The sequence below is a fragment of the Maylandia zebra genome, unplaced genomic scaffold (genome assembly GCF_041146795.1).
Source record: "Maylandia zebra isolate NMK-2024a unplaced genomic scaffold, Mzebra_GT3a scaffold11, whole genome shotgun sequence".
Classification (NCBI taxonomy): Eukaryota; Metazoa; Chordata; class Actinopteri; order Cichliformes; family Cichlidae; genus Maylandia; species Maylandia zebra.
Genome location: NW_027490041.1, coordinates 7244457 through 7316545, shown reverse-complemented (window position 1 = coordinate 7316545; position 72089 = coordinate 7244457). Strand labels below are relative to the sequence as shown.

Genomic DNA, 72089 nt, shown 5'->3' with positions numbered 1-72089 from the left:
TGAACTGCTGCTGTGTTAAAGGGAACACTGCTGTTAGAAAGCACCTGATCTGTTTCTGCACACTGAATGTTGCACTTCTCATACTGCAGTACTATTAAAATAAGTACACAATGCACTACTTTTGAACTCATGATTGCATGTTGCTGTAACAAAGCCATTAATGTGATTCACAGTGTTCATGGTTTCCCAGCACAACAAATGATTGCACAAGTGTGACTGATCCACTTTCTAATGTGTGTGTAGCCCACACTGTGTGTCACTGTGTCACAGGTGAGTCTGTGTGTCCAGGTTCTATGAGGACAACAGGATATAGTGACTGAGTCCAGCAGCTTAAAGTCTGACTCCATCCTCCATTTAAATAACTCACAGCAACAACTGAATAGCTTTGCCTTTGTGTAGCTGACACTTCATTTTAATGTCCTTCTATTCTGGTTCATCTGGTCTCAGTTTCTATAAGCACACAGGTTTCATCAGGACTCTATGACCTCAGTAATCTTTGCTGGGCCTTAATGCTCTGAACAAAGCTGCACATCACAAGACTAAATAGAAATGAATCAGTCTTTCATTCTCACTGCTGTTTGACTTCAGCTCTCAATGTCCCACCATAACCCATGGAAAGAATTACTGTCCATCCAGGCTGCTGAACATGAAGCTGAAGAAGGTGGAGTATTGTGAGGGCTGATGGAGATGATGAATCCAGGAGCAGTGGGTGGATGGCAGCATCAGCATGAAGGATCAGTGTGAGAACACATCATCATCCACAAAGGAAACCAGTCTGAGTGTCTGACGCTCTTGTTAGAAAGACGCAGTCCCAGCAGTTAGCTTGTCTGCTAGTTAGCTGAGAGCTAACTCACTTGTACATTGAATACCAAACTGTGTAAACCAGGGGTGTCAAACATATGGCCCGTGGGCCAAATCCAGCCCTTGAGATAATTTCATATGTCAAATATTGATGAATTTTCAGGCTTGCTGATAATCAATGTGAGCACGGCTGAGATGTTATTCTGATGAGCAAACCATGTGGCCAAACACTTTAAGAGACAGACTGGGATCATACCATTATGTGAAAGAGGACATGTCCCATAGACAGCAAGGGTAGTGGTAGAGACCAGTACACAGAGAAATGGGAGCTGTACTGAAATGCAAGCGTGTCAGGAAAGAGTGAAAAGGCAAAATGAGCAGCATCTGGCTGCATTTCAGTGATATTGGAGACCACAAAGCTGAGTGCAACATTTATACAGGAGATATACAGGAGACGCTGAGAGTAGAACTGATAAAATTAGGAGCTGGCTAAAGTGAGACCCATTTTTATTTCCACCCATTTCCATTGTGGAGGACAAAAGGTTTCAAACTGGTCCAGGTCTTAAACCTCACGTGTTCTTCCTAATAGCAGTAAATGGATAAAAATAAGGCTTTTATGAAAACACTGAATAAAACTTGCTGCCTTTAAAAAGACTAAATGTACAGTTCAGTATTGAATACTACATAAAATAAACTATATATAAAGTGTGTCTGAATGGCAGAGATGCAGAAATATGTGCATGTAGCACAGAGCCACGGCTCAGTGTCTGAATGAGTCTCACAGACCTGAATGTGCTGTTGAAGCCATTTATAATTATAACGTAATTCTTTACTCGTTTGATCTGCTCCTTACCACAAGCCACCAGACGTAGAAGGTTTTGGACTTTTAACTATATTTTCTGAAGTTTTACAACTTTTCTTACTGTTAAAAACCTCGTTATGGCCATTCATGCTGTACAAAGTAATTAGACATGTGTGGTATCTACAGAAACGTCAGAATCTCAGCTAAAAGTTCACAAAACCATCTCAACAACCACCAAACAGCTGAAACAGCAGGTGAACAGATCACACAAAAAAGATGTAAACACAAATCCCCCTGATCATCTGTTTTTTAAACATGAAGTGTCGTTTTGGACGTTCATTTACTGCTGGTTCAGTGAATTTTGGTTGGACAGTGATGAAACCTGCAGCCTCAGAATCTGTGAGAAGTCTGCTTTCAGCACGCAACAGCATTGTTGTGTTGTGTGCTGTGGATTCACCTCTGCAAACTCATCACTGTTTCACCAACATGTTTCTACTTAGACAATAACAAAGGAAGCAGTTCCCAGGAACTACTTCCTGTCTTGTTAACATAAGAGTACGTTGCCCTTCAAAACACCTCCACTTCTCCTCTTATTAGAGGACTGCCTTATTATTAATCTGCTAATTCTGTCAGTTGATGAAAGAAAAATGCTTGATCTCACCTGAGAGTTTCCAGTGTACAGCGTGGACTCTTCAGTCCTTCAGACAGAAGCTTCACGCCTGAATCCTTCAGGTTACTGTTACTCAGGTCCAGCTGTCTCAGATTAGAGGTCTGAGAGCTGAGACCTGAGGCCAGAGCTTCACAGCTTCTCTCTGACAGGTCACAGTGACTCAGTCTGAAAAATAACAGATAAACAATTACAAAAATAAAACACTTATGTTGAAGCGTAATGAGATACTATTATATTTAGCAATATTTCATCTTGTTTTGTCAGGAAACTGAGCACTGATGCAGAGCAACATGTGGAGAGAATCAGAGGAGAAGAAGTGAAGAGAGAACAGCAGTAAAACAACACTGAATTGTTCAGTGTGCTTTTGATATCAACAGAATGTGTCAAACTTCTTTATTTTGTATTTGTTTTAGTAGAATTGATGATTATCACTTAGATAACAACCACAGGCCAGGTCTAAATTGCACTTTGGTGACAGTTACACCCAGAAATATTTCAGAAACGTGGACAATTTGTGCTCCATTGTATTCAGTATTGAACAAACTGAGTACCGATGACCACTTAATATTTTTGATATGTTATTTGAGTTGTTCCACCTGATCTGTGTTAACTAGAATAAACATTTAAAAGCTAAAGCTATGATCACATATGTACTTACAGAGCTTTGTTGGAGGCTTTGACCACTGGCAGCAGCCTCAGAAGAGCCTCCTCTGAAGCAGAGTATTTCTGCAGGTCAAACACATCCAGATCTTCTTCTGATGACAGTAAGATGAAGACCAGAGCTGACCACTGAGCAGGAGACAGTTCATCTGTGGAGAGACTTCCTGATCTGAGGGACTGTTGGATCTCCTCCACTAGAGAACGATCATTCAGTTCATTCAGACAGTGGAACAGATTGATGCTTTTCTCTGCAGACAGATTCTTACTGAGCTTCTCCTTGATGTACTGGACTGTTTTCTTATTGTACTGTGAGCTACTTCCTGTCTGTGTCAGCAGACCTCGTAGGAGACTCTGATTAGTCTTCAGTGAAAGACCCAGGAGGAAGCGGAGGAACAAGTCCAGGTGTCCATTTGGACTCTGTAAGGCCTTGTTCACAGCACTCTGGTGGAGAGATTGTAGGTTTGGTTTGTTAAATAGTTTAGATTTCTTGGAGGTTGTTTGTTGTTGTTCCAGCAGATTGAGTCCAGAGTTGATGAAGGTCAGATGGACATGAAGAGCAGCCAGAAACTCCTGAACACTCAGATGGATGAAGCAGAACACCTTGTCCTGGTACAGTCCTCTCTCCTCTTTAAAGATCTGTGTGAACACTCCTGAGTACACTGAGGCTGCTCTGATATCGATGCCACACTCTGTCAGGTCTGATTCATAGAAGATCAGGTTTCCTTTCTGCAGCTGATCAAAAGCCAGTTTTCCCAGAGACTCCATCATCTTCCTGCTCTCTGGACTCCAGTGTGGATCTGTCTCAGCTCCTCCATCATACTTGACCTTCTTCACTTTGGCCTGAACCACCAGGAAGTGGATGTACATCTCAGTCAGGGTCTTGGGCAGCTGTCCTCCCTCTCTGGTTTCCAGCACATCCTCCAGAACTGTAGCAGTGATCCAGCAGAAGACTGGGATGTGACACATGATGTGGAGGCTTCGTGATGTCTTGATGTGGGAGATGATCCTGCTGGCCTGCTCCTCATCTCTGAATCTCTTCCTGAAGTACTCCTCCTTCTGTGGGTCAGTGAACCCTCTGACCTCTGTCACCATGCCAACACAGTCAGGAGGGATCTGATTGGCTGCTGCAGGTCGTGTGGTTATCCAGAGGCGAGCAGAGGGAAGCAGTTTCCCCCTGATGAGGTTTATCAGCAGCACATCCACTGAGGTGGACTTTCTAGGGTCAGTTAGGATTGTAGTTTTGTGGAAGTCCAGAGGAAGTCGACACTCATCCAGACCATCAAAGATGAACACAACCTGGAAGTCTTCAAAGCTGCAGATTCCTGCTTCTTTGGTTTCAGTAAAGAAGTGATGAACAAGTCCCACCAAGCTGAACTTTTCCTCTTTCAGCACATTCAGCTCTCTGAAAGTGAATGGAAATATGAACTGGATGTCCTGGTTGGCTTTGTCTTCAGCCCAGTCCAGGCTGTATTTCTGTGTTAAGACTGTTTTCCCAATGCCAGCCACTCCCTTTGTCAGCACTGTTCTGATTGGTTCATCTCTTCCAGGTGAGGCTTTAAAGATGTCTTCTTGTCTGATGGTTGTTTCTGGTCTGTCTGGTTTCCTGGATGCTGTTTCAATCTGTCTGACCTCATGTTCATCATTGACCTCTGCAGTCCCTCCCTCTGTGATGTAGAGCTCTGTGTAGATCTGATTCAGGAGGGTTGGGTTTCCTGCTTTAGTGATGCCCTCAAACACACACTGGAACTTCTTCTTCAGGGTGGATTTAAGGTTACGATGACAAACTGCAGCTTGAAGTTCTGAATGAGAAGAAAAATAAACACTCAATTCCAAAAAGAACTAATCTTTAAAACATGTTGCTCCATCTTCCATCTCTGGAAAATGTTCATTTATCCAGCAGCTTAAATCTTTAGATAAATCCTCTTACTGCTCTGCAGACGGTCAGCCAGCTCCTCCTGCTTCATTCTCCTCAGGAAGTCCACTGTGATCTTCACACATGCCTCTCTGCTGCTGCTCCTCTGACTCTCTAAGCATTCTGGGTAATCTGGACTCAGAACCTTCTGGATCTTCTTCAGCTCGTTCTTCACAAAAGTGATGATGTTGTCCTCCAGCAGCTGGAACAGAATATTTATGAATGAGCCAATCAGACTGAAATCATGGAGCCAAACATCAGATCCATGTTGGACACACTGACGATCCACTGGTCTACAAAGAGCAGCATGGAGATGACTGTGAACAGAACAGATGTAACAGTAGTTGTTGTACATGTACAGACCATAAATATGGAGTCCAGCTGTGTTTGATGCTGCTGGGCAGACTGACCACTGGGAACCTCTGAGCTCTGCTGCTCCACTCTGTGGAGGAACCATGAAGGATTAGATCCACACAGGATAAAGATCCAGGAGTTTCTGCTCAAATAACTTCATCTGAATCAAGTCTTTCAAGCTTTAAACTCTCAGATTGTGAACATATCAGTAATTTTCAGTCTGTTTTCATGGACGTCCTTTCAGTGGTGATGTCAGGGATGATTTTGAAGAAGCTCATCAAACTGAACCATCAGCAGATCACTGCTCCAAAACCAGAACATGATCCGAGTCTCCCTCCACCACCAGAACACCAGCTTTACTAACGTGGTAGATCAGTGTAGTACAGATCAATAACTGATGAGTCATTTGATCAAAATCACTGAGTGCTTCACGTCTGACCCTCTGATGCTTCTGTAGACATTTTGCATATTTAATGAATGTCTGACAGTTTTACATTCATTCTATGAACACAGTGGAAATGTTGTGTTATAGTCTCCATGTTGTTTCCAGCATCATAAATTCTTAAGTTCAGAAAATTAGATTCTTTCTTCACAGCTGAAAAACAACAACATTTATTCTCTATTGAAATCTGCATCGTCCACTCCAAAGGTCACAATCTGAAGGTAACATCTGGTTTTGTTCCCTGTGGTTAACTCTGAGCATCAGTATGGTGGGATTTATCCACTACATCCACACCACTGTGGTTCAGTGTTGTCCTGATGGAGTAACAGCAGCCAGTATGATCCAGGCTTTAGCTGCTGGGTCTCTGTGTGACCTCTCAGACTGTTTAACAGATCAGACACAAAGAGAATCAGAGCAGCTCTGTTCTTTAAAGACAAACATGAACCCACTCAGGTCACACTTTCCCCACAGATATGAGCATCACTGTCCTCAAACAGCAAATGACCAAGTCGAACATTTGGATCTTTTCTCTTTCATTGTTTTCTTTTTAATGAATCTTTGTAACAATCTGAGGATGTTTCAGGTCATATTTATCCAGGAAACACAAACATGTAAAGGAGTCATCACAGCTCTCTGACCTCGTTGCTCCAGGTTCACCACTGAAGAATGGAGGGTGATCTTTGGACCGGTCACTCCTCACAGACGGACAGCTGGACCCTGCAGACTGTGACCTCTGACCTCTGCAGACACAAACATGATTGAAGCAGCTGTGATCACACAGACTGCAGATAATGCAGCTGTTTCCTGTCAGTAACATCCTCTTAGATTAGAGTTCAGCTTTTTACAGGAAAACTGGACAAAACTGATTTTTGTTACAAACTCATTTTCATTTCCTCTCAGCTCACAAACACAGTCAGACAATCAACCAGAGTCAACACTGATTATAATGTCAGTGCAGAATTATTTCTGTTACTCAGTGAGTTCAGCTCTCTGACCTCGTTGCTCCAGGTTCACCACTGAAGGCTGGAGGTCGACCTTTGGACCAGTCACTCCTCACAGACGGACAGCTGGACCCTGCAGACTCTGCTCTGTCCTCCTCTTCCTCCATCATCATCTTCAGTCAGTCTGAGAGGTAAACCACAAACACTCAGTGAGTTCACATTAACAGGAGGAACTGAGTTACAGTCGCTGACCTCTGACCTGTCATGTGACCATGAAACCAGGTCAATATATCTGTAGGTTCAGTCATCCAGGTCATGTGATCTAAGGAGCTTGGAGAGAAAAGAGACGTCTTTAAGTTTCTGGAAGACGTTTCATCTGAGAAGCTTCTTCAGCTCTAAAACCAAACGGTGGAGAGTCCCAGATATTTAAACCTGAGAGGGAAAGAAAGCATGTCGCTGACCCACCACTGATGTTATTTCAAGGAGGAAACTGAGAGCCTTTGCACCAGGAGCACAAACATCAGCTCCAGCAATGATCCACTGATGTGTTTTTATTCCATGTATGAATGTTGTTATTGACAGAGATGACGTTTGTGTGTCAGTGATGCAGTGACTGTTGTTGTTACCTGTACAGGCTGGTTAGACTCTATGAAACAGATCATACAGATCTCTGCATGTTAGAAGAGACTATTAAAGGTCATGAATGAGACAAAGGCAGGGAGGCGTCCTTTACAGCTAAACAGCAGAGTGAGAGAACAGCCAGCACCTCTACATTTATCACATTATACAGCACATGTATGATACTGACAGGGATGAGAAGAATTTAGTGATTCTGATCCCATCATTGATATTACTTATTGATTCTCAGTAGCTCTGCTCTGACAGTCACCACCATCACTGAGCAGCATATCAAAGACATTTGTGCACATTAACTGCATGTTGTGGCTCAAATGTTTGTGCATGTTGGAGGCATTTCCTCTTTGTTGTGATCAGTGTTGGTCATTACTCAAAACAGTCATTATTACACATATTACACAGAACACTTTGATTAAAAGTAATGGAGTACGTTACTTCATTACTCCTCATAACATTACTTTGATGTTAAAATGAACAAATGAGCATGTAACAACATAAAGCTGAGGTACAGCCCCACACACCAACACAGATCCTGATGAGGTCACGTGATGTTTCTCTGAGTGTTTATGAACACAAATCAAAGATGAAACAGCACAAAGACACTTCAAAGTGATTCTACTGTAGAAACATGAACAGGTAGAAACCTGCAGCCTGACTGCTCATCACTTTGTTACCTGTTCAAGTTCAGCAGCAGCAGCTCACTTTATCACGGTGCTGGTCTGGGGTCAGTGTTTACTCAGCTTTAACTCACTCTGGGTTCTTGGCTAGCTTAGCGTTAGCTTAGCGTTAGCTCAGCGTTAGCTTAGCGTTAGCTCAGCGTTAGCTTAGCGTTAGCATGCTGTGTGCTAGCTTAGCGTCAGAGCTCTGCAGGTGTCTCGTGTGTAAATATTAATCACAGTGACAGTAAAGGAGGTAAAGGGCTGTGACGTCATCACGTACGCTGCGTCCTCTGTGGGCTCTGACTGAACTCAAAGTACAAACTACAAGTACACAAACACGAACGTAGCTCAGAGTGGCGGACACACTCGGCCTCGTTGGTCCAGCTGTGAGTCCGTTACCGTGAACTATGGAGCGGCAGATTTGTGCTGAACTAAGCTGCACACAGCTGATGTTAGCCAGGAAACATTACACACTGACTTTAATGGAGAGACCGGAAATACAAACACACACAGTTTGTTGTGTGAAGAAATCAAACACGAGCTGAACAAACAGTAAAGTTCCTAAAGACAAACTGTTAAAGGAGGAAACAAAGCAAACTTACAGTTTCTTCACACCAACAACAAGCTCCACTCCACACCTGGACACTAAACACGGACACACAGGTGAGCTGCTTCCTGGAAGGAGGCGGGGCTCCACCTGAAACTCAGCACAGGTGGGAGGGGCTCAGCTCTGTGTGTGCTGATGTGTTAACTTTAAAAATATGCCGTCTGACTGCTCAGACTGAGTCAGAGTAAAGTTCACATGCTGACGTGTGGAGACATGAAACCTTGTTGTAGCTGCAGGTGTGAACACACTGATCCCAGATCAGCTCTGCTGTATTTGTAACATGAACATTTCTGCTGCAAAGCTTCAAATGTTCAGCATGTTTCTCTGTTTCCAGTCTATAGATCCAGTCACACTTTCTACCTTCACCTGTGCAGTAAAGACTGAGAGCAGAGCTGAAAGCAAGCGTCCAATCAGTGAGCAGCATCAACACCTGAGCTTCATTCAGACTCTGTTATTGAAGATGTTGTTGGTACAAAGTTCATCTGCTGCTCACATGAATCCATGAAAGATTTATTTCACTGAATGTTTCTTCAAAGCTCATTTCAACCTGTTGAAGTCATGAATGAAAGTGCAGACTGAGAGTGGATCACATGATGTTTGAGGTGTGTCATGTGACATGTTCAGTATTGTCACACATGTCTAGATTGTCCCTGATATCATAACTGCTCAAACACTGATGATTATATTTGAAGAATTATTCCTGATGGCAGCAAAGTTTGAATGGAGCTCTCTGTCTGTGCTGATTTGTCGCCCTCTGGAGGTCAAAGCACAAACTGCATGATGTCACTGTAACCACCACAGAGACAGGAAGTGTTTTTATGACTGAAACACTGAAATGATGCTAACGGCTGTCGTTAGGCTCACTGACAGCAGTGCTGATGTGTTCATGTCAAACACTGGCTCAGGTCAGACTCCTTCATCCTTCTCCAGCGTGAGGCCGCCCTCAGACCCACAGGAGCCCTGACCTTTGACCTCCTGACCCTAACCATTTTAGTCTTGTTGCATCTTTAAATGCAAATCCATCCAAACTGTAGCCGAGCAAAAGAAGCTGGAAGTTGTTCTATGAATGATGTTGTCGAAGGAGCTTGGAAAGAAAAGCAAATAAGTACAAATAAGTAACTGAAGACACGTGTGGTCTGCAGATGTCGATGTACCTGGATGTACATGGAGTTTAATGTGCAAAATGAACTTAGTGTGCAAAGTGACCTGATGTGCAAACTGCAGTTTGAGGTCGGTCAGCTGTTCAGGAGTCTGATAGCAGTGGGGAAGATGGAGTTGTTGAGTCTGGATGTTCTACATTTCACACTTCTGAACCTTCGTCTCGAGGGCAGAGGTGTGTCTCTCCTCTGGACTCTGTGATGGTAGCTGCTCTGCAGAGAGGGCAGCGGGGTCCTGATGATCTTCTCCACAGTTGTTATCATTCTCTGCAGGCGTTTGCGGTTTGCAGTAGTGCTGCCGTACCATGCAGTGATGCAGCTGTCAGGCTGCTCTCCACAGTGCAGCTGTAGAACCTGCTGAGGATCTTGGCCAACATACCAAATTTCCTCAGCCTCCTCAGGAAATACAGCAGCTGCTGAGCCTTCTTGACCAGCTGTGTGAGTTTGAGTCCCTCACTGACTCAAACTCCTTCAGTGACACTTGCAGCCTTGCAGATTAGTTTGCTGATCCTGATGCATCTCTGGAGCTGATGCTGTCCCCCAGCAGACAACAACAACATAGATGCTCTCACTAGTCCACTTTACCCTCTAATCACATCTCTGACATCTGCAGGTTGCTCCATAGAGACTCTTGTGCAATGCCAGGTGTTTGTGTTTGTCTGTAGGTACACATTAGATATGACCATAGACGCACACACACAAGTGAACACAGCAGCACAGATGGTTTCCACCTGCTTCCCTCTTTCTTCACACAACTGTGAGGATGATGAAGAGGTTTCAGGACGAGGTGGTCAGCAAGCACAGGATAAAGCAGGGCCATGAAACTCTCTGGTGCAGCAGATGTTTAATCAGACTCAGCTTTAGGCTTCTTTTCCCACCTGGCAGCAAAGTAACAGCTTCACTAATGTGAACAGTCACAATGTTAAACGTTTCTATATCTTCATATATTTTTATCTGTTGATGCTGCAGAATAAAGTCTGTTAACAGAGTGCAGGATGTGTAGAGCAGGTCCAGCTCTCCCTTTACTGTGTCCACTTTCATCAGCCCCTGTGAAGTGACACAGAGTGCATGTGTGTCTGTCAGCTGTTGTTTGTTGTGAAGGATGGAACAAATGAACACACACTTTTAGAGAAATCTGAAAAAGCAACACGTGCTTGGGCTCCTTCTGTGCTCGTCTTCATTAATGCTGATCTTTCTTTCCTGTTTGTTCTTTGGCACAAGCTTCAGTCTTTTCTCCCAGGGCTCCTTCACACTTAGAAACACACCTACATTCATTTATACACAAACATCATGAAACAAAGGCTTTGTAAAAGAGGACATGAGATCCTCTCTGAACAGCACATTCATATCAAACACAGGACTGAACAGGATATACTGAGTCTGTGCTGTTTTCATTGTTACTTGCTGAGTATTTTTCCAGTGTTTGAAATGTGACTCAAGTCTGATTCTTCTACTGTGTGTGAACTCTAAGCAGCTGCATTAAACAGCTGCTTTTCAAACCAGGCTCAATCCTATGACTCTGTGAATGTAAACCTTTGTCACCTGCATGAATAACAATCCTTGATCTAGTCAGGACTGCAGTGCTCCTGTGATCCCAGCTTATAGATGGAGGCTAGCATGAGAGGCTCAGCAGCTAAAGCAGCACACCTGGGTCTCCCAGCCTATTAAAAGCAGCCCTTTGCTTCACCTGCTTCACTAAACATTATTATTATTATTTAAGCAGAGTGGTGTGATTCATGTAGGCATTGCTGTGTGACAGGAGGACTTTTCTTGAAACAGCTCGTGTGACGTGTGACGTGAGCTGACGTAAAAACAGTGATGTTAGCTTGATTCTCTTGGCTAAAACTATTTTAAAAAGAGGGTCAATCATGCAAATCTGCCAATAGAAGCCAAAGTTACAGCCCCTCAGAGTTTAAAGAGAAAAGGCCCGTTTCCAACACTCGGTTGTGCAAAGGGAAACAGGCCCACAGTGCCTGAGTGTGTGGGTAATTCTTCAAATAATATTCAAAAGCAAACATTTTTAAGCATGTAAATAAAATTCAATCATTTCTGCTCTTCAATACCTAAGAAATGAAAACTGGCAGATGGTCCCAAAATGTGAAACGCCTGGCTATCTGTGCATTTAGTGCTGCAAGTTTTCACTGTTTACCTTCAGAAGCATAAATCTCTGCACAGATAATGTTCATATGTGGATTCCTGGTTTCTGCAGTTAATTGTGACCCAAAGCGTATTTTTAAAGTGGTTCCAGGCAATAAAGCCTAAAAATAAATACATCTACTTCCTTTTTCTGTGTTCCAGCCTCAGTGACTCTGACACAGTGCTGTAATATTTACACCTCTGATGAAAGCAGAGTTTGTAGTTGCAGAAATACTCGACTCATTTTGGGCATTTACGAGCAGGAACCTCAGAAAGCCCCTCGCTGCTTCACTGGTTAAGAAGCAAAGCAAACATATTTTGCCCTGCCGTGCTGTTTATTGATGTGGCAAATGAAAGGTTTATGAAAATATATCTAAATCTGTCATCAGTAATCAGCAATGATCATGTCTCACCTCTAGTCTCTGTCTTAATGTCAGGTTTCCACCGTGTGTTGTAGATGTTCAGGAGGTTAACTCGACCAACAGTCTACTTCCTGTTTAGAATACCAGGACAGGGAGGATGGTGCAGGTTTAAGTTTATTAGACTGATGCATGTATACCAACAAGACAGCGTCCATCACTGTGACAACAGCGTTTGTTTTCATTCAAAGGCTTCATGGTTTTTCCTTTAATACCTGGGGGGCCGGTCTCCAGTCAAAATGCCCGGGACCATTTTTTGTCCCAGTCCAGCCCTGGTGTCAGATCTGCATGCAGTGTCAATGAGACGATCAACAACAGATCAGACAAAACACTCAGGCGGACACTCCTCTGTAGAAGGAAACATGGAAAGTGTGAGGTAATCAGTGCACAACATCACTTTGTATTTCAGGCTGTTTTTATATAGAACTTCAGCACCAATGTAAAAGTTCTGGTTTGAGGAAGATGAAGAACATTTTCAGGAAGGATGCCGTCTGCAAGCAGAGCTGCTTGAACCTCAGCGCTGAGGTCCAGACTACTTCCTGTGAAGCCACGTGATGTAAATCTGCTGCTGTAACTTCACAGTTTACTGAAGCTAAATGCAACGTTACCATATAATCTGTTTTCAACAAAGGTTTCACTCCGTCCGGTGTTGATGGAATGATTCAGGCCGTACTCGTCAGGCTTCCCGTCGACCACACGCATTTCAGTCACAAACCCCGTGACTGACAACAAGGGAAACAGCAGAAGAAAAGATGTGAAAAATACTGGATGATGATGATGGAGGATTAACCACGGTGGCTAAACTGTTTCCTGTCTTTGTGGGCGTACTCACAGGGAAGTTTCCAGGCACGTCAGTCTTGGTGGCTAAAGTCTCCATTTTCCAACATGTATCGCTACAGGTGCAAAGACACAACATTAATCATCAGTGTAAATATTTTAATGCTGTCCAAACGGTGTTTGCTTTGTCTGTCCTCTCGCACTCACAGAGGAAACGAGGACGCCACCTTCAACCCATCTTCAGTTGGCTCAACCATGGCCGGACTTCCTGTTGGCTTTGTGACAGCAAACCACTTGAAATGAGAGCAAACTGCAGTCAAGCACCACTTACAGCAACCTGTGGACACGCAAATGGAAAGCACTGAGAATCATACAGAAGCATAAGAGCTGTTTATGGTAACACGTGTGTGTGTGTGTGTGTGTGTGTGTGTGTGTGTGTGTGTGTGTGTGTGTGTGTGTGTGTGTGTGTGTGTGCACATTAATAACACACTGATGTATGTTAGTTTGATTTATGCTATATCTGAGAAAACAACTGCAGAATTTTACATCAAAGTTTCCAAAGCTGATGTTTTGTTGTTCACTCTGTTTTATATTCATATAGTTTGTTGTTTTTAAATCAGTGGACAAAATAAATATTATCACACAAAATCCAGGGTGAAACATAACCAAATAACCTAAATGGTGAAGTCATTATAGAAGTACATGTTGCAAAGGTCAGCCTCCTGTATAGACTGCTAAACTGTCTGGGGGGGCCCTGCCTGTCCTCGTTGGATAAGCTCCACCCCTTTTCCATAAGACGGAGACATTTGTATGAAAATAGATGGGCAGTAAAATAAAAAATAAAAAATATTATGGATGACTCTGTAAATCAAAGTCGGCCTGAGGCAGAAGCAGAAACCATGAGGAGCACAGCACCACTCCCAGAAGGGCACGAAGTGAAGCCATAGCTGCTGAAGAGTGAAGACGTGATGATGGAGGAGATCACAGATGAAGATCTGCTGCCTGCTGACTCTTTATATAGAAGAGTGAGACTATCTCCCCACCAGCAGCTGCACTTATACAAACCCCAGGTGCTGGGATGGCTTTGAACATGTGACATTTTCTGCAAACACATGGACAGTTTCATAACCACAAAGATTATTCCTGCAGCGGCAGAATCGTATCCACTGTGTGAGAGGTGAACGTCAGACAGTTCTTAGAAAATGTAGTTTCTCTTTAAGCTTTTAACGTCTTTTACCCCCATTTGTCTAAAACTACTTGACAGCCCTTCATGTCAGAGGTTTATTACCTGTGCAGGATGGAGCACATGGTCTCAGTCAGGCTGGACACGATCACTCCTACAGGAAGTAAATGTGATTTTATTTCACCTGTGAAATGATGAAAAACAGCAGAATAGCTCACGCTAACAAACGGGTGTTGAAATGTTTCATTTTCTGCTGTTTCACAGGTCAAAAAGGGCGTCGAAGCAAACTGAAGCTGAGCTGCTGCTGCTGTTGTAGTGCAGCATCTGCTGTGTGCTTCATCAGAGAACCTTCTGTACACAGCAGACAGAGGCTGCTGCCACTGAAGTCCATCTGCTAGAGAGCTTTAAACACTGGTTATTGAAGTGGCTTTGATGATACTGATACACAGTCTTTGCTGCTGTCACAGGACAGGGATCCACCAGGGAGTAGTTGTCAGGATAAAGAGCCTTCGCTTCTCTAAATATAAACTGGATACTTGTAGGAAACTTTGGGAAGCAGCATTTTTCCTCATATCGTCTAAACTGAAGTTAGCTCAGGTGCTTCTTCCATACTTGCTCTGCAGAAAGCCAAAGAGTTTGGAGCTCTGCAAACATTTGCAGCACAGCTGGATGTTTGTAACTTTGGTCACCTCTGTATCATCCCTCAGATTCTTTCTGCACAGCTTTGAAACCACGACAGCACGAGTGATGCTGAGGAGACGTCCAGTTTAAACAGACCTTTATTCCTGGAACACAAACACATGAAGTGATGCTGCTAAAGAAGAACATTTAATCGCACTAATGAATCAAGCATCTGTTTGTCTGTCAGTCTGTCAACAGTTCCTCTGATCGACTTCAGACTTGGTGGGTATTTTGTTTTTGCAGCGGTCAAAGTCGATCAGCGTGTTGCTTTGTCTGCTGTAAATCTGCCTGTACAAAGGGAAACATGCATGTTTTAGATGCAAACTCACAACATGGCTGCATTTTTGTGATTATGTGTATTTTATATTGATTTATTCTATTATGTTTTGTATATGAATCTTTACAAGTGTGTCGATACAAAGGCTTGATTAAAACAAAGGTCTCAGCTGTGCTGTTAGGGATGCTCTCATATTTGTTTCAAATGTAATAAATCAAAGGATTTCAGGCTTTTCATCCTTTTTATTTGTTTGGTTCTAACAGCAGCTGGATAAAAACATGCAGGTGATGAATATAATTGTGTGATATTATGAGCATTGTGAATAAAGAAAGAGCAGAGATAGTAAAAAGGAAACAGGTGATGGACGTGAGATTTTCAGAACAAAAGCTCCTCAGTGAGACGATCACCTGGACACAAGGTCAGGCAGCTGGGACTCATCTAGAGAGCAAAATGGAAAAGTGATCTGTGCAGAACATCACTGTTGATTGCAGTTATTTACATCAGACTTCTTCTCTGAGATAAGAGCACCATTTGTGGGAAAGATGACAGTATTTCCAGGCTGGATGCTGTTTGCAGGGAGAACTGAATGAAAGTCTCCTGCACCTCAGCGCTGAGGTCCACACCTGTGAACACAGATGAGGTCAATCTGCTGCAGCACGTAGAGCTTTACTGATCAGCAGGTTCAAAGGATTGAGCAGAGCGTAGAGTCAGAGCTAAATGCCACATCACCATAGAGTTTGTTAACAACAGCTTTCTTTGCCCTTTGTCTCGATGGACTGAATCAGGGATACTCGTCATACTTCACCTCAACCACGTCACTGAGAGACCCCAGCCTGACACAGCAGCAGAGATGATGAAAGCAGAAACAGCAAACAGATGCTTCAGTTGTGTTTCTCTCTGTGTGTGCGCTCACGCCCACTTGTGTGTGTGAACTTTCCACGTACCTCAGCTTGTTTCTCCAACATGAGCCATCAGGGCTGAAAAACATCACTAACACATGAATTCTTTCTCTTTTTGTTATCACCTGTGATCATGTGTCTCATGTTTCTGTCATTCACCAGTTCTTGTAGAGTTACGTGTAACTAGACTTCTGTGGGACGTAAATGATTGTTTTGTATGCAGATCTGTACAAAGGATGGAAACACTTGATTACAAAGGAGATCTCAGCTGTGTTGTTATGGATGGACTTCAACGTATTTGTTAAAAAAGAGAATAAAGCAAAGTGTTTTAGCTGTTTGGGAGTTTTTGTTTGATTCGATTCAGTTTTATTTCTATGGAGTCAAATAATAAGAAAGGCTCTAGAACAGCCCTGAGTTTGTCCAGGTGACACTCCTCTGAAGAACAAAGACAAAGAGGAAGAAGGGGACTCGTTTTCAAGTCTTGTTTCTTTCAAAATAAAAGCTGAAATGTTTTGGAAGCATGATAATATTTCAGCCAGGATGCCGTCTCCAAGGAGACCTGCACCTCAGCGCTGAGCTCCACATCACGCCCTGTGAAAGCACAGATATAAATCTGCTGCAGTGAGACGAACTTTACCCAACACAAGTGTAGAAGTAGACATTTGACTTTACCTACAACCTGTTAACAACAAAGCTTTCATTGCCTCTGTTGTTGATGTCATGTAGGACTAATCATACTTCACATCAGCCATGCACACGTCAGAGGATCTCCAGGCTTTCAGTAATAAAGCCAAGCAGATGATGTGAACATAGCAATAGTAAAACATGCATCATAATCAGCTGTGTGTGTCGACTATGTGGCACCTCAGTCTTGTTGGCATGAAGAAAAGTTGTGTAACATGTAGCATAAGGGCTGCAAAGACATCATGTAGACAGCAGTCGTCTGTTAGTCGTAACGTATCTCCTGTTAAAGAGTTAAATGTGCGTTCTCCATCTCTGTCCTCTCACAGCTCGCCGTACACCAACTCCAGCTGTGGTAACCATGGCTGTGCCCATCAACACGCTGAAGCTGAGACGCCACCCGTCACTATGGCGACTCCAATAGGGTTACCTGTCAGCTGTGGACGCATGAAAGGAAAACAGCAGAAACACAGACATGTTTACTGGAACATTTCCTATTGACAGCTTTATGGAAAAGTGGGTTTAAACACTTTTCTATGTTTTATTTTGTTTATTTATGGATTTATTGTGAAAGGAATTTCAAAGGTTTAATTTGACCTTTCCCCTGTTTTTCATACAGACTGGAGACGAATGGATGGTGCTTTCTTTGTTTGTCTAAAGATAATGAATAAAACTCTACACACATCTTAAACCACCCTCCTTTCTATATATTTTGTTATATAAATGGAAAGTATATAAGACACAAACTGAGCTTATATGATACTAAGGACCCTGGAGGTCAGTCCACCTTTATAATTCAGCACAGCCTGGAGTCTCTTAGTCAAGCTTGTTTGTGTTTTCTGTGAGGAAGTTTTCAGCAGCAGCTCTTTTCTTGAATGTTGGTTCCCTTTGTTTCCATCCTCTGTTAAGATGTTTCAGTAATGTTGAGGTCTGGGGAGGCCAATCCATGGCTGACGTCCTGTGATGCTGCATTAGCAGTTTGTTCATAGTGAAAAATGAAGCCACTGCCAATCAGACATTTGCACAGTGGATCAACTTCTGATGGTACTGTCCTGAATTCCACACCTATAATATGTTTGCACATACTGATGAATATGTGCAGCTGATTTTCAGTCCAGTTCCTGTGTGACAGACGCCAGTCTTTCTGCCTGTGTCCTTCCTTAACAATAGAGCCATCCTTCCACTGAGACTGTTTCTGATGAGGCTTCACTGAGCAGTAGATGGATCCCTCAGCTCGTCTAATCGTCCTATTTCTAACACATGACTGTCAGAAACTGTTAATCTGCTGCAGCTCTTTAACTCCTCCACTTCTTTTTTGTAATCTCTTAGTTTCCTCATCTTTTAAGGTGGCACTGCACACCAGATCCAAAGTCAACATGCTGTTATATGATGGAGTTGAACCTGTAATGGAGTTTGATTTAAACCAATCAGCAATTAAGTGAATGATGATGAGCAAAGATGGTGGAGGTGGTGGATGAAGACCCGGACAGCTGTGGTTGGCTCCTCGTATAGAGCAGAGTGAGGTTGTGTTTGCACATTATTATAAAACCATGTTCACCATATATTTTAGCTGCAGACAATAACATGATTTCTTTGCTGTGGTGATTTTATTCCACTTTGGTAAAATGGGAAACCATCATTTCTTGCTGTAATTCACACATTATTCCAAGAGCCTCAACACAAGCCTTGTAGTCCGACCATATATAGACAAATCAATAGTTGTGTTTGTAACAGCTCATGAACATGAATCGTTCCACATTACTTTAAAATCATTGCAAACTAAACTGGAATAAATGAGTGTTTATATATAGTTTTGTCTCAGCTGTTCATACACAGTGTTTCAGTTCTTATCAGAGTCCCACCGTCTCACTGTGGTGAACCTTTAGCTCTGTTGGAAGCGTGTTGTTAGACCAGGTTTCCCTCATTTAAAAATAATCTCTCAGTAGAAATGGACATGATGTCTAAGACATAGAAATGCTTATTATGGGTTCACTTGATGTCACTGAAAAGATGCACATGGGTAACGTGCAGGCCATCCAGCTCCGAGGTTTATCTCCTCACCTCGAGTCTGCGACACTCTCTCCGTGTCCTCTCAGATAAGGGCGCGCACATTTCTGCACCATCTTCTAAATTACAAAGAGCGATTCACAAAACAGAAGCTCACAAAACACTCATCACAAACCAAAAATGGCTCCACTGAGCGTCAAACTGTCACCAGAATTACTGATAATCTAAAGACTCACAGAACTCATTTTGTCTCATTGTGTCTTAGTTTGAGACATAAGTGCATGATCATAATACTGTGTAGTTAGATGAGACAGAGCTGATGCTTGCTCTTAATTATCCTCTTCATGTTTCCCGAGCCTCAGCAGTGGAAGCTACCATGGATAGAAAGACTATGACTCATGTTACGTTCCCCTGGGGGGGTCTAGGCGGTGAGGGGGAAGTAACAAAAATGACCGGGTCAGAAAAAGGAGTCAAGAGGCGAAACAGTTAAATAAAACAGTTTTATTGAAGTAATTAAACTAAAAGAGGTGACCAAATACTTATTTTCCACCCTGATTTACGAATAAATTCTTTACAAATCCTACCATGTGGATTCATGGATTTTTTTTTCACATTCTGTCTCTCACAGTTGAAGTGTACCTCTGGTGCAAATTACTGACCTCTGTCATCATTTTAAGTGGGGGAACTTGCACAATCGGTGGCTCAAATCGGTTTGAAAAGAACATTATCTCTATCTTCATGGCAGATGTTTCCTGTCAACCTTTTGACTGCCGCTTCTCCAAAACCACAGACCATGCTCTGCAGTAAGATACCACTTCTGCACGCCCGCAGTTGCAAGCAAACATGATTAACCTCTCACCTATAACTGAATGTATCTACTATGTGTGTGTGTGTGTGTCACGACCTCACTTGGCACTCTGTATCACCTCTCACCTACTAACGCTCGCAGTCAAACAGAGGCCACTCTCACATGTGTTAGCAGTTTACTAAAACTATATATGTAGTATATTGAATAAATGTTTTAATCAAGAACCTCTACTAGAAGCTTAATAAAAGAATATAAAAGTATAAAAGATAATAATGAACAACCTGGTTATTCAAATAGCATCATCCAAACAGCTCCTCAGAATAAGCTGCACTTACACTCTGCTTTTAGTTTCACTTTTGCAAAAGCACGCTCTGCAAACCTGCAGTTTCCTGTCAAGACTTTGCACAGAGTGTCCTCAGAATCAACAGAATCAGCCCATACACACTTAAGATTATAACAAGCATTCAAAAGCATTTAAGATCATAGATTCAACTCAACAGTTTAAAGTGGTTATAACTGCACCTGTAGTAAAGGCTAATTGGGTACCAAAATGTTTAAACATCTGAATGCAATATCAATGCTGTAGATTATATTATTAATGCAATGGTAATGATGATGATTATTAACAGTAGCAACAAAATAATTTCCCTGATCTCCACATTATATAGGTTATAGTATGTTATATATAAACGTAGCTGAAGCAGTTTCATTTGTAGCTTCACGCTGCACTTCACATGTTTGTCCACCAGATGGCAGCACAGAGGCCTGTGTTGGAAAGCTTTGAGTAATGAAGCGTTTTCAATCCAAGCTTCAGAAAGCTTCATGTGGTCATCAAGGAAGCAACCAGGAAATATCTGCTGTGTGTAAAAACAGCAACACAAGAATCCAGGATGAAGACAAGAAACTCAAAGCTCACAAAACAGGTGGAGCTAATTTTGTGACGTGTTTCTGTAAAAACACCACAGAAGTGAATCATCAAAGTTTCCATGTGAGCTGATGATGCTGCTGCAGAGTTTCTGTGAACCTCCTGTGACCCCGCCTCCTCATACAGAGACATCTGATTGCTCTTCAAACTGCATCACGTGGACACATGTGATTGTGTGTTGTAGTATTGATCCCAATGCTGGTATCAGTCCTGGATCAATAACACTGGATGGATGCGTTCAGCATGGAGCCCCTGAGCTGTGTTACAGACAAACATGGAAACTGACAGGTCTGTGTCATTCACAGTCTGTAACACTTCTAAACAACAGAGGCTGACCCAAGTGCCTCAGAGCCAGGCACGCTCACATCACAGCTCTCTAAATAAGCCAGTTTCAAAATAAGAGCTGAAAGCTGTGTTTGCTTGTGTTAGCTTATTATTGTGGAGACTAACATTCAGTGATCATGTGTTCAGACTCATAATGATTACTCTCAGAAATCCTGATCTTTGTATTTACTGTGTGTTGGATCAATAACTGAGATTCATCGTATCACACAGAAGTGCAGCTGCTGTCATGTCCTGATGTTTCTCTGGCTCAGCAGCTTCTCCATCAGAGGTTCACATGGAGCTGATCCAGTATCTCCAGTAACTGTGTTCTGTGCCTCACTGGTTCATCCTTCTGTCTGTGTGACGTCAGTCAGATGTTGAAGTTAAACTCTGTAATCTTCACTGTGTCACAGAGTTCAGTGAGTCCCGTTATTCACAGTATCAATCAGATCATCAGAGAACAGCTGATCAGCAATCAGTGGTGCCAACAGCGCCTCCTGTGGTGAGAGGATGCAATAATGCAATGTAGCATTTTTCCACTCAACACTTGCAGTCATGGAAACTGTCTGTTGGATCTGTGTGACGTTGCTTTCTTGGTTAGAGTTCCTCACAAATGTCCAGATGATTCTTCTAATGAGGCGTCGACCATGTTTGCAGCTCTTTGGAAGAAAACGTCGCCCTTTGCCATCCTTACTTTTCTTTGACTTCTTCAAATGCAGCTGAACTCCAGCTGGTATTTTCTTGGACTTTGCAGCTGTTTCTGGTCATCAGTTCATTCCTGCAAACCTCTGAAGCTGAACAACAATGATGCTGCATTGCTGGCTGATCCCAAAAGGTTGATTCTGTTCATCTGGACGTTTTCAGAAACGTTTGCTCACTGATCAGGTGACTTCTTCAGTCTCAGCTGACTGCAGCTTTACAAGCTTACAAACAGCACATTTGCACAATGACTGAAAGCAGCAGCACCTGATATATATGATACTAATATAATACATATACATATATAATCCATACTAATGATGAAGGAACTGAGCTCACAGTCCATTGTTCATTCAGTGAACTACTCAGTTTATTTTGGGCCTCAGAAATGCTCACTCTGTTTGTACATCACTGTCAGCAATAGACTCATTCTGCTGTGTGGACAGGAACACATGTGACATCACTTCCTGTTTGTTTGTGACTGAAGAGGAAGAAGTTTACAAGGAATCATTTAGAAGAGTTTCAAACATCAACTGATTGAATCCATGAATCTGAAAACATGTTTGTGAGTGAAAGAGACAGACATGTACAGACTGAACTATCTGTTCAACAGTCAGAGTGTTTCTGTAACAGGAGACACTCTTTACACTCCACTCAGCACAGGGACACTGAGGAACCAGACCAGACCATAAACCCAGGATAAAGAGTTTGAGTGAATGTGGTGTTGAAGGTGTGGAGGTGGATCAGAGTGTCAGAGGAGACTCTGTAGAAGGACAGAGTGCCAGCAGGACAGTCCACATACACTGCTGCTCTGTTAGAGACGGAGGAGGAGGAGGAGGAGATGGATGTTAGTCTGTTATTGTGCCTGACAGAACGAGGACCATCATCAGAGCAGCTCAGACTCCAGGACTGATCATTGTTTCCAAACACACAGTCTCTGCCTCCTTTCCTTCTGATGCTTCTGTAACTCACTGATATATAAACTCTTCCTCTCCACTCGACCTCCCAGTAACAGCGACCAGTCAGACCATTTCTACACAGCAGGTGAGGATAAAAACCATCAAATCTGTCTGGATGATCAGGATATGACTGAACCTCCTCCACACAATGTGCCTCAATGTTATTGATATTATTATTAACATTGTTATATAATAATAAAACCTTTATAATAAAACCACTAAAAACCTTTATTCTCATGGTCCAATCATGAGTGAACTCCCCGATGAAGCCTTGTGTGCTAAAACATGTCAGAGTTTTAAAGGTTAAACATGAGTTTCCAAAACGTTTTGCTGGAGAACAATGAACTATTTGACTGAGTTTCAATCATTTACAGACGAGCAAAACCAGGACAGAGAAAAAAGGACAAAACTGACTCAGTAAAAAACAAAAGAAGATCCCATGTAGATCTGTATTATGTAGAAGTTCAGCCCAGCAACCAGTTCAGTTCAACACAAGTTTAAATGATTCTATCTGAACTCTGTGGAGCCTGATCTCAAGCTTTTTGAGTCTGACACAGAAACCAGAGGATCTTTCTGTGTCTTCAGATTCACTGTGATCCAGTGATGGGAGTGATTTCAGCCCTGAGTGATCGCACTGATGTTTGCACAGAGCAGACAATGAGGTGAATGTTTGGGAACATTGGTAACAGTGAAACAGTTTATTAGTAACGTGGGATCGTTTGTGTGCAGAGTATGAACTGAGATTCCTGAAGCTCTTGTCACACTGGTCACAGCTGTAGTTTCCTTCCATGTGTGCACGTTCATGACTGTTACGATTACCTGAATGTGAGAAGCTTCTCTCACAGTGTCTGCACTTGTGTGGTTTCTCTCCTGTGTGGACTCGTTTGTGTGATTTAAGGTCCCTTGCAGTGGTGAAGGATGACCCACACTGATCACAGAGGTGCTTTTTAACCCCACTGTGAATCAGTTCATGTCGTTTTAAATCACTTGGTGTGGTGAAGCTTCTCCCACATTCTTTGCAGTATTTCAGTTTGTCTCCAGTGTGTCTATGTTGATGTACTTTTAGGGTCTTTTGCTGATTGAAAGTTTTTCCACAGAGGTCACAATGAAAGTCTTTCCCACCACCACAGTGATGACAGGGTTGAGAACTGGATCCATCTGTGTCGCTCTGCTTCTAAACAAAGACACAAAGACAGTGTAAGTCAGTCCTTCAACATTTGTATCCTGAACGTCGCCTGAAATAAAGAGCATCTCTGCAGACGTCCAACTACATTTGACTGTTTCAGTTAACACACTCAGTTTACTGGGCTGCAATAACTACAATACTACCACCATAATACTACAGTAATACTAAAATCATAACTGAAAGGAAAATCTGAATAATCACTCAGAGCTGCTTTTCCATGCAGTAGAATTGCTAACATGCTAACACAGTTTAATGAGCAGAGTTGTTCCAAACAGTCAGGCTAAAATGACAAGATAACAATATAAATACTAGGGGTGCAATGATACTCGCATCGATATTGAACCGTTCGATACAGTGCTTTTGGTTCGTACGCATATGTATCGAACAATACAAAATTTGTAATTTATTTTATCAACTTTCCGTCTGACAATGCTGTCTGTGTTGAGCGCTCAGTGAATCTGCTTTCGACTACTCCGCCTAGGCTGCACTGTCGAACGCAGATCCACTGAGCGTTCAACACAGACAGCATTGCCAGAATGAAGAGTGCAGAGCAAGCTAGCGAGACAGAAGTTAAGCTCTCCTTGCAACATGGCAAATTGAACCTCCCCCACCCTCATTCAGATCTGGCGTTTGGAAAGTAAGTGACGGAAGTGACGAGTAAGGTAAGCGACCCATGTTGTAGGTGACGTCAGACGCCGGAGAATTGGCGGAAAAAAAAAAAGAAGCAAATGGTAGCATAGAGTTTAACAAAGGTTTTTCAAGCTTCAGTATTACCAAATATACTAATCAATTGTCATATAACTAACAACATCTGTTCTATCATCTCTAACACCCTGGAGGACAACGGGGGGTGTTTAGACGCTCTCCAAGATTACATCGACCGCTGTTTTCAAGATTTAGTAATGAAGAAGGCCCTCAGTGCATCCTCCCCGACCAAAATTGAGACGCCGTCATCGAAGAGATGTCGCCCGGCAGACTCCCCCGGTACAACATTGCCCGCCGGCAAAGACATCGTAGACATCCTGGAGTCAATCGACAAGCGATTGTCCAGTTTCAATGCGAGGCTGTCCCTGGTGGAGATTTTACACCGGGAATTTAAATCTCTGAGAGAATCCCTGGAATTCAGCCAGCAGCAGGTGGAAACGCTTGCCGCTGAAAATACCACTCTACGGGAGTCGGTCAAATCTCTCACCGATAACGTGACCCAGCTGAACATTGAAAATAAAAAAATAAAAGAGTCCGTTATCGATCTACAAGCCCGTAGCATGAGAGATAGTCTTGTGTTTTCTGGTATTCCAGAATCTGCCGGAGAGGACGCGGAGGCAACGGTGAACAGCTTCATTAAAATCCACCTGAAGCTGCCGGAGGACACCGTAAAGAACATCGACTTCCATAGAGTACATCGCTTGGGGGGCGTGAGGTCGCGGACCGGGAGACCACGGCCTATTGTGGCCAAATTCGGTCAATTCAAACAGAAGGAACAGGTGAAGAGTTGCGGCAGAGAGCTGAAAGGAACGGACTTCAGCGTGAACGACCAGTTCCCCAAAGAGATCCTGGAACGATGCAAGGTCCTGTTCCCAGTTCGACGTAGCTTCATCCAGAAAGGCTCCCGTGCTGTCATCGCCGTGGACGGACAGCTCTACCGACCCCGGCACCACACCGTGGTTATATTGACTCTCTTTCTTGGCTCTCGGTGAAGGCGGTCGCACTTTTCTCCTCTCCTCCTTCCCCTTATCTTCCCTGCTTAGCCTCTTGTGTCCTGTCTTGTCTCGTGTGCACTATTTTTCCCTCGAATAGTCTCTCACTGTCGTTCTCTAAAACCTAACAGAGAATTATGGATTTGATCAACTGGTCTCTGAATGCTATTGACACCCTCTTCTCAACGAGAAGTCTGGGCTCGGGAGAGCCCGAGTGCCCTGGAGGGACTTTCCCTGCCGGATACACGATGGATGGGTGGCAGACCTGGAGGATCTTGTGCCTGGCGGGACTGTCTATCGAGGACGCTGAGGATATTTACCTATTCGGAACCATGATAACAGGGTTCTTGCTGATCGGAGCTGGCTTGGCCCTGACTTATCGGAGAAATAAGAGAGCGGAATCAGCTGTTCAAACCCCCCCTAAGCTGACCGCTGGAATTGAAGCGATGGGACGAGGCGCGGCCTCCCACACCGAACGCAGCATGGTTAACACCTTGGAGACGCTTACAGCTGCCGTGAAGACTCAAACTAACACCATTGAGCGTATGATGGGATACATCAGAGAGGGGCCTGCTCACAATAACACCCTTGAGCGAAAGTTGGATAACATCGCAGAACGGTTCACTGCAGCTGTGGGGTCTCAGAACCAAAAGAACGAGAACACCACGGAACAGAAGCTTGATACCATCATGGGGAGGCTCGCGGCTCTCCAACGGGAAATCGAGGCCCCAGTGTCAGAGTGCTAAATTCGCTGCTCGCATAAAGGAGAAATCAACAATATTCTACATTTGGACACCACGGCGCCAGCTGCTCAGGCCCAAGGCTGGAGCCCACCAAAAAAAACTCCCTGATAACGACTGTGTGATGACTATTCTTCCCATCCCATGAAGGACACCTGGATCGGCTGGAGGACTGTTTACTTAGCCTGATAGGCCGAAGGACACTGTCTCAGCTGAACTCTGGACACGCACACACATACATTTACACTGATAAGCACGCACTCATCCCCCCTCCCTTCCCAACGCCTTCGATGCTTGTTTCCTGCGAGGGAACACGGCGGGTCTGCGTGCCGCGCTGGAATGGTAGCGCTGTGCGGGGCGGCTGCTGTGTTCGCTTCGGATTACCCCTCACCCCCCTCCCACCCCTGTGGCTTGTCATGTCTTCACAATGTTGTGCTGTGGACATTTATGTGCTTTTTGTGCAGAGGAGTTTTTTTGTTTCCTGTTCTCATGCTGTCCTACCATGGAATCATAGCATGAGTAGGGGTCTCTTTTTTTCCTCTTGTACTTTCCCCACTGTAGTGTATATTTCAATGTTTTTCTGATTCTACCAATCTCCGACCTGTTTCCCCATGTAATGTTTGTGTTATATTAGTGCGCATGCGCCAACCAGCGTGCAGCCTGTTACAGTCGCTCCTGCTTTTCTCTTAGTTTAGCTCTTTTTTCTTACATATTCTTTTTTTTTTCTGACTTGTATTTTCCTCCGTTTTCTATCTCTTACTCAATCATGTGGATTGAGAGAGTTTTTGTTCTTCTGGTGGCCGTGGAACTGTTACTTTTATCAAGGAACGGGACCGCGGCACATCTCCTACACGCACGGACTGTTTACTCCAGAGATCAGCTGATCGCCCTGATGCCGGCTGGCTCGCTGGCCAGGCCCGCAGAAGTACCAGCTGAAATTTGGAGGAAAACACATCGGGGATGCAGAGGTCAAGGACAGAAGAGAAGAAAAAAGGTGACGGTGAGACAGCGGAGGCTCGAAGCGAGGAGGAGGTTTAAACCGTGTCTGCCGTCTATCGTGATGGGTAATGTGCGATCGTTGGCAATTAAAATCGACGAGCTCTCAGCACTGGTACGGAGTCAGAGGGAATACCGAGAGTGTAGCCTGATGTGTTTCACCGAATCATGGATGCACCAGGACATTCCCGATGAGAATGCTTCCGTGGAAGGCTTCCACACTGTTCGGGCGGACAGGGACAGCATCGCTAGCGGTAAGCGGAAAGGAGGTGGGCTTGCTGTTTTAGTTAACAACCGGTGGTGTAACCCTGCCAACATAACAATCAAAGAAAGGATTTGTTGCCCGGACACTGAACTGTGTGCTGTTGGACTCAGGCCGTATTATTTACCCAGGGAATTCTCTCACGTCATCTTGGTGGCTGTCTATGTTCCCCCCTCTGCTAACCCCACAGCTGCATGTGACACTATCCACTCTGCCATAGCTCGGCTACAGACTCAGCACCCGAGTGCCTTTATTGTGATCTCGGGTGACTTCAACCATGTATCACTGGACAATACACTACCAACATTCAAACAATATGTGGACTGTCCCACCAGGGGAGAGAAAACTTTAGACTTACTGTATGCTAACGTCAAGGATGCATACAGCTCCTCCTCCCTCCCCCCACTTGGTAGGTCAGATCATAACCTGATTCACCTCACCCCCCGCTATGTGCCAATTGTGAGGAGGGAACCTGTGACCACCAGGACTGTCAGGAGGTGGTCAGAGGAGGCCTTAGCAGAACTACAGGGCTGTTTCGAGGTGACCGACTGGGAAACACTCTGTGAGCCTCACGCCGAGGACATCAATGGGCTTACTGAGTGTATCACAGACTACATAACTTTCTGCACCGACTCCATTGTTCCAGCTCAGACTGTTCATTGTTACCCAAATAACAAGCCGTGGGTGACTAAGGACATCAAAGCCCTCCTCAACAACAAGAAGAGGGCTTTCAGAGGGGGCAACAAAGAGGAGGTGAGGAAGATCCAGGTGTTACTAAAGGACAAGATCAGAGAGGCTAAGGACAATTACAGGAGGAAGCTGGAGTGGAAACTCCAGCAGAACAGCATGAGAGAGGTGTGGAGGGGCATGAAGACCATCACTGGATTCAGGCCAACCAACAGCAGGGGAACTGAGGGAGGTGAGAATAGAGCCGACGAGTTGAATCTGTTTTTCAATAGATTTGACACCACAGTGTCTGCTCCCACCCCCACAACCTCACCTGCAGTCAGCCTGGAATCCAGAGCCACACCACTGTGCCAGCCTCTCTCTTCACATGTTGCCTCCTGTGAGAGTCCTGACACCCCTCCCCCACCCATCACCTTCACTCAATACCAGGTTGAGATGCAAATGAGGAGACTTCACTCAGGCAAGTCTGCTGGACCAGACGGAGTGAGTCCCCTTGTCCTCAAGGCCTGTGCCCCCCAGCTGTGTGGAGTCTTTCATAAACTGTTTATGCTGAGTCTGAGTCTGCAGAGGGTCCTGGTGATGTGGAAGACATCATGCCTCGTCCCTGTACCAAAGACGCCACGTCCCAGTGGCCCCCAGGATTACAGGCCCGTGGCATTGACCTCCCACATCATGAAGACCCTGGAAAGGCTCATCCTGGACCAGCTGCGACCCATAGTAAGACCACACCTGGATCCCCTTCAGTTCGCTTATCAGCCTCGTCTCGGAACTGAGGACGCCATCATCTACCTGCTCAATCGTGTCTACACCCATCTGGACCAGCCGGCGAGCACTGTGAGGGTCATGTTTTTTGACTTTTCCAGTGCTTTCAACACCATCAGGCCGACCCTCCTGGGTGATAAGTTAGCAGCGATGCAGGTGGATGCTTCTCTGGTGTCCTGGATTGTTGATTACCTGACAGGAAGACCACAATATGTACGTCTCCCACAGTGTGTGTCTGACAAGGTGATCAGCAACACAGGGGCACCACAGGGGACTGTCCTCTCCCCCTTCCTCTTCACCCTCTACACCACAGACTTCAGCCACTGCACAGAGACCTGCCATCTTCAGAAGTTTTCTGATGACTCTGCGGTGGTTGGATGCATCAGCAGGGATGATGAGACAGAGTACCGGGCTGTGGTCGACTCCTTTGTCACGTGGTGTGAGCAGAATCATCTGCAGCTCAACGTGGCAAAGACCAAGGAACTGATCGTGGACTTCAGGAAGACCAGGAAACACTTGACCCCTGTTTCAATTCAGGGGGTCAGTGTTGACATTGTGGAGGACTATAAATACCTTGGAGTACACATTGACAATAAACTGGACTGGGCTAAAAACACCACAGCACTTTACAGGAAGGGCCAGAGTCGTCTCTATTTTTTGAGGCGACTGAGGTCCTTCAACATCTGCCAGAAAATGCTGAGGATTTTCTATGAGTCTGTTGTGGCCAGTGCGATCCTCTATGCTGTTGCATGCTGGGGGAGCAGGCTGAGGGTCGCAGATGCCAACAGACTTAATAAACTAATCCGTAAGGCCAGCAATGTTGTGGGGATGGAGCTGGACTCCCTCAAGGTGGTGTCGGAGAGGCGGATGCTGTCCAAGATAAAGAAAATGTTGGATAACACCTCCCACCCACTCCATGACAGGCTGGTCAGTCACAGGAGCTCGTTCAGTGAGAGACTGAGATTACCGAAAAGCACCACTGAACGACACAGGAAATCATTCCTGCCTGTGGCCATCTCCCTGTACAACGCATCCACTTAACACACTGTTTGCTGCTACAACTACACGTTTCTTTTCCAACTATTTATTTATGAGTGACTTATGTATGTATGTATGTATATATATGTATATATTGTACTATTCTTAGTTAGTGTATTGTCTGTCTTGTCTTAATGTTGGTTTAAAATGGAGCACTGTAACAAAAAATAATTTCCCCCAGGGATCAATAAAGTATTCTGATTATGATTCTGATATATGTACGGTCGGGGGGGGGGGGGGGGGGGGGGGTCCCATTTCACTGCAGGGCAACCTGCATGTGACGAATAAAAGCTTGATTGATTGATTGATTCCAGATAAGAACCCGCTACACTCTTTTCTTATTCATTCACACTCTCTCCTTTAACATGAGTTTAAGCTAGTAATATCAGTAGGATGTCATAGCAGATATAACACCGTCACCCTCCGTCATTACTTTAATTGGAATGTTTCTGTTTCGTTTCCTTTTTTTGTTGTCGCTCACAGTTCATGTGGTTTCTTTCTTTCTCTTGTCTTTCACTGCTGTGTTCACCTACTTCCCCACTCACCTACAAACAACACCCTCTATTTCTCCATATTTTCACACCACGATCACGCAAACACATCAGCTCAACGGCAGCACATTCACAACAGCCTCACAGCACGCACAGACTTGCAGGACACATAACACAAGCCACGCTTGTTCATATTAGTGAATATTCACACACATAGTCAGACTTATGGAGCCTCTCACCACACTTTTTTTTCTCTCTCTCTCTCTTTCTATTTACAAACAAGGGATGTTTCCACATTCTCTCCACCTGTCTAAACGAAACACCCAGCGTACATCATTAGACATACACACACAATTATGGGCATGCTGAGGTTTGTCACATGGAATGTAAATGGAGCTGGCACCAGAGGAAAGAGGTTAAAGATATTTAACCAGCTTAAAAAACTACAGGCAGATGTTGTTTTATTACAAGAAACTCACAGACCTGTCACAGGTTTAAACGAACTTAAAACACCTGAGTTTCCTAACGTGTTTGCAGCCTGTTATAATTCTAGACAACGGGGAGTAGCAATTTTAATACATAAAAATGTTAATTTTACAGTACTCGATACAGTTATAGATCCAGAGGGTAGATTTCTAATTATTAAACTATCAATATTGAACAAAAAACTATGTATTGTAAGTATATATGGTCCAAATGTTGATGAACCCTCATTCTTCCACGGATTTTTTAGTACACTCTCTGAACACCTCGATTGCGCACTCATTCTTGGCGGTGACCTCAACCTTGGACTAAATGAAGAAATGGATAGGCTCAACACAACAGGAACTCAGCGCAATTGGCAATCCACAAATATAATCAAACAGTATATGAGCGACTTTGGCCTTCGCGATGCATGGCGCTCCCTTCCCCCCAACAGTAAGGAATATACTTTTTTCTTGCATGTTCATCACTCTTACTCTCGTCTGGATTATTTTTTGGTCAGCAGCTCACTGCTGAGCGACATTTCAGACACTGAGATTCATCCTATAGCTGTCAGCGATCATGCTTCTGTATCTTTAACACTAATGCACAAGAATAATACTACGCCAAGTAAAAACTGGAGATTTAATACATCACTGCTTAAAGATGAAGACTTTATTAAATATTTTAAAAAGGAATGGACTTCATATTTAGACTTTAATGACACTCCCGGAATATCTGCTTCTGTTCTATGGGAAGCAGGGAAAGCTGTGATGAGAGGTAAAATAATTTCTTTCTCATCACACAAAAAGAAAGAAGAAAACAAATATATTCAGGAATTAGAAAAAACCATCAAATCACTAGAAGAAGCCTACGCGTGCGACCAAGATCAGGAAACATTGAACAAAATACGCAAGACAAAACTAGAATTAAATGAAACTATTAATAAAAAAACACAATTCCTTATACAAAGACTTCGCTTGCAGAATTTTGAACACAGTAACAAATCAGGTCGATTTCTAGCTAACCAGTTAAAAATAAAGAAAGAAAAAAACAACTATATGTGCTGCTAAAGATTTATCGGGGAACACAATATATGACCCTGGAAGAATAAACAACATTTTTAGGGATTTCTATGAAACTTTATACTCACCACAAATAAACCCATCTAAAAATGAAATTGACCTGTTTCTTGACAACTTTACTCTTCCAAAATTACTAGACAGTCAAGCAATGGAACTGGATTCGCCACTGACGCCAAGTGAATTCCAGGAAGCCCTGATAAGTATGCCCAATAATAAGGCTCCAGGTCCAGACGGCTTCCCTGCAGAATTCTACAAAGAATTCTGGACAATTCTGGCACCAGTATTCCACGGAATGTTGCAGGAAATCGAGGAAAATGGCAGACTACCACCAAACATGAATTCTGCCAACATTAGTCTCCTGCTAAAACCAGGCAAAGACCCTTTATTTCCCTCAAGCTATCGTCCAATTTCTCTTTTAAATGTAGACCTTAAAATAATCTGCAAAGCTCTCTCAAAGAGATTAGAGAAAATAACCCCCCTCTTAATTCATCCTGACCAAACTGGTTTCATAAAAGGTCGGCACTCCTCAACAAACACTCGTAGATTACTTAATTTAATAGACTACTCATACAATAAAAACATCGAAACCATAATATTATCTCTAGATGCAGAAAAAGCATTTGACAGAGTTAACTGGAAATTTTTATTCGCAACTTTACACAAATTTGGTTTTGGAAACTCTTTCATAAACTGGATAAGAATATTATACAATTCCCCAACAGCTCGTATCAGAACAAATGACCAGACATCCTCCAGCTTCTGTCTCCTGAGGGGCACCAGACAGGGATGCCCACTCTCTCCTTCACTTTTTGCAATTTTTATCGAACCTCTAGCAGCAGCATTTAGACAGGCTACAACAATTAAGGGCATAAAATGTAAGAACATAGAACATAAAATCAGTCTCTATGCGGATGATGTGTTGCTTTTTCTGCAAAACACACAAACCAACCTCTCTGAGGTAATTACTCTAATAAACTGGTTTTCAAGAGTTTCAGATTATTCAATTAACTGGCCAAAATCTACAGTTCTCCCCATTAACTGCTCCTTCCATAATACTTCCTCTGCCCCACTGCAATCCGGAAATATTAAATATTTAGGTATTAATGTTTCTCCTAAGCTTTCAGACTTAACTAAATTAAACCACATCCCAATTCTAAAGAAAGTAGAAGGCGATCTGACTAGATGGAAATCTTTACCCATATCACTCATGGGAAGGGTCGCCACTATAAAAATGATGATCTTGCCAAAAATAAATTACTTATTTTTGATGATCCCTAACAAACCATCACAAGATTGGTTCAGATCTCTGGATTCATATATTTCCAAATTCCTTTGGAAAGATAAACCCCCGCATATCAGCTTAAAAATGCTACAAAAAAAAGGGATAGAGGAGGATTAGAACTGCCTAATTTTCACCAATACTTCTTAGCCAACAGGCTTCAGTTCATCTCGGAATTGTTAAAACATACCTTCTTAGATGAGCCCTGGCTAGATGTTGAACAGGCACTATGCAAGGATCTAGAGATTTCAGACCTACCATTTATTAGCTCAAACATCAAAAGACATGAATGCTTTAAAAGTATCAACATCAGCTTCTCTCTGACAGCATGGTGGGAGTTTCTAAAAATAACGAAGTCTTCATTAATCCCATGCAAACGTACACCTATCTGGAATAACCCTGACATATTACAAAACAATAATATGATTAATTTCCCAGAATGGAGTTGTAAAGGAATTAAACACTTAGAACATACATTAGAGGGAACAGAATTTATTCCATTTGACAGACTAGTTGCACAATATGGGATCAACAAGAAAAGATTTTTAGAATATCAACAAATTAAATCCATAATAAAAAAGAAATTTAACCTCAGTCAAGTTGAATTACAAACACCACCAAGTGCGGCACATTTCCTTACTCTTAAATCCCCCAAATTATTATCTAAAATATACAGAACACTTTCTAAATTAGATGAATCAATATCACTTCCTATTGCAAAGTGGGAAGCAGATTTATCAGTCAGTTTAGACCAAAACTTCTGGTCTCAGGTATGCTCAAAAACCTTTAAATTGATTAAAAATCCCAGTCTGCAATTAATACAATACAAAATACTACATAGAGTGCAGTATACAGGTCATCGGATGTTCAAGATAGGCTTTACATCTTCCAACAACTGCTCACACTGTCAAGGCAATACACCAGACAATTACATTCACGCTCTTTGGTTCTGTCCACCAGTGCAGAAGTTTTGGCGCGAGATATGTGAAGACTTATCAAAATGTCTGAAATGTAACATTCCAACTTCCCCCTTAGTGTGTTTGTTGGGCAGCTTAGATAATGTCACTTCAGAAAAGAATATTGCCCATATGGTTTTCACTGCCCTATGCATAGCCAAGAAAACTGTCCTCATGAACTGGAAAAATAAAAACAATCTTAATTCTAACCAATATAGAAATTATCTATTAGATTACATTAGTCTTGATACAGCCTCGGCCACCACATCAGATCAATTGCTCTGGGCTCCTTTGATCAGCTCCATCACCTAGTGGGGGTGGGGGGGGGGGTGGGGGGTCATAGTTTGGTCCCGCCTTCACTGTTGTGATTGGTGTGGGGGCAGGGACAGGCTTAGGGCGTCGGGGGGTTCCCCGGAGGCATCTTCCTTGCGGGGCTCAACCCGGGGTAGCGGTCATGTCCGGTTGGGGGCTCTTCTGGCTCTCAGGTGACTGTTTCCTCGTGGCTGCGTGCAGCGGGGCTAAGGGAGGGTCTTTGCTGACGGACGTGGGTTACTGACCTGGTAGCCTGGCTGCCCCTGGGTGGGTCCGGGATGGGCGTGAGGTTCTGGGGGCGCTCCGTCTCTGGGCTGGGGCCCTGGCCGGGCCTCGGGGCCTTGGATCCTGGTTGGTGTGTTGCCGGGGTTGAGGGCGGGTGGGTGCATGGGGGCCCATCCCTGGCGCAGGGTGCCGCCGGTGCGTCGAGCCACCTGGGGGGCTCTTCAACTGGTGGGGGAGATTGTCACACCTTGCAGGAGCTTTCCTCTCCTCAGGAACTCTCTGCAGGAGGGGGAGATACAGGAGAGGTGGAGGAAGATCTCAGCCTGGGTGTCTATTGTCTCATGTAGTCTGGAAGATGAGTGGATGGTGGGGTGGGTGCAGTTTTCTCTGTGGTGGGGTTGGGTGGACTGTCCCGGGGCTGGGGGGCGCTGCTGCGCTGGGTCCCGGTCTGGATGGGCCTGGGCCCCCTTTCCCTGGCGGGTCGCGGAGTATGGGAGTGCCTACTGGGGTCAGCGGGGGAGCTGGCCCCGGGGAGGGGTCACCTGCCCCTCCCTTCCTTCGCTCCCCATCTCCAGCTGCCTCCCTCTTCCCGCTCCACCACAACCACCCACACATGCAGGGCCTTGGAGTAGGGGTATGTCACCAGGGTGCAGAGGAGGCTACCCCCCACCCCTCTGTCCCCTTCTGGCTGCCTCTGCCTCAATTTTATCCCACAACTTAGACATTCACATTACTCACACTCTCATTACACATACATATAGGATCTTGGGGGTGGGCACGATACACGGAGTCTAAATTACCATCAGGGTTGTACACCTCACCCCTGGCGTCGTTGCCCACCTCTCAATTTTAAATACACGTGCGACATTGAGGGCTAGCAGGAGGGACTATGCGCTTACCTGCTGCTCTCTGGCAGGTAGCTCCATGCCCTCCTGGGTTTTAAATGCACCTTAGAACACACATGCATCAACACTACAAAGATGCGGGTGGAGGGAGGCTTGGAGTCTTCTCTCACCCCCATTCTCTGCGGCCTGCTGGAGCGGGGGGGCTAGGAGGAGTTGGCCGTCCGACTGCAGTCTGGAGTGTGGGGCCTCCCTGCTGCTGCGGAGTCGGGGCGGTCTGCCTCTCCCCACCACAGGGAAAAGGGTAACACCACCTGGGTCTGGGTGCAGTTCCCCCCTCCAGGGGCAAGGGTACCTAGACCTGGTTCGTAGAGTACGCTTGGGGAGTGTGTACAGCGTCTCTTTATGTCCCAACCACATTGGTTGAGTGTGGAGTAAGTGCATATGAGAGCATGAGGGTGGGAATGGATGTTTGTGTCTGTGTGTTCCTGTATGTCTGTGTCTATATGTCAGGTTGGGTATCAGACGCCACATCTCTGGGGACATCTCAGGCCCTCCAAGGTTTGGAGGCCTATCTCCACCACCACCATTTCCCCTGCCGGTGGTGGACTCCCTCAGGTGTCGGTGCATTGGTGGTTCTTTGTGTTTGGGGGTGGGCATCCGGGTACACACCGGCTCACTCCTTGGCGGCCGCTTATCGGGGCCTGGAGCCTGGGGCTCGCTCGGGCCACTTCGAAGGTGGGGTGCCCCCGGCCTCTCAGCCTGGGGCTCGGTCACTCAGGCACGGCTGGCTGCCGGCGGAGCTCACGGGCGCGTCACTGCAACTCCCCCTGGCTTCTGCTCCGCGGCTGCTGAGTGAGCCCTCATCTGGGACTCTCCTCAGCTCTTACTGGGACAGTGGCGCGGCTACCCCTCTGTTGGTCTTCCTTGGTCTCTTGTGCTCTGGGAGCCTCTGGATGTCTGGAGGTTTGATCTCCTCCATACCTGCTTCATACCCTGGAGGACAGGGCTGTGGCTCCCCACACTCCCTAGCAGATCGTTACATGGAGAAACCTTTGGAATGCAAGCATGCTGATCCACACAGGTATGCACACAGGTGTACACACGGATATTCACAGACGCGGACTACAGCTTTCTTGGCTGCTGCCTCAAAGCACATTGTGCGCTGTTTATCTTGCGTGCTGCACAATATCGTTTATTATTTAGTAACTATTGATATCTATGGCTAGCTAGTTTATTGTGATTGTGCTGTTTTTTTATTATATTGCTCTTTGTTGTTTGCTTTCTCTTCTGTTTTTTTCCCTCCATACAGGTGACCCAGGTGTTTTATTTGTTTGTGTTTTTTTTTTTTCTTTCTTCCACCCCTTCTCACCGTCTCTTCTCCCCTTTGGTTTTCTTTCTCTCCCTCTCTTTCTTTCATTCTTTCTCCCTGTCCTATCCCCCAGTCATGTCTGTCCCATTTGTAGCAACTGAAAATAAAATAAATTCATATTTATAATAGAGATGGACTGATCCGATATTACGTATCGGTATCGGTCCGATACTGACCTAAATTACTGGATCGGATATCGGAGAAAAATAAAAAAATGTAATCCGATCCATTAAATATCACGAAAGCACCTCACAAAACTTGCAACACGCCGTAACTCGCCTCAGAACGTTAGCACGTCGGAGCAGTATGCATCACGTGATAGAGCGGCTGTGGCATGCGGGACCGTCGGTGGTCTGGATAGCATGTGGAGCTTCGCTAGCAACCTGGCATTTCATCTCCGACAAAGTTATCCCCGAGAGAAGTGAAGCAAGTGTGTAAGTCCATCTCTGAATGTTTGTAAAGCTTTCCCAAGTTAAGCTTAACAAGCGACTGCCTCTCGCTCTCCGGCTGCTACTTCAATCGTGAAACTGCTCAATGATCAGCTGATCGGCTTTTCTGTCGCGAGTCCGTCTCTCTTGTTTGTTTTTGGCCCACTTTGCACCAGAAAGAGGAAACCAGCGGCTGAACAACAGCAGCACGTTTAAGCTTGATAAGCTGTTGTTACAATTTATTTAATATTACTTTCTACACCAGGATCTTTTTCTATGTAGCTGACGGCTGGTAACTGTGCAGGGGCGAATCTAGCAAAGTTTAACCAGGGGGGCATTAACTGGGAAAAGGGGGCACAAAGACATACTTTTCTTTCTTATTCTCATTTAAAATGTCTAGCTTTTAATAAATAATTATCTGACACCCAAAGTTTTAATTTGATGTAAAATGAATAGAAGTCAATTACTGTATATAGTGACTATTAAGTCTAATATATATACCCTAGTAAGCTATAGTACTTTTTCCTTTGGGAAGGTACCATCTGTGCAGTCTGCAATTTTGTTGAAGAAAGATGTTGAATCTATTTAATATTTCTTGAAAAATAATTGATTTCTGTGCATTTTTTTTTCACACTGCATCAAATTAAGGCTGATTACGTCGATTAAGCATCATGGGGTGGCGCGTGAGGGGTGGTTACCTATTTTTTATTTATTTATTTTTGTTGTTGCTGGGAGTTGGAACCCTATTAGTTAGGTTGCTTAATATTTACGCTAAGTACTCTTTAAAATACCAGAATAGGGAGTATGGTGTAGGTTTAAGTTTATTAAACCTCCAACTTGTTTTATTCCATACGTTATCCATCTGTGCTTGGTGCCAAGGCTGAGATAAACGAGGAGTTATCTCATAAAGAGGAACAAACAGTACTCCAAGAACAGACAAAGCCCAGCAGAAACCTTGAGGAGGAGCTCCATTTGCCCCCACCCGGGAAGAGCCTCAGAAAGGCAAGAAAAGGGGTCCCTATTTGCCTCCAACTCTCTCAACAACACCAACGACCAGGACAAGGGACCACGACCTTCCCCAGTCCCCCAAACCCCTGACAGGCCATCACCCTCCTCCCCCTCCCTTTCTCCCTCCCCCCCACACCTGAAATTCACTGAGGAGATGATGGAGCGGGTCAATGCTGGGCTCAGATCTACCCCCCGTCCCAATCCCTTTTTGTCCCCCATAAACCCCCCACCAGAGCGGCCAAAGGTTCGCCATCGAGCCCCACCCTCAACAGAGCAATCGAAGTCACATTGCCCAGCCTCGCCCCCCTTAGTTCCTCTTTACCACCTTCACGCTCTGTCTCCGCAGTCTGATGTGTGATGTGTTTAGGGTCCGGGCTATGAGGATTATGGCAGTGGTGACTTTTCCCAGGAGAAGCTGGGACCCTGTTTACTAGAAGGTTTTAAAATCTCTGTACTTTTAGGTGACAGAAGGAGACATGTGGCCTGGTCAAAACACAGAGAGGTGCACTCTAAAAGATCTTTAAACATAGTAAACATACCTTGTGTGCCACAGACTGCTCCCAAACACGAGGGGACAAGTAATACCTCTAAAACACTTAAGTTGGCTTTATTAAACGTTAGATCTTTAGCTGGGAAAACATTTTTAATTAATGATTTAATCACTGAGCACAGCCTTGATTTTATGTTTTTAACTGAAACTTGGTTGGACCAAAGTAACAGTGGAGCTGTTCTCATCGAGACGACCCCTCCTAACTACAGTTTTATCAGTGAGGCCAGGGCGAGCAGGAGAGGAGGAGGGGTTGCTGTCTTATTTAATGAATCATTTCAATGTAAGCAGCTATCTCCTGGAAGTTTTCAGTCTTTTGAATATGTGGCTTTACAGCTGAAGGCCCCATCCAAAGTTGTGTTTCTTAATGTTTACAGGCCTCCCAAATACTGCACAGACTTTTTTAATGACCTCAGTGAACTGCTGTCTGTGATCTGTGTTGATTTTGACTGTGTAATTATTGCTGGGGATTTTAACATCCATGTGGACAACCCTCAGGACAAAGGGACTAAAGACCTGAGTAACACTGGGCAACTTTGGGCTGACTCAGCATGTAACAGAGGCCACACATAATAGAGGACACACTCTTGACCTACTGATCTCCAAAGGCCTGAGCATTTCAAAGGTTACTGTGTCTGATGTGGGCCTGTCTGATCATTACTGTGTTTTCTTTGAAAGTAAAATCTCAGCCCACACAAATATATCAACAACAGTGATCACAAAACGGTGTATAACTGAACACAGTAGTGCAATTTTTAACCAGGTCTTCCCATTAACACCTGACCTGTCCAGAGGGTCAGTCAATGAGCTCGTCAATAGCTTCAATGCTAACATGTTAAATGTAATGGACACTATTGCTCCCATTAAGGTGAAGGTTATCTCTGGAAGGAAAAAGTCTCCATGGAGAAACTCCACACTGGTGAAAAATGAAAAAAGAGAGTGTAGGAAAGCTGAGCGCAGATGGAGAAAAACAAACCTCCAGGTTCATTATGACATTTATAAAGAGAAACTTCACAATTATAATTTACAACTGAGGAGTGCAAGGAGGTCCTACTTCTCTGACATCATCACTAAAAACAGCCATAATGCTCGGGTCTTATTTTCTACAGTTGACAGGCTAACAAACCCTCCTGTGCCAGTGGCAGCTGAACTTCATTCGACCATGGCCTGCAATGACTTTGCCAAATTCTTCACAGAAAAAATCCAAAAAATTAGACAAGCAATTGGTACATCAACAGCAGATCCAGGATATGTACTGTGTCCACCAAAAAACTGTTTAAACACCATGAAACAGTTTCACCCGATTAACAGCAAAGACCTGGAGGACATCTTAGGTCAACTGAACTCCTCCTCCTGCTGTTTAGATGTCCTGCCAACAAGTTTTTTCAAAAAGGTCTCAAAGACTTTAGAGTCAGACCTGTTACAGATCGTCAACTTTTCTTTATTATCTGGTGTGTTTCCAGAATCACTAAAAACTGCTGTAATCAAACCTATACTGAAAAAGGACAATCTTGACAAGACACAAATGAACAACTACAGGCCGATCTCAAATCTCCCATTTTTAAGTAAGATCATTGAAAAAGCAGTTTCTCAACAGCTCAATTACTTCTTAAAACAGAATAATTGCTACGATGCCTTCCAGTCAGGTTTTAGACAGAACCACAGCACTGAAACCGCTCTGACCAAAGTGTTTAATGACATATGTCTGAATACAGACAGTGGAAAAATGTCAGTCCTAGTTTTACTGGATCTCAGTGCAGCATTTGATACAGTTGACCACAACATATTACTCAAACGACTGGAGAACTGGACAGGTCTTTCAGGAACTGTACTAAACTGGTTCAAAACATACTTAGAAAACAGGAAATACTTTGTATCAATAGGTAACTTCACATCTGAGCAGACAAGTATCACATGTGGAGTTCCCCAAGGTTCCATCTTGGGACCCCTTCTGTTTAACATTTACATGCTCCCACTGGCACAGATTATAAACAACAACAAAATAAACTATCACAGCTATGCAGATGACACACAAATATATATCACAATGTCACCAGGAGACCAAGGCCCTGTGCATGCTCTTGGTAAATGCATTGAGGAAATCAATGACTGGTTGTGCCACAATTTTCTCCAGCTAAACAAAAACAAAACTGAGGTAATAGTCTTTGGCGCCAAAGAAAAACGATTACAGGTCACCAGAGAACTTCAATCTATACATCTAAAAACCACAAACCAGGCGAGAAATTTGGGTGTAGTGATGGATGCAGACCTAAACTTAGAAAAACACATTAAGACAATAACAAAGTCAGCTTACTATCACCTCAAGAATATTTCAAGGATAAAAGATCTGATGTCTCAACAGGACCTGGAAAAACTAGTCCATGCATTCATCTTTAGTAGGCTTGATTACTGTAACAGCATCTTTACAGGTCTACCTAAAAAATCAGTCAGACAACTACAGCTCATTCAGAACTCTGCTGCTCGAGTCCTCACTAAGACCAAAAAAGTGGACCACATCAGTCCAGCTCTGAGGTCTTTACACTGGCTGCCTGTCCGTCAGAGGATAGACTTTAAAGTTCTGATGCTGGTCTATAAAGCTGTGAATGGTTTAGGACCAAAATACATCAGTGACCTCCTGACCCAGTATGAGCCTTCCAGATCCCTCAGGTCATCTGGATCCGGTCTTTTATCAGTTCCCAGAGTCAGAACCAGACACGGAGAAGCTGCATTCAGCTTTTATGCTCCTTATATCTGGAACAAACTCCCAGAAAGCCTCAGATCAGCTGAAACACTCAGTTTATTTAAATCCAGGTTGAAGACTCACCTGTTCTCAGCTGCATTTGAATAAAGCACCAAATCCACACTTTTAAGCTTAAATTTCAAAACTTACATTTAACTACTGATTTTATCTACTGTTCTGATTTTATCTGTTTTGATTTTATATACTGTTTTGTTTGTTTGTTTGTTAATTAGTTAGTTAGTTTATTTGCTTGTTTTAATCAATTTTAAATCATGCTTTTTATTTGTTTCTGTTCCTAATGTCTCTGTAAAGCACTTTGAATCACCTTGTTGTTGAATTGTGCTATACAAATAAACTTGCCTTGCCTTGCCTTGCCTATTAGATTGATCAGTATTGCTGAACTATGAAATATTTTTTTATATACAGGTATAACAGAATAGTTTTAGTGTAGTTGTTGTTTTAAACTTGATTATGAACTTGCAGACTTTCAAAATGCAGCAAGATATTTAAAAAACAGTTTTGTTGATTAAAAAACACTATATCGGATTCATATCAGTATCGGCAGATATCCAAATTTATGATATCGGTATCGGACATAAAAAAGTGGTATCGTGCCATCTCTAATTTATAATAAAGGTCAATCAAATGGACCAATATGGCAAGGCCATGATGATCCACTTGGTAAAATAAATCCGCTTGGCATTTTTCTTGGCCTTAAGACAACAATTCTGATGGCTAAAGACCCAACGGGACAAAAAAAATAAATAAATAAAAGATCTGGCGTTTGGAACTATTTTGGTTTTCATGTGACGTATGACCCTGAAGGTAAGCGTGTCATGGACTAAAGTAAAACAGTATGTTGGATGTGCCACGCAATGCTCAATTACATGGGTGGGAACTAGTGTGTTAGCGCAGTTGGCTCGTTAACGTGTTGGCCGTCTAGCCCCACGCACGGGGCGATCAGGGGTAGCTCGTTAACGGAGATTTGCCGTGTTGTGGTGTTAACATCATTTCAACGAGATTAACGCTGACAGCACTAGTGGGAACACAACGAATATGACTGCACATTTACGCCGACATCATCCTAGTGCAAAGACAAGTGGAAGCAGACAAAAACAACAAGCATGCATGCTACAAACTTTACCCGAGTCATTTAGACAGCCGTTAGCACATGATTTTCCTTATGGGGACCTGATATGTTTAATATTGTGGCGAGCTCAGACAAGGAGGAGACTGATGTGTCGTTTGGTCTTGCTTCCCGTGAGCTAGCCAGGGAGCACAGCCGTTTATTAACATCTGCAGAAGAACACTGCCACTAGCTAACTGCTCAGCGCGGCAACCGCACAGCAACAACAACACACAGGGCGCCCTCTGACCCCGGAAGGACACACCATCGCAGCGAGAGGGCGTCACCCGTCACTATGGCAACATAAACAAAACATAACTGTACAAACAGAACCCCGACCAGCCCTGACCCGCTACATAGCCCCAACCTAAGGGGTCAGTCGTCCCCGACGACCCCATTACCCCACACAAAGTCCTGCAAATGTCCAGGTGCCTTCTTTTGGCGCACCAGCCGGTCACGACCGGCGGGGGGAAAGTCACTCGGGTCAGAACATGGGGTGCCACCATCATCCCACTTCTGACACCAATGTGGCGAGCTCAGACAAGGAGGAGACGGAGGTGTCGTTTGGTCTTGCTTCCCGTGAGCTAGCCAGGGAGCACAGCCGTTTATTGACATCTGCCGAAGAACACTGCCGCTAGCTAACTGCTCAGCGCGGCAACCGCACAGCAACAACAACACACAGGGCGCCCTCTGACCCCGGAAGGACACACCGTCGCAGTGAGAGGGCGTCACCCGTCACTATGGCAACATAAACAAAACATAACTGTACAAACAGAATCCCGAACAGCCCTGACCCGCTACAATATGCTGCTGAGAATATAGCCCAGAAGAAGCGTATAGTATAGCTTTTATTTTGGAAAGAGCCATTTCTCTGTAATAAACTCTCTTTTCCAAAGATGAGTGATTCCTCAATCAGATACAGGGCTTGCAAAATTGCTAGTCCGATGTCCTGGGGCTAGCGATTTTTCCAGTCGGGCTACCAAAATCTATCTCTTCCCTGCCCGTCGGGCTATTGTAGGAAGGAAAAATATATGTCAATGCTTTTGCATTCTTTCGGAAATGTAGCTGGGTAATTATGTCATTGGCATCGGTGAGCCACTGTCAATATGTGACATATTGAAATCGCGTTTGAATTTGCGCTTGTTTTTTGCTTTCACTTTGCAATCGCGCGAACTGTGTATAGAGAGCGACAGTACTGATCTGTGAGTGATGATAATTTGCACCAATTCCTCTGACATCGTCTTATTAATCGTTAGCTTACTATGCAAACATGACAAGTGAAATCTCCCGCAGCTTAAACATGTGAGAGGTTGTTCGCGCAGATAATCACTGAGCGTTATGTGTGTGTGTGTGTGTAAAAGCAGCAGGATATATATTTTAGTTCTGCTGAGCCAAATAAGACAGGTCAGGGTGAAGAAGTGACAGCCAAAGAAAAGTTTACCACAAAACGGAAAAGTTATGACAAATCAGACTATAAGGCAAAAAGAAAGTGCAGCTTTATGGTTTCATGGACAAAAGAATTTCTGTGGCTGCAATATGACGAGCTACATAACCGGGGCTGCACATAAGTGGTCCGCAGGTGCGCATTCACTGTCAAAAAAAAAAAAAAAAAAAAAAAAACGCGCACAAGATATGAAGTTGCAATGCGTGTTTGCATACATACAGTGGGGCAAAAAAGTATTTAGTCAGCGACCGATTGTGCAAGTTCCCCCACCTAAAATGATGACAGAAGTCAGTAATTTGCACCAGAGGTACACTTCAACTATGAGAGACAGAATGTGAAAAAAAAAATCCATGAATTCACATGTTGGATTTGTAAAGAATTTATTCGTAAATCAGGGTGGAAAATAAGTATTTGGTCACCTCAAACAAGGAAAATCTCTGACTCTCACAGACCTGTAACGTCTTCTGTAAGAAGCTTTTCTGTCCCCCACTCGTTACCTGTATGAATGGCACCTGTTTGAACTCATCATCTGTATAAAAGACACCTGTCCACAGCCTCAAACAGTCAGACTCCAAACTCCGCCATGGCCAAGACCAAAGAGCTTTCGAAGGACACCAGGAAAAGTATTGTAGACCTGCACCAGACTGGGAAGAGTGAATCTACAATAGGCAAGCAGCTTGGTGTGAAAAAATCAACTGTGGGAGCAATCATCAGAAAATGGAAGACATACAAGACCACTGATAATCTCCCTCGATCTGGGGCTCCACGCAAGATCTCATCCCGTGGGGTCAAAATGATCATGAGAACGGTGAGCAAAGATCCCAGAACCACACGGGGGGACCTGGTGAATGACCTGCAGAGAGCTGGGACCAAAGTAACAAAGGTCACCATCAGTAACACACTACAACGGCAGGGAATCAAATCCCGCAGTGCCAGACGTGTTCCGCTGCTGAAGCCAGTGCATGTCCAGGCCCGTCTGAAGTTTGCCAGAGAGCACATGGATGATACAGCAGAGGATTGGGAGAATGTCATGTGGTCAGATGAAACCAAAGTAGAACTTTTGGTATAAACTCAACTCGTCGTGTTTGGAGGACGAAGAATACTGAGTTGCATCCCAAGAACACCATACCTACTGTGAAGCATGGGGGTGGAAACATCATGCTATGGGGCTGTTTTTCTGCCAAGGGGACAGGACGACTGATCCGTGTTAAGGACAGAATGAATGGGGCCATGTATCGTGAGATTTTGAGCCAAAACCTGCTTCCATCAGTGAGAACTTTGAAGATGAAACGAGGCTGGGTCTTCCAACATGACAATGATCCAAAACACACCGCCCGGGCAACAAAGGAGTGGCTCCGTAAGAAGCATTTGAAAGTCCTGGAGTGGCCTAGCCAGTCTCCAGACCTCAACCCCATAGAAAATCTGTGGCGGGAGTTGAAAGTCCGTGTTGCTCGGCGACAACCCCAAAACATCACTGCTCTCGAGAAGATCTGCATGGAGGAATGGGCCAAAATACCAGCTACTGTGTGTGCAAACCTGGTAAAGACCTATAGTAAACATTTGACCTCTGTTATTGCCAACAAAGGTTATGTTACAAAGTATTGAGTTGTATTTTTGTTATTGACCAAATACTTATTTTCCACCCTGATTTACGAATAAATTCTTTACAAATCCTACCATGTGGATTCATGGATTTTTTTTTTCACATTCTGTCTCTCACAGTTGAAGTGTACCTCTGGTGCAAATTACTGACCTCTGTCGTCATTTTAGGTGGGGGAACTTGCACAATCGGTCGCTGACTAAATACTTTTTTGCCCCACTGTAAGATTTTCTGGAGGAGGACAGACATTTGTTTAGAACTCTTAAAGATGTCGAAGAAGCAAGCTCCTTTAAGCAATTACTTTGGTGTTCCTCCACCTCCAAAGAAATGTCAGAAGGAGTCCGAACCACAAAAGAAGCACGTATTCTCGGAAAAGTGGTTGCAGGAGATGAGCTGGCTTCAAACAAATGATGAACGCACAGAGATGTGGTGCGGAATGTGCCGTGAAAATCCCACTCTAGCGGACAAAAACACTGCCTTTTATATGGACGCAAACGCCCGCTGCAACTTCTTATCTGGTGCGCGTCTTTTATTTTGACAGCGAATGTGCACATCCGGACCACTTATGTGGACCCGTGTAAATAACATAATGTTCTGCCGGGTGTGTCGTTGGTTTTCTTTCAATTGCTGAGTCAACAAGCGCCTTTGTTACTGGGACCAGTCATTCTAAGAAAGGCCCCCATTAGAACCCATGAGAAATGCAAGAAATGCATTATTGCTCAGTCTGCAATATCTTTCCCAGAACAAACACCAATTGCAAATAACATACTAAAAATAAACCTGAAAAAATCTGTTTAGAACAGCGTACTATGTTGCAAAGAGTGAACTACCACTGGCACAATTTAGCAGTCTTTGCAAAGTTCAAAAAGCAAATGGCCTTGATCTTGGTTCCACTTGTTCTTACCCGTGACTTCAGTGGAAATTTCAAATTCAGGATCTGACACAGACTGATTCATGTCCTACACAGTTCTTACAAGTTCATAGAAATTTCTGTTCAATTAGAACCAAGTATTTGAGTTGATGATTGTAATTTTTATACAATGTTGTAATTTGTTTTTCAACAATTTTTTCAACAATATTGTAAAGGAAACAAAACATCAATCAAAAACTTGCTTTCTTTTTTATTCGGGCTACTTACATTTATTTTGGGCTACCAAAAACTGAAGAGTCCCTGCCCGAAGGGCTACCAGGGATTTTGAAATTTTGAGAGCCCTGAGATATATTTATTTTTTAAATTACTTTTGTTTCAGCAACATTAAATTTAAAAACTGTACTTTTGAGTTAAAATATATATTTACAAGTTTAATAAATGACAAATTAAAAAGGCATGAACATTTTTTGTATCGAAAAAATATCGAACCGTGACACCAAAGTATCGAACCGAACCGAACCGTGAATTTTGTGTATCGTTGCACCCCTAATAAATACATACCTTACAGTAGCTGCACTTGTAGAGTCTCTTTCTGGTGTGGATCTGTTGGTGTCGTCTCAGGTGATGTGGAGATTTAAAAGTCTTCTCACACAGGTCACATTGATAAGGTCTCTCCTCAGTGTGGGTAAACATGTGTCGTTGTAAGACTGCGTCTGTTGTAAACTGTTTGCCACACTGTTCACAGCAGTACACATCATGTCCGGTGTGAATGCGTAGGTGTTCATTTCGGCTCCCTCTCTGGCTGAAAGTTTTTCCACAGATGTCACAGCTGTATGCCTTAATTCCAGAGTGGGTAACTAGATGCCTCTGTAAACTGCTACTTTGAGTAAAAGCTCTGCCACATTGATGACAGCTGTGCACTTTAACTCCACTGTGGATGAGTTGGTGTGTTTTTAGGTAACCCTTCAAGGAAAAAGACTTTCCACACTGTTCACAGCTGAACGGTCTCTCTCCAGTGTGGATGACCTGATGCTGTTTTAGTGAAGCCTTCAGAGTAAACTCCATCCCACACTCGTCACAGCTGTATGCCTTAATTCCAGAGTGGGTAACTAGATGCCTCTGTAAGCTGCTACTGTGAGTAAAAGCTCTGCCACACTGATCACAGCTGTGCACTTTAACTCCACTGTGGATGAGTTGGTGTGTTTTTAGGTAACCCTTCAAGGAAAAAGACTTTCCACACAAGTCACAGCTGAACGGTCTCTCTCCAGTGTGGATGACCTGATGCTGTTTTAGTGAAGCCCTCACAGTAAAACCCTTCCCACACTCGTCACAGCTGTATGCCTTAATTCCAGAGTGGGTAACTAGATGCCTCTGTAAGTGGCTACTGTCAGTAAAAGCTCTGCCACATTGATCACAGCTGTACGCTCTAACTCCACTGTGGATGAGTTGGTGTCTTGTTAGGGAACCCTTCAAGGAAAAAGACTTTCCACACAAGTCACAGCTGAACGGTCTCTCTCCAGTGTGGATGACCTGATGCTGTTTTAGTGAAGCCCTCACAGTAAAACCCTTCCCACACTCGTCACAGGTGTGTTTTTTCTCTCCCTTTCTTCTGTGAGGTTTGTCGGCCTCCTGAGAGCGCTGACTTCTGGCTCCATGTTGGTCCTGCAGTGACAGAGATACAAACAGAGGCAGTGAGTGAAATGCAGTCGTGGAACAAACTCAACCTTCAAACTCCATTAACACTAGTTTTAAACCTGAAGGTGGAGCGTGGCACCAAACACCTTAAAGGTCTCTTATCCCCACCTGCTGGTAGTTCTAACACATTACATCCAACCTGCTGTTAACCCTTTAAGACCTACCATAGAACCAAGTCCGCCAGAGCTTATATTATATTTTTACATGCTGTGGAGCCATTTTTGGGAGCATTTCAAGTTGCTATACATCAATACAACCATTATAGCCCAGATTTTAATAATATGTATTCATTAAGTGCATAGTAATTACATAAATTGCAAAAAAGTGCAATAAACTACAAAAAAATTGAAAATCGTTTTTGATTTTTTAACATATTTGTAGTTAGAGAAATTTAAGAGGCTTATCCCTCAAAACTGTAAATACAAAAAAGTTGCACAAAATAGTTTCCCACCACAGGAAATTTATTTTGAGTGTCTTCATAGTTTTATTTTTGAAATACACCAATTTTTATACACTGCAGGAAAAACGAAAATAAATATTATACTGCAAATTTGCAAAAAAGCAGCATATGCATCAAAATAAACTATTTCCAGCAGTGCAATATGAGTCCTAAGCATCCCAGAAACGACACAGAAAGTCATAAAGTCAAAGATAACTTTTAAAAAGAGCAGTATAGGCCCTGAGGCCCTGATCGCAAAAAAGACTACATTTCCGCGAAAATGACGTCACTTCCGGTTTCGGGCAGGTAATGGCGGAAATGCAAAAGTTCGCGCTGACGTCTATTCCAACGTAGGAAGTGTTTTGAACAGCTGATCTTATCGGTAAAGCGTGTTTCTGGAATATTATGTTTTTGTTCCTGCAAGCGCTTTTTATGCAGTTTTTGCAAAGCTTTATGTGGAAGGAAACCGTGACCTAGGACAAGCTGATGGCATCAGATTTAAGTACAACTCCGGTTTCATATGCAAAAAAAATTTTTGCGCTAGCTTACGTGGTTGCAGTGCTACCGGGATTTAAAAATAGTTACGCATAACAGAGCGTTCCCGCTCCGATCGGCTCTAAAGGGTTAAAGATAATTCATGACTGTTCAAACACTAAAATCATGCACACACACACACACACACACACACACTATTTTATAATTTAGATTATTTTGTTGTTTCCTATTACATATTTCTATAATTTGTATAGATTTATACAGAATTATTCAGTGATAATAAATCCTATGTTTGTTTATTCTAAAGGAACCCCGTTAGCTTCCACAACAGATGTTGCTCGTCTTCCGTCAAATACTCACATAAAATATTACACAATAAAGTGGATTCAAGATATCCACATAATTTCACTCTTACATCCACAGTGAGGTTTCACAATTGTTCAAATATAAGCAATCAATAATAATAATATTTCTCTGTCAGCCTTCTCGGTTACGAATCGTCTTCTGCTCCTCTGTCATGCGGCGTCCCACAGGGCTCAATTTTAGGGCCACTGCTCTTTTCACTGTATCCATTGCCTCTGGGTTCTATCCTTAGAAGGCATGGGATCTCATTTCATTGTTATGCCGATGACTGCCAACTTTATTTGCCACTAAAACACAAGGATGGCATCTCCATAAAACCTCCCTTGACATGTCTAGATGACATTAAAGCTTGTTTGGCTCTAAACTTTTTAAATTTTAATGAAAAGAAAACAGAGCTGTTGGTGTTTGGACCCAGTGGTCCCTGTGAGTCCTCCTCTATTGTTTTAGGATCCCTGGAAGTCTACTTTAAATCTGTTGTTACTGACCTTGGTTTTAAGTTGGACAGTGATTTTAAATTGGACAACCAAATCAGAGCAGTGGTGAAGTCCAGTTTTTATCATTTAAGGCGACTGGCAAGAGTAAAATCTTTTCTTTTGAGGCAGCACCTTGAAACAGTGATCCATGCTTTTATTTCTTCCCGCCTGGACGACTGTAACTCACTTTATGTGGGGGTCAGTCAGTCATTGCTCTCACGTCTGCAGCTGGTTCAAAATGCGGCTGCACGACTCCTAACAGGAACTCAAAAAAGAGAGCATATAACCCCCGTGCTAGCCTCTCTGCACTGGCTGCCTGTGTCTTTTAGAGTTCATTTTAAAATTCTTATGTTTGTTTTTAAATGCCTTCACAGTCTTGCCCCGCCTTACCTCTCTGAGCTTCTTCATCTCCACACACCCTGTGGGTCTCTCAGGTCAGCTGACTAGCTGCTCCTGGAGGTACCGAGATCCAGGAGGAAGCTCAGAGGGGGCGGGGCCTTCTCTATTGTGGCTCCAAGTTATGGAATGATTTGCCCATGCACGTTAGAGAGGCCCCTTCACTGTCCACTTTTAAATCACGTCTTAAAACCCACTTTTATTCCTTGGCTTTTAACCTCAGTGAGACTTAGTTTCTCTTTTAATTGAAGTAGTTATTTAATTAATGATTTCACTCTTCTTTTATTTGTGTTTTATTTATAGCTCATGTAATTTTATTTCCAATGTACAGTTCCAATGTACAGCACTTTGTGTCAGCTGTGGTTGTTTTAAAGTGCATTATAAATAAAGTTGATGATGTTGATGATGAATATCAATAACATTGAGGCACATTACACAAATTTCAAAAACAAATCATGTCTTACAATATTTACAACAACTAAAAGCTCTGTAAATCGGCTTTTAAGTGTTCATTGAAGTTTTGAATAATTCTCTAATTTTTTAAGGCAACTTATTCCACTTAAAAGTTGCTCTAAATGTAAAAGTTTTACAAAACGTTACTTTTAACTCGAGCATTTACTAAATTGCAGCTTGTTGAAAACTGTGTAATATGATGATGTATTTCATCTGGATACTGCAGCTGAGCAGAATAAATGTGGTGTGTTTAACAGAATTGCTTTCTTTAGAACTACAAGTAAGCCATAGAATATTTTAGCCTGTACAGGAAGCCAAGAAAGGTTATTATGCATTTGATCAATATTAGTATAGTATGAACATCTTCACACTAATCTGGACGCCTTATTCTGGACTAACTGAAGTCTGTTAAGATCTGTCTCATTAGCTGCTGACCAAATGATTGAACAATACTCCAGATGAGACATTACTAGTGCATTAATGACATCTTTCATAATGAAGAAGTGATACACAAAGAGCATTTCATAGCCATAGCTATGCCTTGTCGGCAGAGTTATGTGACATTAGTGATGTTTGTACTTTCAGCGTTAACTTGGTTTTAAAGCCTTTAAAATATACGCCGTTCAATAGTCGACCTTAATCTGACAGAGAATGTGATGATTTTGTGGATAATTAAACTCACTCATATATCCACAAACACAACAAGCTGAAAGTCAGTGATGCTGCTCGGTTTGCAGTCCTGAACATCACGGCACAAGCAGGATCCACTGCACTGTTAATGTTAGCTGTGTTATATTGCTGCCTCTGTTCGGTGGTGTCGAGCCAAACGCACTTTAACGTGTGTTTGAACGAGCTGACGGTTCACTCGTTAAGCTGAAAGAAAGATGCTTTAATCACAGCAGTCACACATGTGTCCACTGCACCATCTGGAACTCTTCTTGTTTACACTCGTAATAACACAAACACTAAATCCTGCTTCTCTGCTGCTGTTGTGTAGCAGTGTGTACACCTGAGACTGTCACCTGTCTGTCTGTCCTGCCCTCTCTCTCTGTTTCTTTCTCTCTGATTGTGGAATAAAAGTATGAACATGTGTTTATAAGTTACACTTGTGTCTGAATCCTGCAGCTTATCACACATTTGATTTCCATGTGTGACGACTGCAAGTGTCCAGAGTGAGGACAGACTGAGGGAGCCACTGCTGCACATCATCTGTGAGGCTTTGCAGCCCTGATGATCCACCAGGACAAACTCAGCAGTGTGTGAGGAAGAGGAGGAGGAAGAGCCAGCAGCAGCTGACAGATGGAGAGAATAGACAGACTGTTCCCTGTTTGTGAAGGACTGCTAGGAAAGTTTAACATAACTGTCTGTGCTGAATCAGTGTTGGTCAAGTTACTTGAAAAAAGTAATCAGTAACTAATTACTGATTACTTCCCAAAAAAGTAATCCCGTTACTTTACTGATTACTTATTTTCAAAAGTAATTAATTACTTAGTTACTTAGTTACTTTTTAAAAACACGATTCTACATAATCCATCATACAAAATGTAATCAAATGGAAAAGTCTCTTTTTAAAACTTGTTTTATTAGTTTTAATCTTTTAACTTTATGCATCAAGCAAAAATTTAATTATATGCAACATTCTCTGACTGGAAGAAATTAGTTTAACATTTAAACCTATTTTCTGCACATTCCAGCACATAAAATAAAATATTTTTTGTGTTTACACTCAGTCTTTCAAATAGATGGAAGTAAAACACAGCAGAACATAAATAAAGTCAAAGACTCAGCGGTCCTGTTGCTCTATTTTCACCTGTAAAGCAGGAGTTGGGTAGGCGGAGGTTTACCCTGGTGCAGGTGTGCCGCGGTCAGTGGAAGAATCCGCAAGTTTCTCTGTGAGTTTCCCATTACGTCGTTGCGCACTTGGTGCTTGCTTGGAAGTTTAGGGGTTTTTTTCCGCTGTAAAAAGAAGTTTTCTTCCCACGCACGATGGACGCTAATGTTTTTGTCACTTCTTATGGAATCAAACTCAAAGTAAGGTCAGTACTTCCACGCTTTAAACGCTGCACGCTCATACTCTCTCCCACAATCGATATATGATCCAATGTTGATCTGCACACAGCTGTTGTCACTAACGGCGCACTCGCTTACGTCACTGTCGTGAGACATTCTCGCAAAGAAATCACGGTTTTAGTAACGCAGCGTTCCGACGGGAAAGTAACGGTAATCTAATTACCGTTTTTGCAATAGTAATCCCTTACTTGGGTTACAAGTAACGCGTTACTGCCCATCTCTGGTCCTGAATCAGTCTTATTAGGTAATGTTCAAATAATGTGATCATCCCAGTGTTTCCAGTGTGGGAGAAAGTACTCAGGGCCTTCAAGTTACACACTATGAAAGGCAGCAACAAGTTTAATGTTCAGAAACCTAAAGTCTGTATCAGCAGCAGGATGGAGCTAAAAATAAATGTTGGTTTCAGTTCTATGAAGCTTTGAGTATTTTGGATCAGTAGCTGCTGTGTTTGTTGCATCATATTGCTGTAACTGTTTATATGCTTTATATATTCTGAGCTAAGTTGATCTATAGTGTTACATCATATTCTATAAGGATGTTATGTGTTTGTAGACTTTCTGCCCAGTTTGACCCATTTAGCAGAAGTCAGCCTGTTTAAGGCTCTGATATCTATTCTGTGTGACTTACAGCAGTTATGACATGGTCTGATTTTCTCACCCAATAAAGGAATATTTCATATATCAGTCGACTCTTCATTCTATCAGACACAGTTATCACAGCTCCTACATTTGCTTTTTACACATATATGTAAGCATTGAGCCAAATTTAGTACCAACATATTAAATGAACAATATTTGTCTCTTATATATGATACATCTATATACACACTGTCACAGATACTTGTCTGTGAGTGAAGTGATTAATATGATAACTATAATATTGGCCATATTATATTTACATTACCACAGTGAGATGACTTTAGTCTCATGAACAACATCAGCTAATTGTTATTTACAGCTAATCTTAAACGACTGTTCAGCACAGAAATGAAGCCCAACAATCATGTTTCACAGTCCTGTGGTCTCAGCCTCAGATACTCATCAAATCACACAGAGCTCATGTAGAAACAAATGAACTAAATATGTTCTCCTTCATTTCTGTCAAACAAAGCTGTATGAAACGTTTCCAGCTGTTAGTATCATGGTTGCTAGGCAACCTGGGCAGCGCGACGGAGGCTAGACGTCCCATTTCACGAGCCTACGAGCCTCGCACTTCGGCCTTAGCGGTCTTTGAGTACGCGGCCCTTGAGGACTTTAAAGCTGCAGAACCTGAATCGGGATACAGCCATGATGATCTCCAGCCTCGTGCTCGCCAACATTCTCACCTGAGTTAAGAAGACGATCACTGAAATGGTCTCAGCAGGTCCTTTGATGACAGCAATGAAATGCAGTGGTAAGGCTTTTTGGGGATTAAGTTCGTTTTCATGGCAAAGAAGGACGATGCAGTTCATCTGATCACTCCTCATAACATTCTGGAGTGCAGGCAAAATGCTATTATAAAAACTTAAGCAGCAACTTCTCCAGGTTCCAATATTTATGCAATTCTCAAACCTTTTGGCCACGACTGTATAACCTCTTCTGAATTTTAGTGGATATTATACATGGTTATGCTCAGGATGTGTCGGCCAGTTTCCACTGGAAACGCCTTTTGGTTAAACTGTCAGCGAGGAATTTGCATTTGCACTGTTACATTTTTATATAACTTTAATGCACATAAACAACAGCTGCTTGTTTCAGTGAAAATACATTGATGGCTTTTTAATAAAGTTGTGCAGCTGTAAAGTATTTTGTCTGGTGTCAATTCTATCGTCAGCTACATCGTTATGGCAAATGTTCAAATGTATATGGTGATAAATATCTTTGGTCATATGGTCCTGCTCTGTCTGTCACCTTCTGTGTTGAGCTCATTGTTTCCTCTGTAGTGGCTGAGCTGAGTCCAAGTAGCTGAAAATGTTCCTCTGCTGCTCCGTCAGACTCTCCTCCTCCTGCTGATCAGCTGGGACACAAAACAGATCTTTGTTAGGCTCCACACTGCACTGAAGACTCAAAGTGTCTCATATGTTCATCTGACAAGTAAAAGAACACATTTTTGTTTCCCGAGGTGGGCAACTTGTTGGAAACAAACACAAAAGGTTTGAGCACTGATACCTGCCATTGCTGGCATTGAAAGATGCAACGCCAGCAATGTGGATTGTCAAGACTCAAACCAATCATCAAGCAAAGACAACAGGGATCAAATGTACCGCATTTTGATCCGGGACGTACTCTGCATAAAAACAAGCGCTCACTCTTCCTGCTCAACAAATGACAAGGGCGGAGCCTTATACCACGTGATACAGAAGCTGTGCCGTGTGATGCTAAAATTAGCAGGGAAAAAACAACGGAGAGCACGTCAGGGATGACGAGAAAGTGACAGGAGAAAATCCGTCCCGGTCAACCACCCAAACATCAATAACGGGAACCTTATACAGCGCTTCCCTATACACGTCGAACTCCCGCAGGCACAAAGACATTACGGAGGCTATCACTTATCACCTGACCAAAGATATGGCTCCATCAACACTGTGCAAAGCGAGGGATTTAGGAAAACGATCAACACCCTAGACAAACGCTACACAGTGCCGTCCCGCAACTATTTTTCTATTGTTGCACTACCTGCTCTGTACACGCAGCGTCGAGCAATGGTGGAGACGGAATTTCAAGCAGGACAACATTTTGCTGCAACAACAAAACGTGAGACATTTGTTGTTTTATGTTTATTTATTGTTATGAGAGAATCATGATCTCAATTCTAAGCCAAAAAATCGTGATTCTCATTTTATGCAAAATCGTGCAGCCCTAACATGAACACAAAACTATTGTTTCACCAGAGAAACACACATGAAGAGAGAGAGAGAGACAATAACAGCTACCAAACAGTCGTCATAATTCGTCACACAATGAGAAAAGGACAAATCAACAAGTAACAATGACTAATTAATATTAAAATCTGTAACATAATGTATTGTTTGGAGTTTAGTCTGATTGGTTCAGGATGAGCTGCCATTATCCAATCACACGTCTGCTTACCTGCATCTTTTCTCTTTTTTCTAACCTGAGCACCTGATGGCTTTGAACTTTTGTTGTCCATCTTCCATTGGTTTGAATTTTGCGCTCCAGTACAAACACAAATCCCCCAACCCGAGGATCAGCACAATTAACCTAACAGACCTACACCTTAGTTCACAGATTCACTTTGTCTAAGGTTGATTTCTGGGATTTCACACAACCCAGGATTCAGATCGTGAATCCATGATGGGCTTGGATTTACATCATTATAAATGAAATGTGCTCTACTTGGAAGCAGCCGGCCCCGCCCCTTTTGACGGGTTGTGTGAGACTTTAAATCATCAAACTGTAAATTATAAATTTAAATTGTTATTGATCCTTTACCCCGAGTCCTAAAGTGTAGATTTATTTTCTTACTCTTCTTATATTTATTGTTTGTTTACTTGCACCGCTGTAACTGCAGCCTCGTCGTCTCGTCTCTCTATATGCTGGACTGTCTGTAGCGGAGATGACAATAAAGTTTACTTTGACTTCAGCAGCGCGCAGGCGCACCGAGGGCTCTCGCGCTCACTTTATAGAATTTAGAAAAAACATGGGTGCAGATTATAAGTCTGTATCATAATATCTGTTTGTTGTTTTTATTTTGTTTTGCGAGTTGGTTATTAGATGCCGCTCCAGCCAGCCAGAGACTCCCCGCCGCCCCGCCCTCTCCTCCCTGTGCCGCCAGCAGCACCTCGCAAACGGAGGGCGCCCTTACTCCCAGCAAATGGCTGATAGAAAACCGATCGGTGCCTACGAATTTCCCAATATGCGCTGGCATGACGTCGGGGAAGCATGGGTACGACCGATTATTTTATTTTTTTCTTGCCCGTGATGCCCCCCCCCACCACGATGCATTCTATTGGTTTGCACACTTACACACACCCAGCTGTGGTTTCCTGTTTTGCTGGACTCTGGAGAGCCCCGCCTTTAACGCTCTTCTCTCACAGAGAGCAACAGAAAACTTGGAAAAACTCCAGATTGACTGAACTCAGTTCAAAGTTACCTTGACACCTTTAGATGTGAGACGTAGTGATGGTCCGCTTGAAGCTGACGCTCCGGTGCGTGTGTCAGAAAGATCAACGCGCTGCTTCAGAAGCACCGTGTCGAGGCTTGATTCGTTTGGCCAGAGTCACGTGATCAGTGACGTCTGAAGCTTCGTTTAGAACGTACCTTTTTTTAAATCGAACTTTATTGAAACACAATGAGTATACAACATACAAACAGATGAAGTTTACAAAAGAACAGAACATGAACATACAGAACCAGGAGTAAAAAAATGATGATATGAGTAGGCGAAAAAAATCAACATATTGTAACGTGCAGTGGAGATGAAGCCAGCCGCGGAGGTGTGCAGGTGGATAGCGAATGAGCAACAGCTTCTGACTTTCCAAAAAGTACTCATTTATTTACAATATCAAAAATAAAAGTGCTACCTCTACCACACATTACTAAAGAGCACACTAGTCCGCGTACACACGGGAGCATCCATTACAGGAGGAGCGCGAAGAAGAACAAAAAGGGGGTGACACCAGTCGTGAGACAGGAGGCGCCGCCATGTGGTGATACACTGCATTACAATAGCAACTGTTACATAGTCCCCCCCTGGTGAGAAAAAGGCTGTCCTCAGCCGTACACAGCTGAAAAAGCACACACCACACCTAACAGTACCCTATACATCAATCAATCAATCAATCAATCAATCTTTATTTATAAAGCACTTTTCATACAGAGAAAATGTAGCACAAAGTGCTTTACATAGTTAAAAGCAGCCCACCCCACCCTCCAACTCACTCCCCACACTCTCAATACACATATATCCCCCCACCCACACACATATACACACACGCGCACACTTAAAGAGTAAAAATTGGGCTGGGCTCGCATGAGCCAAGTGAGGAAACACTATAACAGGGAGCCGTCTGCACCGGGAGCCGGTCACAGACCGCAGCCTCCAGGCTGGGCACACAGCAGGAGGGAGGCAAAGGAGCCCCCCAGCCAGGCTGAGAGGACCCCAGAGACCCAGCAGCCACGGTCAATAACAGCCCCGGTGCAGAGAGCGCCCTCCGAGGAAACACTGGAGATATGACGCAATACAATATATATAGGGTAAAATGATAAAATAAATAAGAACAGGATACAATATAAATATAAATAGAATAAGAAGATTAAAAAATGAATAAGAATAAAATCAATAAATATTAGGTAAATCCTAAATTAATAATAGAATAACAGGATAGAATAAATAAGCATAAAATAAATAAACGCTAAGTAAAAGCTAAATTAAAAAGGTGGGTCTTGAGCCTGTTCTTAAAAACATGTACGTTCTCTGCGGCCCTGAGCTCCTCCGGCAGGCTGTTCCACAGACGAGGACCATACCACTGAAAAGCTGCCTCTCCATGAGTATGTGTCCTGACTTTAGGGACAATCAAAAGGCCAGTACCAGAGGACCTCAGGGTCCGCGGGGGTTCGTATGGTAAAAGCAGATCTGAGAGATAAGAAGGCCCAAGACCATTAAGACATTTAAAAACCAATAAAAGAACTTTAAAATCGATCCTGAAACACACGGGGAGCCAGTGCAGCGATTCTAAAACCGGTGTAATGTGGGCCCGCCCTCTGGTCTTCGTCAGCACACGAGCTGCCGAGTTTTGCAAGAGTTGTAAAGTTGAAATATTCTTCTTAGGAAGACCAGAGAGCAGGGCAGTAATCAATGCGACTGGTAATAAAAGCATGCATCAGCATCTCCGTGTTGGCCCGAGAGAGAATAGGGCGGACTCTGGCTATATTTTTTAGATGATAAAATCCAATTTTAGTTACATGTTTAATATGTGGGATAAAACCAAGCTCAGAGTCAAAAATAACACCCAGGTTTTTCACTTGTAGTGAAGGACATAGTGAAAAGGCCTCTAATTTAGACAAGAGTTTCTCTCTCTGAGCCTCAGGACCGACAATTAAAACTTCAGTTTTGTCCTGGTTATGTTGTAAAAAGTTTTCTGCCATCCAAGATCTTATATCCAAGATACAGTTAAAGAGGGCATCCATTTGTCTGGTGTCATCAGGAGACACGGAGATGTACAGCTGCGTGTCATCAGCGTAACTGTGGAAGTTCACTCCATGCCTCCTGATGACACCGCCGAGAGGGAGCATATACAAATTAAAAAGTACAGGGCCTAGAACCGACCCTTGAGGCACACCACATGTCATTTTATGGATCTTAGAGGAGCATGTATCCATACTCACCATAAAAGTTCTGTCAGAGAGATAGGAAGTGAACCAGCTGTGTACAGCACCAGAGAGGCCCACCATGTGTTTTAGTCTGTTTAAAAGAATAGCGTGGTCTACTGTATCAAAGGCTGCGCTTAGATCCAGTAGCACCAGGACTGAGAGCTTTTGGGCGTCCCAGTTACATCTAAGATCATTTAAAACCTTTAGGAGAGCCGTCTCTGTGCTGTGGTTCACCCTAAATCCAGACTGGAATATCTCCAGGATCTGTCTATCATTGAGAAAATCAGTAATCTGAGTAAAAACAAGTTTTTCTAAGACTTTACTTAAAAATGGTAAGTTGGATACAGGTCTGTAGTTATTAAAATCATTACAATCCAAATTGCTCTTCTTCAGAAGGGGCCTCACCACCGCCGTTTTAAAGGCAGCAGGGAAGACACCCAACTGAAGAGAGCAATTCATCATGTATAAAAGCTCAGCCTCAAAAAATCCATAAAGTGTTTTAAAGAGTGAAGAAGGAATTGGATCTAAAAGACATGTGGTGGGTCTCACTGTGGAGAAAACCTTCTGAAAGTTCTCAGCATTAACCAGGACAAAGCTGTCCAGTGTCTCCTCAGGTACAATCGAGCCCTCAGATGTGTTTACAATCATATCGCGATTAGATAAAATATCAGATCTGATGGCGCTGATCTTTCCCCTGAAGTGGTCTGCAAACTGCTCACAGAGCGAGTCTGTGGGGGTTCTTTGGGAGCTGTTAAAATCAGGGTTAAATAAATGATCTATGGTGGAAAAGAGGACCTTGGGATTATTTTTGTTAATACTGATTATTTTGGCGAAGTATGAATTTCTTGACTTCCTTAATGTATTATTGTACACTTTAAGTTGCTCGCAAAATATTTGATGGTTGATAGTATTTTTATTTTTCCTCCATCTCCTTTCTGCTGCCCTGCAATTTCTTTTGAGTTTTTTGACTTCTTCGTTTCTCCAGGGTGATGCATGTTTTACGTTAATCTTTTTGGTGGTGAGTGGAGCAACGGAGTCAAGGCTTTTCTTCAGTTTGCTGTTGAAATAACTAAAAATCAAATCGCAGGATGCAGGTAAAATCACAGGGGGGCATTCGTCTAAAACCCTGGTAAAATTTGCAGCCACTTCAGAGGTTAGATAGCGCCTCCTCACAGTTCGCACCGAGGTCTCCCGCTGAATAAAACCGGTTACAGCATAGAGGTTACAGCTAAGATTGGTGCACACACACAGGGCAAAAGACCATTTAAAAATGAAATTGGTGAAAATAAGACGAATATGTACAGTGGAAAATCAGTTTTCTTAGTTTTTTTTCACTTTTTTCTTTTGTTCTTTTTTTTTTCCTAAGTAAATGCCAAGAATGAACCTTAACGCACGAAAGAGCCATAAAACTGGATTAAGTAGAGCAAACAGAAACATCTACATATCATGACTCAAAGTAGCAATGCAACAAGACAGCATCAAACAGGTTTAACCAAAACATTTCACTTCAGATCAAGCCTGGTTGTGTGAAAATCATTAGTCCATCTTTTGTTGCTCCAGCCAGACGTAACTCTGGGGCAACGTCTGGGCCTGAGATTGTAATGTCCACCAGCAGCTGGGTGCTGGACAGATCTGGGTGAAACACAGCGCCCACACCAGAAGAAGAGTCAATGTCCGGTAAATCAAAGGGGAATGGCTCAGAGTCAATGTCAGTGTCTGCAGGGGGGCCAGGGTGGGCCTGAGAGTCAGAGTTCAGACCCTCTGCGGTCTCTCTCTCAGCAGGCAATGAAACAGAATGTTCTTTGGAAGTGAGAGAGTCCCAGGTATGGAACGGTTGCATGTTCACAACATGATAAACACCTGCATCCACACCGGAGTCCACCCAAGTGAGCCTGTAATTAACATCACTGAGTCTCTGAGATACACACAATGGTCCCTGAAACAGTGGTGCAAGTTTAGCAGTAAAGTTAGACTGAGCATCTGACCTGGGGTGTGTCTTAACTCTCACAAGGTCACCAACACGAAACGTGGCATGTCGATGTCTCAAGTCATAGTAATGTTTTTGTCTGTCATGGCTATAGTCCAAAGCTGCTTTGGCGTGGTCGTGAGCTTCCTGCAGGGAGGCTCTCAGAGTCTCAGGGTAAGGCACACCCGGTTCATCAACACCTGCTGTAGAAGGCTGAGTGATAAGGTCAAGCGGGGTGTCTAACTCACGACCATAAAGCATCATGGCAGGAGTCATACCTGTACTGTCATGGGGGGCGGTGCGCAGAGCAAAGCAAATCTGAGGGAGAAACTTGTCCCATGATGTGTGCTTATCACCTACATAAGCGCGGATTGCAGTTTTCAGAGTCCGGTTGACGCGTTCAGTAGCATTTGTCTGAGGGTGATATGCCGTAGTGAGTCTGTGCACCGAGCCTAAGGCAGAAACAACATGTTCAAAAAGCTCACTCACAAAAGGAGACCCTCTGTCAGAAATGAGGTAAGTAAGTAAGTAAAATTTTATTTATATAGCACATTTCTAGATAGAGATCACAAAGTGCTTTACAAGATATAACAGATTAAAAAGTCAAAATACAAACAAAGTTAGCAAAAAGCAGTTTTAAAAAGATGTGTTTTTAGCTGTTTTTTAAAAGTAATCAATGAATCAGCAGATCTTAAGTCCTGAGGAAGGGAATTCCACAGTCTGGCGGCCACAGTAGCAAAAGCTCTATCACCCCTAGTTTTCAGTCTCGTACACTGAATGACAAGTAGGCCCTGACTACTCGACCTCAGAGACCTACTAGGGGCATAGGGCTGTAAAAGTTCAATAATATATGGTGGTGCTTGTTGTTGAAGAGCCTTAAAAGTTAAAACCAAAATCTTAAAATGGACTCTAAATTCGACAGGAAGCCAATGTAACTGCATAAGCAACGGTGTTATATGTGAATATTTAGAAGCTTTCGTCAAAAGTCTTGCTGCAGCATTCTGAACGATCTGCAGACGCTCCAAAGAACCTTTGTTTAGACAAGTAAACAGGGAATTGCAATAATCCAGTCGTGAAGAGATAAAAGCATGAATAACAATCTCCAGTTCGGTATAGGATATTATAGAGCTCAATTTAGAAATATTTCTTAAATGATAAAAGCAAGACCGAACAAGAGATTTAACATGACTATCTAACGTAAGAGCAGGATCAAGGATAATCCCTAAGTTCCTGACAGATGGTTTTACAAACGTTGAAAGAGGACCAAGAGCATTTATTATACTGGGTATATGTCTATCTGGGGCACATAAGAGGACTTCGGTTTTATTTTCATTTAGTTGGAGGAAGTTTTCAGCCATCCAGCCTTTAATGGTTTCCAAGCACACATTTAAAATCCGCAGCTTAGAAGCCTCTTCCGGTTTAAAAGATATATAGAGTTGGATATCGTCTGCATAACAATGGTAACAAATATCCTCAAAAGGGCTCAAAATGTGCTGGAGAGGGAGTAAATAAACTAGAAACAGTAATGGCCCTAGCACAGAGCCTTGTGGCACACCAAAAGACAGGGACGCAGAAGATGATCTATACTTAGAAACTGCCACAGAAGAATATCGTTCAGAGAGATACGAGGAGAACCATTTCAATGCAGTCCCAGAGACACCGACCCAGTGTTTCAGCCTGTTAAGTAAAATATAGTGGTCAACAGTATCAAAGGCCGACGTAAGATCCAACATTAAGAGAACAGAACATTTACCTGCATCGCTTTGTAACAAAATGTCATTAGAAACTCTAAGAAGGGCTGTTTCAGTGGAATGAACTTTACGAAAGCCAGATTGAAATTTGTCGAAAATACTATATTTATCTAAAACTGCTGTAAGCTGCTTAGCCACGATCTTCTCTAGAATCTTAGCAATTAACGGAATTTTTGAGATCGGTCTATAATTGCTAGTGAGAGATGGGTCCAGCATAGGCTTTTTTAACAAGGGATGTATAACAGCAGTTTTAAAATAGGCAGGGACTATGCCCGAGGCCAAGGAGGTATTAATTATAGTAAGAATACAGGGAGCAGTAGAGTAAAAGACATTTTTGAATAATGATGCAGGTAAAAAATCAAGAGAGCAAGAGGATAATTTTGTTGCACTAACTATTTTTCCCAGCTCTGGTAGTGAAACAGGTGAAAAACCTTCTAAAACAACAGGCCGAGCTGGCGTGGGAACAGACAGCGCAGACGCTGAAAAAGACAGGTTTTTCCTTATGTTGCTAATTTTTTCTAAAAAGAAAGCAAGAAAAGTTTCACAATCTTACACAGAAGAAATAATAGCAGCAGGTGGAGCAGGAGTAATAATATTAGTAATAGTATCAAATAAAACTTTAGGATTACCTCTGCTCTTTGAAACCAACTGAGAAAAGTAAGCAGCCCTCGCAACTCTAATAGCATTGTCAAAGGAGGCTAAAAGATCCTTTAAATAAAGGAGATGAACATTTAAGTGGGTTTTCCTCCATAACCGCTCAGCTTTACGACAATTACGTTTTATAAGACGAATGTTGTCATTTAACCAGGGTACAGACTTGGAAACAGGCACAGGTCTCATTTTAATCGGACAGATTTCATCTAAGATCGAAAGACAATGATAATTGAATAGATCTATAGAAAAATCAACATCGTTTTGTGGGGATAATGTTAAATTAAAAACATCAGAGAACTTCTGTGCTGTGGAGGAGTCTAAAGTGCGGGAAATAACTGTCCGATGAACAGGAGACATAGGCTCATAAAAAGACATATTAAAAAAGACACAATAATGGTCAGAAATAAAAATGTCCTTAGAATAAATATAATCAATATTCAGACCCAAAGAAAAAACAAGGTCCAGTGTATGGCCTTTGTTATGTGTGGGGCCAGATACATGTTGGATAAAATGAAAAGAGTCCATGATGCTGGTAAAACCCCTAGCAAAGAGGTCGGACTCATCATCAACATGTATATTAAAATCCCCCACAAGAAGCAATTTAGACAACCTCATAGTAGAGGACAGAAAATCACTAAACTCGGCTAAAAACGAGCTGTTTGGGCCAGGAGGGCGATAAACCAACGCACAGTAAAAAGGATCCTTCTTTCCGATTTTGATGAGCTGCAGTTCAAAAGACAGAAAGTGTCCAACTTTCACTGAACGGCAGTTAAAACGGCTCCGAAATGCCACCGCGAGGCCTCCTCCACGACCAGATCCTCGAGGCTGGCTAATGACAGAGAAGTCATATGGGCACATTTCAATAGTAGCCGAATAATCCGACCCCCGTTGCCAGGTCTCAGTCAAAAACAGGAAGTCCAGATTTTTAGAAACAATAAAATCGTTAAGCACAAACGATTTATTCGTCAAAGATCGGGCATTAAAGAGCGCCATAGACAGCGGGGTGAAAACATTGTTGTTGGAAGAAGCTCGAGTTTCTCGAATTAAAGGGCGTAAATTCTCGGGATCAGAGCCTTCACGTTCATATATTCCACTCACCGAGGGGATGAAAAGCCAGTCGACAGGAGAGTCTGGATGAACCCTTCTGAGATAACACGGCCTCGGAGAGCCGGGCCCCCTATATCCAAGTAGGGCCTTGGGAGACAGATTCCTCTCCATATAGCTGTCATGGTAAGTGGGTGTACCATGCCTAGCAAAAATGTCAGTGACGAATTTACCAGCTGCTACCTGAGATGTAGCTTCTTTGACAGCACTGGCTTCAACCCATTTAGTCAAATAGTCAACAAACACGATCAAATAAGCATTACCAGTGGGGGTGCGGGGAAGTGGCCCAACAAAATCCACACCCACATACTCCCAGGGTTTCTGGGGGACAATGGGAACCATAAGACCGGCTGCTTTTTTCTGACTTGGCTTGGTGAGTTGGCACACTGAGCATGAAATCACATAGCGTTTCACATCAGCTGCCATTTTGGGCCAGAAAAACCTAAAACGCAGTCTAGCCAATGTCTTAGAAACACCCAAGTGACCTGCTGTGGGGTGGTCATGGTAATAGTCCAGCAAGGTGCCTCTCATGGAAGTAGGGGCAAACAGTTTCAGCTCTTTCAAAGGGTGCAAAGCACATGTGGACTTGGGTTCTCTGTGATACAAAAGAGAGTCATACACAACATACTGTAACAAGGTGGCATTGTCCGAGCTGTTCAGAGAGTCTGCTTCAATGTCTCTGAGGAGTGGACCTGTGACATGATCGTCTAACTGCAGCTGTCTGAATTGTGAACGGTCAGCCAGAATGACGGGGGGCAGAATGTCCAGGCTGCCCATAACAGCATGATCTGGTAAAAGATCAGTCGGCCTGTCACAGGTCAGAGGCAAAGGGTTGCGTGACAGTGCGTCGGGAACTTTGTTCTGTGCACCAGGTTTGTGCACTATTGTGAAATCAAAGTCCTGCAAACGAAGTGACCAGCGGGCGAGTCGGCCCGTTGGGTTTTGACGAGGGCGGAAGTGTTCCAGAGCCCATATCACAGCGAGTCACTCATTCTCTGAAGTGCAGTAGGGGAGTTCAGCTTTGTGAAGGGAGCGACTAGCAAAAGCCACAACGTACTCACGACCCTTGTCATCCTTTTGCATCAATACTGCCCCAAGACCAATGTCACATGCATCGGCGTGAATGGAAAAGGGACGGTTGAAGTCTGGAAATGACAGGATCGGGGCTGATGTGACATGATCCTTCAAAGTGTCCATGGCCCTTCGACAGCTGTCGTCCCAGTGGAAAGCATTGTCCTTTCTGGTGATGGCGTGAAGAGGTTCGGCATGGCGGGCATAATTCTGAATGAAGCGTCGATAATAGCCAGTCAAGCCAAGGAACTGACGGACGTGTTTCACTGAGGTTGGGGTATCAAACTCCTTAACCGCCTTTACTTTGTCCGGATCGGGCTTAACACCTGATGATGTGATGCGGTACCCGAGAAAGGTGAATTCATCGAGGCAGAATTGGCACTTTTTGAGCTTCAATGACAAGCCAGCAGCCTGGAGTCTGCCCAGCACCTCCTCAAGATCCACTAAGTGCTGTTCAAAGGTAGGTGAGGCAATAACAATGTCATCCAGGTAGACTGCGCATGTTTTGTAAATGAGGCCAGCAGGGGATAAGAGTCTTTTCGGGTAACTTGGTTGAGCCCTCGAAAGTCCACACAAAACCTTGGTTCCATGGCCGCTCTATTTACAATGACTACAGGAGCTGCCCAAGGGCTTGTGGAAGGTTCAAAGATGTTGTCCTTCAACATTTGTTGCACTTGTTCTTCAATCACACGTTTCTTAGCAGGTGACGTGCGATAGGGTGGGAGATTGACAGGTGTTGCATTGCCAGTCTCTATGGCGTGCTCAGTGAGAGCCGTTCGACCAAGTTGACCATCAAACAAGGAGCTAAACTTGCTGAGCAGATTTAGTAAAGCATCCTTGTTGTTCTCTGAGAGACTTGCTTCAGACAGTTTGGCTGTTAAGTCGGAGCGAACCAAGTCCAAAGACATCAGTGTTCCAGGTGAATGTGAGTAATCATTTTGAAGGTCCTCTTCATTGTCTGCGAGTGGGCAGGGGATGTCCTCAATGTAGACTCGTCTAGTGGGAATGTGAATAGAAACAGAAGCTCTTGCCATAAAATCCATTCCCAGAATGAAAGGAGAGGACAAATCTGGTATTATGGCAAAACGCTGGTAAAAGTTCTTGTTCATGAATCCAATATTGAGCCAAATAACACCAACAGGGATACAGGGAGCATTATTGGCGAGGTTAACTGCAGGACCATTCCACTCACTTGTGTTTCTAGGGTAAGAGTCATTTACTTGAATGAGATCTGTTCGTACAGCCGAGAGGGAAGCACCCGTGTCGAGGGTAGCATCCACAGATGAAGCATTGAAGTTCACTTTCGTTCTTAGTGGGGTATTCCAGTGGACTTGTGAAAAATTGTCTTCCAAGTGTCCAAGACTGTGTCCACCCTGTAGTGAATCGGGCGTGTGAGGCTCCGTTAGTAATTGGGGGAAGGTTGGCCTCTGTGAAATGTCCTCCCCCCCCCCCTGTAGTTTCCCGACTGCCTGTATTGTGGCTGGGATGTGGTGCTGCTTAATTCCACCTTTTCATGGCCAGGGTCAGAGGGGCCAGGTGCTGGCAATGGCTGGACTGGGCCATGCCTAGTGGTGTTCGAGGCTCGTTGTGGGTGTTACAGTTTGGGCAGGTGCGTGTAGTGAACCCTGGCTGAGAGCATTTGAAGCAGTAAGGTTCAGGCTTATAGTTGTCTTTGCTACATAAAGCAGGCTGTGGTCTTTGTGGTCCAAGCACTGAGTGAAGCTCATGAGCACGTAGCAGCAGGTCCATTACAGAAGTGACATTAGCGCCATACAGGGCAACTCTGTATTTTTCGAGAGCATGTTTACTAATTAGGTCAATTCTGTCTTTTTCAGGTGGGGGGCTCTTCAGTTTGTCAAACTCACTCAACATGTGGGCGACAAACGTTGGGAGCTCGTCCTGAGCCTGAACACGATCCAAAATTCCTCTCAGGATGCGTTCTTGGTTGTCGGAGGGCAGAAAAACGGTCTTAAACAGTTGACAGAATTGAGCCCATGATGTGATGTGGGAGCTCAGTGCCTTGAACCATTTCCCGGGCTCTTTTGCAAGAAAGTGTGGCAGTTCGTTTAGCAATTGCCCATCAGTTAGGTTCAATGAGGCTTTGTATGTGCCAACTGCATTTAACCAGTCCTCAGGTTGCACTTTTCCGTCCCCAGCATACACAGGAGGCTCCAGCTTTGCGTGATGTAAAGCTGCCGCAATCACTCTGGAAGTGCTGCTGAGTTTAAGTGAGTGAGATGGGAGGAAAGGATTTGTAGGTTGAAATGGGTTGCTGGGCAGGAACGGATTGGTACTGTTGGTGGGTTCAGTTTTGTCCATCACATGAACATGAGGTGTCGATGTGGCCATTGGGAAAACAGGAGACTGTGGGACTGCAGGAGGGGGAGAGTTCCCCGTTGTGAGTTGGTCCCACTGCCTTAGTAAACTCTGCTGTATGTTCAGTGAGTCACGTAAACAATCACTAAGCTTATTCACCTCAGTTCTTAACTCCACCACTTGTTGGCTAAGGCTAGGAGTCACATTTTCAACTATCTGGCACATAGGTAACGAGGTAAGTTCCATGTCGGAGTCAGAGTCGTCTGGGCAGTGTGCCATTGCGATTTCAAAAAAATTAAGCCGCTCCAAGGCACAGCGCAGTTATTGATATAGCAGTAAAAGAGTCACTTAGGTCAGACTAGAAAGACAAAACTGCAAAAATGCGTTCAAGATTAAATTTAGAAAAAACACATAAAATTTCGCCCAACAACTGAAATTAGACTGGAGTGATCAGAACCATGTTATTACAATAGCATATCTGCAACACTAGAGCTCAATGCAAGATTAGTTTTAAGTCATTTCGTTATACTGAGCCGAAGACCAGCACCAACGGTTGTAGTCGGCCAAGCTATCACTTACGGTGTGTTCACACCGAACGCGATGGACGCGAATAGAGCGTCAGGTTTACATGTAAAGTCAATGGAAAGGCGCGATGACGCGCGATTGCGGGTCCCGCGAAAATTCGGAAGCAGATTTGCGTCGCGAAAACGCCAAAACGCGTGAAACGCGCGTCAGTGTAGCGCGTCAGGCGCGTTTGACGCGCGAATAAAACCACGCGCGTGAGTTTTTGTGTTGCACTTTGTGCATACGCGCGTTTCGCGTCTACCGCTCGAGTTGGAAAAATCTGAACTCCAGCGTCAAATCGCGCCGCGACAACCAATCAGGAGCCTGGTGACGTGGCTCTGACCTAGGTCAAAGGGGCAGATCCAGCCAAAGCCCTTCATTCTTCATTCAGTATGGAGGAAAAGCTGATCAGCGCCGTGGCTAACCACCCCGAGCTATATGATGCCAGCTCCTATTTCTACCGAGACAGGAATAAAAAGGACCTAGCTTGGAGACACATAAGTGAGGAGATCGGGCAACCTGGTAAGTTCATTCCTTCTTCTTTTTAATTTTCAGACTGACCCGATGAAGCCGTGCAAAAGCTAGCAAGCGCGCCTACTGTCCCGCGATTTTCCCACTGTTGTACAAATACCTTTCCGCTAACCAGATAATGCGTTTATTCAGAGGACATCTGCAGGAGAAAGTGGAAGAGCCTCAGGGACACCTATAATAAGGAGAAGAGGTCAGAGAAGGAGAAGAGGAGTGGGTCTGCAGCAGGATCGGGGAGGAGATGGAAGTTCTTCGCGGTCATGGGGTTTCTGGACCCCTTCCTCACCCCGCGGGAGACCAGCGGTAATATGGTGCGGACCGTGGAGAACTTCTCCCCCGAGGACCAGGGACAGCCCGAAGAGGCAGCAGGGGAGTGTCAGTCAGAAGGTATGTTTACAATTAATTAATGTAGGCAGTTAATTTATGCGTGTTGTCATACAGGAATATATTTTGTTTATTAATAAACAGTATAAAGTAGTCCCGCTGTTCATCCGTCACTGCCTCGCCTTTTCGCTGATTTTTTTTATTGCACCGTACAGCTTTCAACGATGCGCATTGCATTCTGCAGCCCAAATGACAAATCTCCTCCGTGTCGTGTCTCCTGCGCTTGCCAAACTTATCATGTTTGGTTTTGATAACCATCACTTCAAATAGAAAAAAACAGCACAAAAACACTCATAACTATGACCCTCATTCGGAAATAGACACCTGCACCGGGAGCAAAAAAGGCGCACAAAAGTGGCGCCGCAGACGGAGAAAAAGCGCGGCATAATACTTTTACGTTTTAAAATCGACAAAGGTTTGCACTTTGAGAATCAACTTGTGAGAACTGTGACTACTGTTCATGTGCTGCAATAAATGGGAGACCACTGTATATAATAATAAGTATATAATAATATAATATTCTCTATGACTATTGTCTTCAACCTGTTAACATTTAATATTGTCTTGATAGAGTCAAGTTATCATGCAGCAGAGTCCTCCCCTGTTGCTTCTCCTGACTCCCCAGTCCCTGGTCCCTCCACTCCTGCTGCTGCACCCACAGGTATGAACATCAAGCACTGATAGCTTTTTACTTGCTTGGATTCCCTTGTGATCACCTTTACTAAATATCTACAACCAATCTGTTCATATCCTGGTTTTTTTCAATTTTGAAAATGACAATCTAGTAGCAGCCTTCTCATTTCTTTGTGGTGTTTTGTTCTGTTTTTTACAGGCCCACAGAGGAGGAGAGCTCGAAGGCGGTCGAGGGAAGGGTCCCAGGATGGTCCATCGGCGGTGGAGCTGGCTATCCTGGAGTCCCTAAAGAGGCCACGCCCGTCTGCAACAGAGTATTTCCTCCTCGGCCTTGTTCCTGCTCTGGAGAGCATGCCGCCTCAGACACGAGAATTCGTGAAATTCCAAATTCATAAATTAGTTTTTGACAACAGCACAGCTGTGCTAAATTTGGAAACATTGGACCCTAATGATCAGTAGTTTTCTGATGAGGCAGCAGCTCTCCAGGGCAGAAACAATGTTCTTATTCTTCTCCTCCTTCTCCCCTGAGGCTCTTCCACTCCAAGCTGGGTCCTTTTTATTCCTGTCTCTCTGTAAATAGTTAAATTTCATATATTTATGTTGAATCTTTTTATTACTGAATTTATATATTTTATCAAATAAACATTTATAATGACAAATGTCTCTGTTCTACTACACAGCAAATATTGGCACCTGACTTGACACAAGTAGAATGCAGTTCACTGGATTTACAGAAAGTGTGCAATAACTTTACACTAAATAAAGCAGGTGCATATATTGGCAACACATAAAAAGAGAAATAACATAAATATGTAGTGTATATCAATGTGTGTGTCTCCTATATGATATATGTAATTGACATTTTTTACTGTAACCGATTCATACAGGAAAATAATGACTATTAATAAGGTTGCTCAAACTTTTGCATCACACTGGTTATAGGAACATAGTGAAGACAAGTTACTTAAGAGAATAAAGAGAGGTTAGGTTATTTTGGAGTAGAGATCCATTTATTAAGAAAATTTTAAAAAGACAGGAACACTCTTTAGAGGTTTGTGGGTGGCTCTTAAAAGAGCCGTTGTGGGGAAGTCACTCAGACTTCAAACAGGCTACTCCTTTGGTTGCCAAGACACAGCTCCCTCTGCCGAGAAGTGGGCCATGAACTTCTCCCTCACCAGGACAGCCTCTCTGGAGGAGTTGTTTGCTGCTACACGACCCAGGCCTTGCAACGGCTCCACCACAGCAGGTGCCACACCCCTCACAGCAGGTGCCCCTCTCTCGTCCACACAGCGCAGAAAATTGTGGAGAACACACGTTGCCTTCACACACTCTGCGATGGACCGCCAGTCTTCAGTTGAAGGCACAGCCATGAAATCGTCCACTAGACAGTCCCAGATGGCCGTCGCTACCTGGGGGATGATCTGGCTCACCGTGGACACACCGACTCGAAAACTGAACGCGATGGTCCTGAAGGAGTCCCCGGTGGCAAGGAACCTGGACAAAATTGTTTAAAATGTGTATTATGTGTACTGCAGTTACAAAATACATTATTGAAATTCCAAAATTACAAATTCCAAAACATAAATCTTACATAAAACATTTTGTAATTATAAGGATAATTACATGATATATATTTGATATAATCTAAAACAGTCTGCAGTGATTATATACAAATATTCAACTATCCCAGAAATTAAACCAGGTATAAATAAACAAAAGGAGTGTGTATCACTACAAAGATTAACCCACAGTGGTCCTAATACCAGTTTGATATCAGCAAACACCGAGAGCATACCTATGACACCACAGCCATGCTATCATTCAACCACTGATAACAGCATAAATCGAATT

The 72089-nt window shown here is 43.5% G+C and overlaps 2 protein-coding genes and 2 long non-coding RNA genes across 4 annotated transcripts in view; 1 reads left to right on the top strand and 3 right to left on the bottom strand.

The window, feature by feature from the left end:
* Positions 1-6285: 6285 nt before the first annotated feature.
* LOC143415934 (uncharacterized) lies at positions 6286-8543 on the bottom strand. Its single transcript, XR_013096366.1, has 3 exons — positions 8480-8543; positions 6637-6766; positions 6286-6381 (listed from the first exon to the last, which is right to left on the bottom strand). It is a non-coding gene; the product is annotated as an uncharacterized LOC143415934 (long non-coding RNA).
* A 13288-nt stretch (positions 8544-21831) lies between these two features.
* Positions 21832-54947, bottom strand: LOC143415985 (uncharacterized). The gene is made up of 3 exons (XR_013096411.1): positions 54846-54947; positions 47134-48234; positions 21832-23590 (listed from the first exon to the last, which is right to left on the bottom strand). It is a non-coding gene; the product is annotated as an uncharacterized LOC143415985 (long non-coding RNA).
* A 13774-nt stretch (positions 54948-68721) lies between these two features.
* LOC143416018 (uncharacterized) lies at positions 68722-70888 on the top strand. The gene is made up of 4 exons (XM_076881374.1): positions 68722-69215; positions 69357-69608; positions 70177-70266; positions 70438-70888. Exons 1-4 carry the CDS (start codon positions 69086-69088, stop codon positions 70695-70697), a joined length of 732 nt encoding a protein of 243 aa, XP_076737489.1. The 5' UTR covers positions 68722-69085; the 3' UTR covers positions 70698-70888.
* A 459-nt stretch (positions 70889-71347) lies between these two features.
* Positions 71348-72089, bottom strand: part of LOC143416099 (uncharacterized) — a 1869-nt gene continuing 1127 nt past the window's right edge. Inside the window, exon 2 of the mRNA XM_076881479.1 lies at positions 71348-71732. Within this exon, the coding sequence (XP_076737594.1) occupies positions 71348-71732 (385 nt within the window). The remainder of the gene's footprint in view (positions 71733-72089) is intronic.

What these genes read in the sequence shown, in the direction of transcription:
- LOC143416018 (XM_076881374.1), top strand. Translation starts at nt 69,086, where the DNA reads ATGGAGGAAAAGCTGATCAGCGCCGTGGCTAACCACCCCGAGCTATAT. An exon ending in TGAGGAGATCGGGCAACCTG is followed by an intron (nt 69,216 to 69,356) that starts GTAAGTTCATTC and finishes GCGTTTATTCAG; the next exon opens with AGGACATCTGCAGGAGAAAG. An exon ending in AGGGGAGTGTCAGTCAGAAG is followed by an intron (nt 69,609 to 70,176) that starts GTATGTTTACAA and finishes TTGTCTTGATAG; the next exon opens with AGTCAAGTTATCATGCAGCA.